This window comes from Lytechinus pictus, unplaced genomic scaffold, assembly GCF_037042905.1.
Source record: "Lytechinus pictus isolate F3 Inbred unplaced genomic scaffold, Lp3.0 scaffold_20, whole genome shotgun sequence".
NCBI classification, from domain to species: domain Eukaryota; kingdom Metazoa; phylum Echinodermata; class Echinoidea; order Temnopleuroida; family Toxopneustidae; genus Lytechinus; species Lytechinus pictus.
In genome coordinates, this window is record NW_026974141.1 from 2,025,121 (window position 1) to 2,097,209 (window position 72,089).

At 36.4% G+C, this 72,089-nt stretch overlaps 2 protein-coding genes across 2 annotated transcripts; one reads left to right on the top strand and one right to left on the bottom strand.

The window, feature by feature from the left end:
• The first annotated feature begins 16,684 nt into the window (after nucleotides 1-16,684).
• On the top strand, nucleotides 16,685-47,166 carry LOC129283181 (protein CIP2A homolog L-like). Its single transcript, XM_064114895.1, has 21 exons — nucleotides 16,685-16,756; nucleotides 20,744-20,864; nucleotides 22,087-22,246; nucleotides 23,669-23,781; nucleotides 25,640-25,734; nucleotides 27,359-27,455; nucleotides 28,067-28,189; nucleotides 28,687-28,832; nucleotides 30,116-30,191; nucleotides 30,711-30,908; nucleotides 31,890-32,046; nucleotides 33,328-33,472; nucleotides 33,744-33,843; nucleotides 34,987-35,105; nucleotides 36,614-36,836; nucleotides 38,196-38,258; nucleotides 40,197-40,307; nucleotides 40,819-41,015; nucleotides 41,546-41,659; nucleotides 43,142-43,364; nucleotides 44,826-47,166. The coding sequence occupies exons 2-21, from the start codon at nucleotides 20,763-20,765 to the stop codon at nucleotides 44,973-44,975; spliced, it is 2,712 nt and encodes a 903-aa protein (XP_063970965.1). The 5' UTR covers nucleotides 16,685-16,756; nucleotides 20,744-20,762; the 3' UTR covers nucleotides 44,976-47,166.
• A 4,516-nt stretch (nucleotides 47,167-51,682) lies between these two features.
• On the bottom strand, nucleotides 51,683-55,202 carry LOC129282914 (uncharacterized). Its single transcript, XM_054918769.2, has 2 exons — nucleotides 53,530-55,202; nucleotides 51,683-53,024 (listed from the first exon to the last, which is right to left on the bottom strand). The coding sequence occupies exons 1-2, from the start codon at nucleotides 55,090-55,092 to the stop codon at nucleotides 52,377-52,379; spliced, it is 2,211 nt and encodes a 736-aa protein (XP_054774744.2). The 5' UTR covers nucleotides 55,093-55,202; the 3' UTR covers nucleotides 51,683-52,376.
• Nucleotides 55,203-72,089: the final 16,887 nt, after the last annotated feature.

Genomic DNA, 72,089 nt, shown 5'->3' on the forward strand with positions numbered 1-72,089 from the left:
TTCGCCCGTGTGTCACCTACTGGTGTGTCGTGAACATTACCACTTATTATCCTTTCAGAATGATTTCTGAATTTTTTCCTGTAAAGGTCAAGTCCCCCTAGAAAAATGTTTATTTGAATACATAGAGAAAGATCAAACTAGCATAATGCTGAAAATTTCATTAAAATCGGATGTAAAATAAGCAAGTTATGGCACTTTAAAGTTACGCTTATTTTTCACAAAACAGTGATACGCACAATTCAGTGACATGCAAATAAGACAGTCGATGATGTCCTTTACTCACTATTTCTTTTGTGTTTTTTATTGTATGAATTATACAATATTTCATTTTTTTACATTTTTAACAATAGGTACCAACTTTACTGAAACATATAGTATTAATCAATACTTATTCCTCACGTTCACGGAGGAATTAATCGTTGTTTCACTTGTCAATGAGGAGAAAATTGGAATATTTCATATTTTATATAACAAAATACAAAAGAAATAGTGAGTGGATGACGTCATCACTCTCCTCATTTGCATACCGAAGAGGATGTACATATAACTGTTTTGTAAAATGAAGCAAAACTTTAAAATATCATGACTTTCTTGTTTTACATCCGATTTTGATGAAATTTTCAGTTTTATGCTTGTTGGATTGTTTCTCTTTTTATTCAAATCAGCTTTCTGTTAGGGTGGACTTGTCCTTTAAAAATCCAAGCGAGCAAACGTTTTGAACCCTTAATACAAAATCAAAATTTGTAATAAATTTCTATGTGAATATTCATACAATGTAGTATATCATATTTACCATTTTTCTTTCTTATACTTTGTTTTTCCTATTATTTTTTTGGGGGGGTCGTAAAACTTTGGGGGCATGGCCTCCAAAGCCTCCCCCATCTGTACGCCAGTGCCGGTGATTGGTTGTGGTTTGTGGTGTCAGGTTTTGAATATCAGATGATCAATAATAATTGGTATATAGGCCTATATTCTACAGAAATTCTGCTGCTCGTATAGTGACCCTTCGTAACAAATTTACCCATATCATGCCTGTTCTGAAATCTTTACATTGGTTGCCCATGAGAGAACGTGTCATATTTGAAATCCTTTTACTGGTATATCACTCAGTTCCACATTACAACACTGCTCTCATTCACACCATGAACACACCATCTAGGTTTTAGTCCAGGATAGAAGAGGCATAACCTTGTTTTTCATGTATACAATAATTTTTGACGGTTTCTTGTCAATTCGAGGGTGCTGATTACGAATCTGAATGATGCCACTCGTGTAACCTTGAGCATTTTCCGCAAATTGGCAAAATCCAATATGGCCGCCAAAATATGCATATTACCCATGAAAATCATAAAATTGCCAGCAAATTGGTTATAAAATGTATGTAATTGTGCTGCAGGAGTGAAATACTCTCTGAAAAAACATTTTTAACAAAATATGTATTTCTTGATATTCAAAATGGCCGCCACAGACCTCTGTATACCCTATTATGTGTAATATGAGTAGGGAAAATTATTTTTTTACAAAAATTATCACTAAACTGCAAGTAATTGTGATCTATGGACGAAGTAATATATGAAAATCATCAATGCTAATATGATATATCATTTATCATGTCATGTATGTGAAAATCGTTGTATTTAATATTAAAAATAGCTGCCACTGGCCCAAATAGTATTATTTTCTATAGCAAGGGGGCCAACAAATATCGCAAGAGTGAGCACTAAAATGCATATTATTAAGAGAAACGAGTGGAATAGTGACTAAAACACAGTTGCTAACAAAATATATTATTTGATATGCCATGTGTATGATATATGCTGTATTTTGATATTCAAAAGGGCCGCCAAAGGCCCCTACAGTATTTGTACAATGATAAAGAGGACCAAAGAAATCACAAGAGTGAGCACTGAAATGCATTTATTTGTGAAGAATAAATGTGATACTGTCAAAAAAACATTATTTTTAACGAAATATATCATTCAGGTTTAAAGTTTGTGTTTAATAATGTAATTTGACTTTCAAAATGGCCGCCATAGACATCGATTGTATTATGTACAATGCGAACTAGGAAATAAATTTTCACACGCCGAGTGAGCACCATAAATGCACGTAATTGTGATATATGAGTAAAATATTGTCTGAAAGCATAATTTCTAACAAGATATATCAGTTCTTCTTGCCAGATAGGTGATAAATACTGTATTTTGAAAGTCAAAATGGCCGCTACAGGCCCCAACAGTATTATGTACAATGCGAATGGGGACAAATGATTTTAAGAGATTTTGACTAAATGGTGTTCTATGAGTGAAATATTGTCTGAAAACAAGATTACTAACGAAATATATCATATCATCTAAAATTTAGGTGATAAATGCTATATTTCAAAATTCAGAATGGCCGCCATATGACCTTTTGTGAAAAGTATCTGTCCTCATTCAAATTGTACATAATACAATAAGGGCCCATGGTGGCCATTTTCCATTTCAGAATACAGCATTTATCACTTAAATGCACCAGATATGATATACCTCGTTAAAAACCATGGTTTTAGACAATATGTCACTCTTACATCACAATTATATGCAATACTTATAGTCAAGCAAAGCCAAAGTCTATCCAAATTATATGTCCCAAATTACAATGTACATAATACTTTTAGGACCTATGGCAGCCATTTTGAATATCAAAGTACAGCATTTATTACCTCCATGACCAATATGTCATGTATTTATTTAGAAATCATGTTTAAGACAATATTTTTACTCATACATCACAGTTACATGCATTTTATGATTCTCACTCTTGTAAGAAGTAGATTCCCTATACGCATGTAACATAATTTAGTTAGGGCTTGTATAAACTATTTCGAATGTCAAAATACAATATTTATCACTTACATGGCAGAAAGAATGCTATATTTCATAAAAATCATGTTTACAAATAATGTTTTATCATACAACAGGATTTTATGGATTTCATAGTCAAAATCCAAATTCTTACAAAATTACATGTCCCCATTTAGATTTTAGATAATACTATTAGGGCCTATAGGGGCCATTTTGAATTTCACAATACAGCATTTATCTCATACATGACAAAAGAAATGATATGTTTTGCTAAAAAACATGTTTTCAGACAATATTTTACTCGGTGATCACAATTACATGCATTTTATAGTTCTTACTGTTGTGAAAAATTGATTTCTCCAATCGCATTGTACATAATGTATAATGGGCCTATGGCGGCCATTTTGAATGTCAAAATACAGCATTTATCACATAAACTGCATTTATATTTCGTTAAAAATTATGTTTTTAGCCAGTATTCCACTCGCTTATCTTAATACTAGTAATATGCATTTAAGTACTCACTCTTTTGATTTTCTTTTGTCCCCATTAGCATTGTTCATAATACTGTAAGGGCATTTGGTGGCTTTTTGAATATTAAAATGGTTCATTTATTACATACATGACATAATAAATGATACATTTTGTTAGCAATTATGTTTTCATCCATTATTTCACTAAAAAACACAATTACGTGCATTTAGTGCTCACTTTTGTGAAATTTAGTTTCCCCCATTCATATTGTACTTAATATAGAATACATGGGTCTATGGTGGCCATTTTGAATAGATAAAATCGTTTTTTCAGAGAGTGTTTTACTCCTGCAACGCAAATACATACATTTTATACCAATGTGCGGGCAATTTTATGATTTTCATGGGTAGTTTGCATATTTTGGCGGCCATATTGGATTTTGACAATTTGAGGAAAATGCTCAAGGTTACACGAGTGGCATCATTCAGATTCGTAATCAGCACCCTTGAATGGACAAGAAACCATCAAAAAATATTGTATATATATGAAAAAACAAGGTTTGGTCAATTTTCTATGGGGCTTATCCCGGACTACTTGTACGCTCCCGGTCAGTGACTCTGGTCTTCTTCCAGTTCCAAAATGTAAAACAAAATGGTTGAAAAGGCATTCATCCATGCAGGCCATCACTATGGAATTCCCTCCAACAAGAGTTCCGGGATAGTAAGTGTGTCGAAACATTTATAAGATTAAGCTAAAAACTTACCTCCCTAACTCATACTATCAATGATTTTCTGTTACTTGTAATTTTGTTTGCCCCCCCCCCCCCCACTTCACTTGTGCGCCTTGAGAATATCTAACGAGATGGATGTGGTGCCTAACAAATTGCATATATCATTATTATTCATAATTCAAGATTATACATTAAGGTCATTTCATGGAACACTTACAAGCACTTGAAATCACTCAGACACAATGGCGTAGTTGCAGTGATTCAATAGAACAATCATTTCGAAATAGAAACTGTCAAAGTTATTAAGTGAATAGTTCAAATAATTACAGGATCACTCGACACATATCGTTCATGTTTGTTCAAGTTATGTTTGTGCTCGTTTTGTTTGCGTCTGTTTGATGTTTTATTACTTTTCTTTGACAAAGTCACTTCTATTCAAACTTCTATTTTTTTATTCAAAAATTATAACGACTGACGTGCTATGAGATAATTATTTTGTAATGTTGACAATATGTTACTTTGTATGTGAAGGTAAAATAATACAAATACAAATAAACATAAAACATTATGATCGTTCTATACAACTGAAATTTGTCTTTAGAATTTACATCTTAAAACATGAAATAAGTTTAGTTTAATCTGTCAGAAATCACTAATGTCCTTATACTTCGATGAAAATAAGAATAAATTATATGATTGTTAGTATAACAGAAATTAGCCTTTAATTTGCAATCCTCAACATAATGTTTGAGGAATCATCCGTAAAACTGAAAATTATGAAGGCGTAAGCAAACGTTTTATATGTAAAAAAAAACTCTTTTCAAACATGTTTATAATTTCCACTTAAACCTAAACATAATTGACGTGTAACATGTTAAGAGCAGACATTTGGCTACGTATGAAATCAATAAATGAATTGTTTCCGAGTGGATAATAATTTTACTTAAAGATGTATGGATGGCTTCAGTTAGGTATAGAAGTGATGACGTAAACTGGAGACTTGCTTAAGATTTTACTGACATAGGAATGATACCTTCCCTGATCTATTGAGTCAACTTGCAGGAAATGTGGCCCCTTTAAATGTTCCGTATTCCTCAACTTCCTCTTTCGTTTTATTGCGGTGGTCTTAGGGAAATAACCATTGCACCATATATCTTAACAAAGCTAACATAATTAAACATTATTTTGAAAAGTTACCAGTGTGTTGTTACATACTTCATCTTCCACTTCTAATTCTTCTTCTTCTTCTTCTTCTTCTTCTTCTTCTTCTTCTTCTCCTTCTTCTCCTTCTCCTTCTTGTTCTTCTTCAATCTTCTTATTCTTCTACCTCCTCCTCCCTTCTTCTCTTTCTCCTTCCCTTGAACTTTGAACTGTTGAGAATTACTTTTGTAGTAACTTTTTACTTACATAGTGCATATGTCAATCAATAATGGTTTATTGCATCGCGGACTATGTGGTTTTGGAGACTGAAGTGCAGGGCAATTAACGGTTGTAATGTGTGTAAAGTTGATAGGGTGAGGCAGGAGCGGTAGAACCAGGGTGACGGAGAGGGGGGCTTCAGCTCCCCATGCACCAAATTCCAAAACCGTGTACAAAAACGATAAGAGTGACCGTCTGATTGTGATTTTTGCATAGTCAGCCCCCCCCCCCCCCCCATTTGGAAAACCATCTCACGGCCCCTGTAAGGGTAGGGTCTGTGAAGAGGACGAAGAACGAGAAGGCCTTTATTCTAGAGTGCTTGAAACTTCATCTCCTTGGAGAATGGAGAGCAAGGTTGACTTTCCTTTAAAAAGGCATAACTATATTTAAGTTCAACCATGGCAGTGAGATATGTTTAAGTTTGTGATCGGCATATGTGTGATTAATTGAGGAAGGATTTACTGAATGAATAAAATGCATGAAGCTAAACAGTTGATCGAAAGCAAAATTAATAATAGTTTCATTTGGCGTATGCTCTCTATTTAGACTGCTTTTTTTATCAATGTTAATCCTTGCTTTTTCCTTTTTTATTCCTTTCCCCCTTTTTCTTCCTTTTTTGTTTGTTTAGCGGCGCCTTCTGCATCATGAAAAATTGGGGGAGGGGCCTTACGCCCCAAACCTCCCGTTTGGCTATGCATATATGCATCAGATATGTAAACTGGCCCTCATACATGTACTAAGTTTTCATAGAACAATTGAACATTCATGAAAGGACACGATTATAGATAATAATCACAAAAACTGAATATCTCTGATTCCAACTGATCTGATTTTTTTTTTATTTAGGTTTTAATTTCAGGAAAAAATCAGGCAAATCGATAAAACGTTAAAAAGACACCTTCAAGGTAGAAATATTGAAAGTCGATAACGTAACCATCAACACTAACACTGACAAGTAGGACCTATAAAACTGTTATTTTAAAACAATTCAACTAACAAGAAGCTAAGAATTATGAAGCAATTGGTGCACATTCCAGATTAAGATGTGGCTTTATAACTTAATACAGTACCATTTAGGCCCTAAATGGTAAAATTACTAGGCGTTCTTGTGTTATTAGTGCGTCCCAGAAAAAAACGAAACCGAGATTAAGCGATGATTTATCATAACTTAATCACAAAGACAATAGACAAATGACCTACCATTGTAAAGCTTAGAATCTCTTCTTTCATCTGATATTACTTAAATTATTCCTCATTCACGCATGAGTGAGCAAAAACAATTTGAAGAAAAATACCAAAAACTCATTTGGCGGGGGGTATCTGAATTTCAATAAGAAAATCACATGCCTAAAAAGTTCAATATCTGCTCTTTTATTTGATACCTTAATCACAAAAAATGGTCAAGAAGTAAAAAGTAATGCTCCCTCGAAACAATGCTTGTATTTCCATAATTTCATTAAATAAACGTGTTTTCACCGGTTTCCCACAGAAGCTATTGCATGGTTAACAAAAGACTTTATGCATGGCTGATCGTCAACAAAACGGAGTGTCGAGTGACTCGGAACGCTAGCCTGTAAAACCTCTTCATTTTATGAAATTATTGAAATTCAAGCCTTATTTCAAATAACCAGAACTTTGTTATTTCTTGACCATTTTCTGTAATTGAGGTATCAAATTAAAGAGCATATATTGAACTTTTTAAAAATGTTTTCTTTTTGAAACCCAGATACAGCCCGCCAAATGACTTTTTGGTATCCCCTCTTCAAATTATTTTTGCTCACTCATGCGTGAATGAGAAAAAATCTAAGTAATTTCAGATGAAAGAGGAGATTCTAAGCTTTACAGTGGTAGGTCACTTGTCTATTGTATTTGTGATTAAGTTATGATAAATCATCGATAAATCTCGGTTTCGTTTTTTGTGGGACGCACAGTATAGGGTGAAAGCAATTAAACGTTAAAGAAGGAAATTAAGTAACAAAATTACTAAATTGTAAACAATATGACATAATCAAATACAGTATTTTCCCTACAAATTGGCAATCATGATAGTGTTAAGCATATACAATTTCAGGTGCATTTTAAGGGCGGTTTGTGAGAATTTATAAAGTAGTAGGTATACATAATTATACTAAATAATAGGCACTTGGCAAATCAAATAATGCGACCGCGCAGCCTGAGCTGAAAATATTAATATTTAGAACATAAAATGGACACTTCACAGAGCACTTGAAAAAAATTAATTTGTAAATTGAAAATAATAATGAAAGCTCGATATCCGAGCTGAAACATATTTTGTATGTTGACTTCAAAACTTGATATTTTAAGCTCCATATCAGCCTATATTAAGCAAGATATGAATCTAATCGAACAGTATATTTATCCGCCGACCGACAAAGCTGGTCAAGATCAACCAATTTAATGATTTAAATCTACGCGGGATCTCGTTTGCTATTGACCATTTATATTGGTCGGACATAATTCAACAACAGAAAGGTTACATTGACCAATCCGTAGTAACGAGTATAACAAACTTAACAACGTTTTTTATTATCCTAGTGCAAAAGCCACAATATGGAAATCGACTCCCGATTGATCAAAGATATTCTGTTATTTCGAATGAAAAACCATCAGTCGGTTTGAGATTCTGTTGATCCGTTGGTGCGGCTCTATATGTAAATAATATATTAGGCTTACAGTCAGTGACGTAATAAGTCAAAATTTTGAGGTAGCTAGACAAAAATTTAATTAATCGTGAGCGAGCCAGGAAAAATGTAATTTTTCCAAAATTAATTTTTTGTTAGATTTTGAAATATCGTATTTCTCCCTTCTCTCTTTGGTTTTCTTTCCTTTCCTTTTTTTTCTTGGTCGTAAAATCTTCTCTTTTTGGGGAGGGCAAGAGCCCCCCCCCCCCCCCCCTTCCCCTCATCTGTAGGCCTACACCACTGCTTCCAGTCACACTATAACGAATCCGACCGCAGACCGATCAAAGATATTACGTGATTTCGAATTGCATAATCATTACTTTTATTTATTCATTTTAACTTTTTTTATTTTACTATTATTATGTAATGACATATATGCATAATTATGCATTTGTGCTTCTATCAATAATTACCTTAGTTTAAATTTATTTTATTGACATCATCAATATCTTATGTAATTTGGTTTGTGCATTGTATTCGCTTCATATAATTTTGTAAATTAGTGTATGTACACAGAGCTTCTTTGTATAAAGCAGTCCTTTTGGCGATGAAAAGAATACCCAATAATCATCGGCTTCGTTAATGTGACTGATAATAGTCATAGAAACCGATTCTAGACAGATCAAAGATATTACGTTATTTCGAGTGACATACCATGGGTCGGTTGAATTGTTTCGTTGGTATACACTGTAAGAAAAAAACAGAAGATTTTACTGCAGAAGAAAAATTTTAAAACGGATTTTACAGAAAAATAACCCAATCATTCTGTAAACTGTTATAACAGGAAAGGTTTTTTATTTCTCTACGATTGTTTTACAGAACAGGTAATAAAAAATATTAAAAAAGGGAAAACTAATCTTATTACAATTCTGCATTTTAATTATTGTTAATTCATTGTTACTTCATTGCTGACATGTAGAATTGAAATAAACTTGAACTTGAGTAATAAATTTGTATAAGGTACATACACCAAATGCCAAATTTCTGTAATTTTACACAGATGCATGTAAGATTACAAAGTGCAATATGATGTTCTCGAGACTCTGGTGCAGGAATTTTTGTTTTTAAGTAGAAATGTTTTTACAGTGTATCTAGTATTGTGTGTGTTTGGTACAACCCGGACATCCATAAAATGACTCTGCGTTTCCACCTACGACGTACAGGAATCGGATATTCCCGAGGAAATGGTCCAAAAAAAATAGATAAAAGGGAAAAGGGGAAAAGACGTCGGAATTTTGATATGACATCATGTAAATACTAAATAATAATAATAATAATATTTGAAATTTATAAAGCGCATAATAGTCAAAAGACTCTCTATGCGCTTTACAAAATATATTTAATAACTAATACATTAAATCTTATCTGAAAAATAAATCTAAACCTTAATCCTAAAATACTTAATACAAATTAGAACAAATTAAATCAATACATAAAGTTACATCACTAATGAAATGAAAACTTAATAATATATTTAACATTATAAAAAGACTATTTTGAAAATAAGTGAGTTTTGAGCATTGATTTAAAGATGGGGAAGGATGGTGCAGTTCTCATATTTAACATGTTTAATGGTAGAGAATTCCAGAGTACAGGGGCAGATAAAGACAGGGCTCTTTGACCATATATGTATTTGTATTTGTGGAGGGAACAGTGAGAAGATGATGTGAGGATGATCGAAGGTTACGTCTTGGTTTATATGGTTCTATGAGTTCTGATATGTACTGTGGGGAGAGGCAATTCTGGGCTTTATAACAGAGGATGAGTATCTTAAAGATTATACGTTTTTCATTTCAACGGGCAACCAATGGAGCTTATAACTAGTACAGGAGAAATTGAGTCACGTGCGCGAGCGCCTGTTATGAGCCTTGCCGCTGTATTCTGGATTCTTTGTAGACGGTTCAACTGGGTTTGTTGTAGGCCATATAAAAGAGAATTACAATTATCAACATGAGATAAAGCATTCGATACGGTTAATCATGAAATACTCTTAAAGAAATTAGAAGTGATGGGTTTGAATTCAGCATGCTTGAATTGGTTTAGGTCTTACTTGACCAATCGTCGTCAAGTGGTATCCATGCAAAATGTACTTTCATATTTTATGCCTATAAAGTGTGGAGTTCCACAGGAGAGCATATTAGGTCCCATTCTTTTTATGTGCTATATCAATGATATGTGTATTTGTGTTAATGAAAGTAAATTACTTTTATATGCAGACGACAGTGTTTTACTCTATTCTGATACAAGTCCTAAGCTGATCGGTGAAAAACTTAGCTTAGAATTATCAAATTGTGTTAAATGGATGACAGATAACAAGCTTAGCTTACATGTTGGTATGACTGAAAGTATTTTGTTTTGTTCGCGGGGTAAGTCTAAGCATACAGATGATTTCAATATATACTATAACAATCACTTAATTAAGAGACATAATTCCGTGAAGTATTTAGGCCTGATATTAAATAGTGATCTCTCATGTACATCCATGGTTGACTCTATTGTAAAAAAAGCTAATGCTCGCTTGAAATTTCTATACCGGTACCAAAATTGCATAAATACGAAATCCAGACGCATTTTAAGCTTTTCATTAATACAGTGTTTATTTGATTATGCTAATGCAGCATGGTACGGCAGTCTTGGAAAGGTTGATAAAAAAAAGTTTATAATTATTCAAAATAAGATTGTTAGATTTATTACTTGCTTACACCCAAGAACACATGTTGGGAAGAATGAAATCGAAAAAGCTGGCCTTCTTCGCGTAGACTTGAGGTCGCAACAACTTATACTTCACCATGTTCATAAAATTTTCTATTCAAACGAATATCATTACATATCAAACAATTTTACACGGTCATCTAATATTCACGGGCATGAAACAAGAAATAGTCTGTTTAACTTTGTTGTACCTATGAGAAAAGGTCAAATTGGTAACACATTTTATTATAAAGGTATACATTTTTGGAATTCCCTCCCTAATCATGTAAAATCGGTTAAGACTTTTTCACAATTTAAAAGAGTATTGAAACAACACTTTAAAAATGTCCCCACTCTGTAATGTTAAATATTGTAGTCTTATATATAACTATTTAGTTATGATTTTTTTAATCAACTTGTTTTACATTGTTTCATCATCTTTTGTTGTTTGCGTGAAAGTTTGATGTCAAACTTATTTGTGCTTTTTCATATCTTAGGTTTTACGATTCATGAATCTTGTATTAGTTACGATGCATTTACCGCTACCTAAAAATTGATTATTAGTATAATTCTCATATGTAACTTAGAAGTAATGATCGTTTACTCAACCTGTTTTACAATTATTTTAATCATATTTTGTTGACTGCGTGTTTTTCATGGCAAACTTATTTGCTTTTGTCTTTTTATATATTAAGTTTTACAATTCATCGTGTTAATTTAGTGGTCTAGACTTAATTGATGTAGTTTGTAGATTTCTATAGGTGTTTTTTCATAGATGTACATTGTCTTCAATTACTGATGTAAGGACCCCATTGGAAATAAGCCATCTCGGCTTTCATGGGTTATCCTGTCAAGGTATACACTTCTGTTCATATTTTCTTGTACTTGTTCATAGTTACCTGACAAATAAAATCAATCAAATCAATCGAGATATAATTAGTGAGTGAACAAGTAGTGCATATGATTTCTGATTAAGAAAATTCCTTATCCGACCAATTTTTCGAATCGCAATGATAGCTGACTGACAAGTCTTGGTAATGTGATCTACCATTGATAGATGCTTGTCCATGATAACACCAAGGTTACGAGCTTTTTGGACTGCAGGTAGATAGAATGAAATAGAATGAACTTATTGCAATAAGCGCCAAAATTTCTGATTTACGTATAACGTGCAAGTGCAAACACTATAAAAGGTACCTTGAAAGGCGAAGCCCACCCACCCCCCCCCCCCCCCAAATAGCTTGATCTGAAATTAATTAAAAATGGTCAAAGTAGCTTAAGTAGGATACAGCTGAAAACTTAAACCGGATGGATGTAAAATATTTATCAATTAAAAAAATATCATAACTTTCTAATTTTACAAATTTGATGATATTTTCAGTTTTTGCTTGTATTTCACCTGAAAGCCCTATAATGGGTCCTACAAAGCCATATGGTACAACTGCAGTAACACCTAAAAACCAGAGTAAGATGCTGATTACGGTTACAACAAACTCATCATCAAAGTATTCAAATTTAATATTGGGACCTAATAATTATAGGCCAAAAAGCCTACAAACAGATAGTTTTCTTACCTTTTTTGTGTAGGATTTGTGAAGAATTACCAGAAAACGTTATTAGGTCGATCTGATCTTGTCGAAAAGAAGTAGTGCACACACGAGTCATATAATAGCTGCTGGTGTATAGAAACCGAGTATGATATGATCCCGTATTTTATTGTCAATGATATTATTCCATTGAAATCGGCACAAAGAGAGTGCACAGAAAATATCACAGTTTGCAGATAATGTAGACTTTGCGCTCTATTTCGAACCACTGACATGCGTCATAAAATTCGATGGAAACTTTTCGTATATTTTTATTTCCGCCTTTGCAGTCATTGGCACACACCGTGCATTATTTTGTAATGTTTGTATAAAATAACCCGACTTTCAGGATGTAGAAGGCGCTTATTTAGTCCCTAAGATTTTAATATTGGATCATCGAAATGTAGAACAGGGCCTAACCGGCTCCGCATGCATTCGTATTTCCGAAGGTTCGTTAGTCCGAAAACGAAATGAGGTTCGTAATTCCGAAGGTTCGTTAATCCGAAAACGAAATGAGGTTCGTAATTCCGAAGGTTTGTTAGTCCGAAAACTAATGATTAACGAACCTTATTTCGTTTTCGGACTAACGAACCTTCGGAACAACGAACCTTATTTCGTTTTCGGACTTACGAACCTTCGGAACATCGAACCTTATTTAGTTTTCGGATTATCGAACCTTCGGAATAACGCCACAAATGTTCGGATTAACGAACCCTTTTACGTTTTCGGATTAACGAACATCGAGGTATAGGCAATATACGTGTTTCGGAATTACGAACCGTCGGAAATGGAATAAAGAACCTTTGGAATTACGAAGTGTAACCATAGGGCTCAAGGGTAGAAGGGTGCATGAGGGAGTGATACCTTCGTACACTATGATAAAAACGTTCTTTAAAATTTTAAGCACGTTGTTTACAGCCCGCTACTCTTACAACTACTGTTTAAACTTTTTAAACAACCGTTTAAACTTTTAAAAGAACTCCTTAAACATTTTTAAGAGCTGTTAAACTTTTTTAACAAGTTGTTTAAAAGGTTATTACAAAAAAGTTTAAAACAACTTTTTCTTAGAGTGACAGGCTAAAACAACGTGCTTTTTATTTACATTGCGTCCCACAAAAAACGAAACCGAGATTTATCAATGATTTATCATAACTTAATCACAAATATAATAGACAAATGACCTACCATTGTAAAGCTTAGAATCTCCTCTTTCATCTGGAATTACTTGGATTATTTCTCATTCACGCATGAGTGAGCAAAAATAATTTGAAGAGGGGATACCAAAAAGTCATTTGGCGGGTTGTATCTGGGTTTCAAAACGAAAACCACATTTTTAAAAAGTTCAATATCTGTTCTTTAATTTGATTCCTCAATTACAGAAAATGGTCAAGAAAAAACAAAGTTCTGGTTATTTGAAATAAGGCATGAATTTCAATAATTTCATAAAATGAAGAGGTTTTACAAGCTAGCGTTCAAACTCACTCGACACTCCGTTTTGTTGACGATCAGCCATGCATTAAGTCTTTTGTTAACCGTGCGATAGCTTCTGTGGGAAACCGGTGAAAACACGTTTATTTAATGAAATTATGGAAATACAAGCATTGTTTCGAGGGAACATAACTTTTTTACTTCTTGACCAAGGTATCAAATAAAAGAGCAGATATTGAATTTTTTAGGCATGTGATTTTCTTTTTGAAATTCAGATATCCCCCGCCAAATTAGTTTTTGGTATCCTTTCTTCAAATTGTTTTTGCTCACTCATGCGTGAATGAGGATTAATCTAAGTAATATCAGATGAAAGAAGAGATCCTAAGCTTTACATTGATAGGTCATTTGTCTTTTGTATTTATGAATAAGTTATGATAAATCATCGCTAAATCTCGGTTTCGTTTTGTGTGGGACGCACTGTATATACGGTGTCTAATACAGGCGGGGTATTCTGCTCCCATCAAGTGCTGGATCTCCGAACTCAGGAACTCAAGATATGTTGTTTCATGTTCAATTTCAGAGAACGCAAAAGAGAGGCCGGCCATAACAATATTGAATAGAAAGCGAGCCTTATCTGTCAATCAAACATGATGATAATGTTGTTTTGTTGCTAATGGCACCGCTGCTACGCCTATATGTATGATGATGATGATGATGATACAAAAAATTGATATTGATGATCGATGGTGATATGATGGTTGTGGTGGTGGTGGGTGGTGGTGGTGACAGTGGCGGTGCTGGTGGTGGTGGTGATGATGGTGGTGATGCTGTGGTGCAATGGTGGTGGTGATGATGATGGTGATTATGATAATGATAATGATGATCGATGGTGATATGATGATGATGGTGGTGGTGGTGGTGATGATGATGATGATAATGATGATGATGATGATGATGATTATGATAATGATTATCGATGGTGATATGATGATGGTGGTGGTGGTGGTGGTGGTCAGAGGCGTCGATCCTGGGGGGCAGGGGGCGATCGCCCCACCATGGGGGGCAAACATATCGTTTTGCCCTCCCCCCCCCCCCAATAATTCCCCATGTGCAAAAAATAAATTAAGATTGTAATGTTACACAGAAATCAGCAAGCGAGATTGAGATACACAACTCGTTCTTTATTTTAAATCGTGCTCAAAATGTCCGCTTTTCGGATTGGAATATTAAAAATTTCAGCTCGCGTTTCGCGCTCACATCATTTCTGTCGCAAAAACCCATACTTTTCATGATTAAATAGGTGAATAGTATATCCCGTTTTCAGTTCTAAACCTCAAAAGAACTCCCGCTTCTATTTGCGATAATCTTTTGTTGGATATATATCTTGTTCTTTATTTAAAATGTCCATTAAACTCAATTGTTCAGATCGAAATATCAAAATTTTCAGCTCGCGTTTCGCGCTCGCATCTATTGTTTTTTTTAGATACCCATCTTAATCATTGGTACCAAAAAATGCTTAGAATATCAAGCTTTCAGATCAGAATATAAAGAAATTTTAGCTCGCTCTCGGCACTCGCATTATCTGTGTAGTGAGATATGTATCCTCCTCATGAGTGACAACAAACAGTCCCAAACAGGCACCTTTTTCCTGTTATCAGGTCAGAATACTAAAAAAATTCAGCTCGCGCTTCGCGCTCGCATTAATTTGTTGGTGAGATATGTGTCTCTATCTCATGAGTTAAATATATATAAATATATATATATATATTAGGCTTACATATATGTTAATATATAGGCATATGTGTGTGTGTGTGTGTTTGTTTGTTTTGTGTGATCGAGCGCCTTTGGAAAGTTGATTCATGATTTTGCCCCCCCCCCCCATCTGAAAAATGGATCGACGCCCCTGGCCCTGGTGGTAATGGTGGTGATGATGATGATAATGGTGGTGATATGATGATGGTGGTGGTGATGACGATGATGATGATGATCGATGACCTCACGGATGGCAGCTTGTGATGACGACGATCTCATTTAAGGCCAGGGGCGCAATTAAGACGACCTATTTTTCTCATTTACAGGGGAAGTAAGAAACATGACATAATCGACTTTTATCGCTATATTTTGTTTTTCTCTCTCACTATAGTTTCTCCTTTTTTTTCTTTTTTTCTTCTTTTTTTTTTAAAGATTTTATAACTCCCTGAAGAAATCGTGAGGGCAGTCGCCACCTACTTCTATTTAGTGTAGGCCCTATGTAAAAGGATGCACAACTATAATCTGTAAAAATAAATTGATGAATTATAACTTAGTTATGTAGGATCGTGATTGTATGTCATGTGTATTATAAGATTCAGACACATAATAACGAGATAAGTTTTAATCTAAATTTCAGTACCCAAACTTCCCCTAAATATTAATAGGCCTATACGTCTTAGTAATTCATAAGTCTGGCTTGCATGCTGATCCCATGACTTTTATCATAAAAAAATGATGAATATTCAGTTGACAATCAATTGTGAATTCTGTTGCGTTTTTTTTTTTAATTGAATAAGTGAACATTTGTCAAGCAAAATTATTGGATTTAGAAGTTTAACTCGTAATGGATTTTTGGACATTGATTGCAAAGACTTACAAGATCAAAAAGAAAAATCTCTACAAGGTGACATATGATTTAATTTTTTAACAAACTCTTCATGTTGCTCTTTTTTTTTTCTTTTTAATAATGATCTCGGAGCTATTCGGTAACTTTGTATTAAAAAAAAAGTTACCGGTACCTTATTTCTTCAAATACACACGCCATCTATTGACAATAAATTTTTAGCGGCTGTTTTAAATTTTGAGGGAGAGATCGCGAAGAGAATTGTCAATTGTTTGTAACGTAAGGTGAGTACATAAAAGTCGATATCACATTCTTGACGCATTCTTGTAGTAGATTTAGTTGTTTTTATTAATTAAAATTGTCCTTTTCAACTTCTTCTCATTTGCTTTTTCGCAGAAGTCTTTATTACAACTGCGACAAAAAAAAACACACAGTCACTCGTGAGCTCGTTCAATTTACACCGTCTGCAGTGCAGTCCCATACGCGCTATTTTGTGTAACGTTAGATTGGGTCTAATTCTCAGAGTCAGACTACTGTAGTATGAATGATCTGCTGCTAAGTAATTGCATTGTACTATTTGCAGCTGTGCCGGTGCATTGCGGGCCATGGTGGGTAGAGCAGCTCCATCCACTTGCAGTGCAAGTTTCATGCAACATGATGCAAGCCATTTTTATTAATGTATCTGCATCATGAACTTCTGCAGTGAATCATAATTAATGACTGTGAATGAACATGAATTTGAATGATGAAATCGTGCAGAATTAAATGAATCTTTTTTCTGCAATATTTTAAATTTTATAGAGTCTACACTTTCACAAAAATAATATTTTTTTAAGCTTAGGCTAAAGCACTAGTACAAAATGATCATGTGGGTGACCAAGATAGCTTATTTTCATTTTGAAGGAGAAGAGGTGAACCAATTATGACAATAATTAATTTCTGCTCCAACAAAACCCTTATACTAGGGTGTATATATATAGTAACGGCGTCGGTGCGCAGCCGGGGGTTGGTGTGCGGCATGCTAAGCAGACTCGGCAACAATACCACTGAAATCACCAACACACGCTAGACATGTACACCACTTCACTAACTCCCACACCATAAAATCCAGTGAAATGGACAAAATTTCGAACAAAAAATGAAATTTACTAAATGAAAAATAACTAAATCACCATACCGGTACCTTGCGTAAAAAATATCACACTCGATACATCTTAACATCCGATCGTACATGTACGTAGTTAACAAACAAGGGGTCCAAAAAAGTGGATTTTTTATGGTATTCCCAGAGCTGCCAACCATTACGTTTTTGCCGTAATCATTACGTTTTTTCATTCAAATTCCGGCATTATGGTTTTTCTTTTCAAATTACGTTTTTTGACAATTTTGATAATGTGTGTACAGAATTGTATGTATGTGGAGTGCGTGTTGAGCCCGAGATGAGCCTGGTACTTGCGCGTGCGTAGTCGCCCGCCGGCCGGTTTTCCAACGCACTTTAATAATTTGATAGCGTGCACGTACATATACGTTAGTTGAATATGCGAGCGGCATGCATGGTACAAATCGCGATGTATAGCGACTGGTAAATACGTCTGTAAGGATGATGACGTCATCCAAGATGGCAACTTACGATGACAAACGAAAGGATCGAGGATGATTATGTTTTGACGGGCGGTACTGTCTGGTTAATTTTCATCAACTCGTATCAAACAAATACGATGAATTCGGCTGTGAAAAGACCTGGAAAGCTCTTCATTGTCCCCTGAAGTAATAATTCTGGGTGATATTCAACATTTATTGATAGTTTTACATGATTTATACTAGAGAGATGTCCTACTGCCTTTGGAATTCATTAAAAAAGTCGGCACTTTAGCATTCAGTTTAGCAGGAATGGGATGATTTCTTCCCCAGTTCTGGCGGCCTAGATGTCTGCTCTATAGTGCTGTCACTGCTGGGGATGATTGAGTGTGCGTGCAGTGTGATTGAGGCTGAGCTGTGCACATGGTGAAGTGATTTACGATGGGACTTTTGTGGAATGATTTCAACTTCTTATCTATACCTAGATCTATTTGAATTTTAGATTAGATTGATTTATGAATAATTTTTCTATATTTGTGGAATGTTACATGTACACTTCCATTTTATGACACTTTAATTTTAAAGGGTACTGTTTGGCAAAAACAATGTTACTTCGGAAGAGAAGTCTGAATTGATGTCACCTTTTTTTTTCTTTCTCTTAGTCTACAATTTGGTAGTTTTGTCAGGAAACTCAACATAAAACAATTAATTATTTTAGAAGTGGAAAGGAAGCCCTAAAAATGTTCACCAGAACTGATTTTGGTGCCCCTGAATTCCTGAAAGAATTTTTTCTTGACAGATCTTCACTTTGATAAGTGCCGGAGTAGGTTGCACTACAAAATGAAAGGCCTACTGGTCATTTTTAGAAAAATTTGCCTAGGTGCCCATTTGACTAGAATAAAAGTGGCCTTGATACCCCTTGAAATTTTGGGGCATCCAAGGCCACTTTGCTGGTTGCCCCAAACTGAAAGTGCCCATTTAAAAATGGCCTTGCCCCTCTCAATTCTTAATTCAAGCCCTGCTACTGACTTAATTAAAGTTGGTAGATTATATCAAATGGCCCAAGACTAAGCTGGGTCCAATTTGTAACACTCCGTTACTTAGCCCAGACTAGGCCTAGAGATTAACTTTTTTTAAATTGTTCACTGCATACATACTTTTTGCATTGGATGTTTGTCGCATGTGGTTTTAAGGTTCGTTTTAACACATTCCTTTTTTTTGTTGGAAATTCCTTTTTTTGGCCATAATGATTCCTTTTTCTGCTTGCACAAGGTTGGCAGCTCTGGTATTCCCGATGTTCGTGGATTTTGAAAACATCCTCACCAAAAAAATGGCACTTTTTGTTTTTGCCAGCCGATGTCCGCCATCATTTTTTCCGGAAGTCAATGCTACGATCGAAAAAAATAATAAAAACGTGAAAAATACGACAACACCTCAAAGTGTAGCGCCCTAATTTAAGTGCGTGTTCGCGTGCCGTTGAGAGGCAAATTGCAGCTGCCTTTTTAATATGGAGCTCGCGGGAGCGCCGCCATAGGAATTGTATCATAACGCGCACCAGAGACAGGGCGGCTGCCAACTCGGGAATGCTATCGCGTTCCGAAGTGGTGGTCAATCTTGACCACTGTGATTGCTATTGGCCAATTTTTGTGAGACAAATGTAAGTACCATCAGTTCTTTTTACATGATATGTATGGATTAAAATAGTTACAGGATGGGAAAAGCGGCCGCACACCGGCGCAGATACTTTCGATCTAATTTTCTTTAAAAATAACAACGTAGTTTGTGCAGAGATCACAAGATAAAAGATAACTAACGTCATGAATGTTTGATTTAAGCTTAGACATTTGATGTGAGTAGTACTTGTACCAGTAGATCCTACAATGTTTCTTTGATTAAAGGTCAAGTCCACCCCAGAAAATTGTTGATTTGAATCGATAGAGAAAAATCAAACAAACATAACGCTGCAAATTTCATCGAAATCGGATGTAAAATAAGAAAGAACGACATTTTAAGTTTTGCTTATTTTTCACAAAACAGTTAAACGCACAACTCAGCGATATGCAAATGAGAGAGTCGATGATGTCCATCACTCACTATTTCTTTTGTTTTTTATTGTTTGAATAATACAATATTTCAATTTTTACAGATTTGACAATAAGGACCAGCTTAACTTAACAATAAACTGTAAAAATAATGGTAATTCTACATGTTCATGTAAAACTTTTTTTCACTTGACTAGGAGGAGAAAATTAGAATATTTCTTATTTCGCATAATGAAATACAAAAGAAATAGTGAGTGGGTGACGTCATCAGTCTGCCAATTTGCATACCGACCAGGATGTGCATAGAACTGTTTTGTGAACTTAAGCAAAACTTTAAAATGTCCTAACTTTCTTATTTTACATCCGATTTTGATGAAATTTTCAGTGTTTTGCTTGTTAGATTTTTCCCCTTTTTTTCAAATCAACTTTTTGTTGGGGTGGACTTGTCCTTTAAGTTATAAAATAAATAATATTTTTATGCCCGCTCGTTTTGTGGGAAGTTTTTTAATCTTGGGGTATTTTTTGATAGGCTAACATATCAAATCTTGGGCAGTCAATGTCACTGCTGGTCCTGAAGTCAGATTCTGGCTTAGTATTCTTGCAATTGTGATGTCCATAATATTTTCTTATGATGTCTTACTATCTCCTCAGATCCAAAGTGTTTTTCATAATGGAGGCGACCTCTGTCGTTAGGTCAGTGGTTTTAGCAGCCAATCAATACAGCAGGAATCAGAGTGATGCGAATCTAGCTCATCTACAAAGCAGATTGGATGTAAGTAACCTTACTCATTACCGATGGCAGTGGGTTGGTTCTGGGGGAATACTTAGATTTGGTTTGGACTGGGGTGTGTGGCTGAAGGTTCAAAACCCATACCCATATTTACGGGTCATTTTGGCTTAAAAGGTACCCATTATTAGGGATTTATTACAGGGGCGGATCCAGGATTTTCCAATAGGGGGGGACACATTTTCCCCTGGAAAATTTGACAAGCAAAAAAAAAATGAATATCACAAAATGTAAGGTCATCTTGTATTTGCACCTAAGACATTGGAGGAGAATATGGACCCATGTTTAAGGCCAGTATCTAAAAATTGGGGCCATGTTTAGGGATTTTCCAGCATAAAACCATACCCCATGTTTAGGGATTTTTCCAAAAAAGTGACCCATTCCAGTGGCACATCCCTGTATGCCTTATTTTGTGAGTACCCCCCCCCCCTGGGGTTTAGTTAATTTGGGGCTAACTGATGAGACATTGCAAGAAATTTTAGGTCCTCTAAACAACAAGTATGCACTGCAGATGAACACCCAAGTTAATTCCTTAGCACTACATTCTGACTTATGGATCCTGCTAAGTATTGTCGTAGAAGTATGTCTTGCAATTAATTGCAAATTTTCAAATGATGTTTAAGCTACTTCTTGAAACAAGCAGTGTAATCTGATTTGGTACTGCTAAAATTGATCAATCAATTGTAAAATTGCAATTAGAATATTTCCAGTTAATTGCAGACATTTTTCTTGCAACATCCCCTTAGCCCACACTTTCAACGGGTACCCTAATGCCATTTGCCATCTTGCTCATCAAGAACAGGGATTGATTCTGTAACATAGTAAATCTATTGAAAAGGCCTGTCAAATTACAATTAACAGCTGAGAACTTTGTCAAAAATTGGCGAACCGGGACAGCCGATCGTCGTAAGATTCATACATGTAGCTGACTAAAAATTGCAAATACAATGTATGTCATTTGTTTAGAGTCACAGACGAAACTGCTGGCTTGATTTACCGATTTTTGACAAAGTCTGCTTTGTCATGAAGAGCCTTTGACAATGGATTTTCTGTGTTATAGAATCTCTCCCTGCCGCCAATTACGAAAATTCCCTATTTAGTATTAATGAAGCTATAAGGGTACAGTGAATTCCAACACCAACAACAACACCTAACTTGAAATCACCCATTTTTTCATATCACAATTCGTTTTAAATTTTTTTTACAGGTGTTGATTGGAATCACATCCAGAGACAAGTCTTTGAGTTACTTTTGTCCTCGCCAGCTCCTGCCCAGCGAATGCTTGACCTGTCTCGTTGACCTGGTCAATGACCCTGTGACCCCGCTTGACCTCGCTCTCAAGACCATGGTCTTGCTCTTCAATCTAGGTGAGTTATGCAAAAAATAATTATTAATTTTCCTGAAACATGTAAAAATTATAAAATACAAGGCAATCAATTTGCTATAGCTTGTAAGTGAATGTTTAATTTTTTGTAATTCAAATTCAATTCGGTTTTATTAAAATATACTCATCAAAAAGTCTGAAGACTAACAATGCGAGCTCACAATCAAAAGCATAAAATATGACAGATAAAGAAATAAGTATATAACATGCAGTGATCATAATAAAACCAATTACAAAGAAACAATGTTCTAAAATTCATTAATATTAAAACAACAAAGTGAAATTAAAAGTACAGGTGTGTATATAATGAAACAAATTGAGTTAAGGACGAAGGAAAAAAAATGTTTTGCATGTAATGTGGTCCTTTTTAGTACCCATGATTATGTTCATGGGATGGATTCCATGACATTTGCTAATATTCACACACTATGCTCTGCTATTTATTGCACCGCAATAAATTCAACACGCTAAGTCTTCTACTCTGGATGCAACACTCTACCGTCTACCCTGCCCTAAACCTGATATAAACCTGATTGCAACCCTAACCCTACCCCTACGACTTAGAGATGAAATAAAGTCTGGAGCAATGATGGTGGGAGTAAATGTTGTGTCACCATGGCATGACAATAGAGAGTTTTCGCATTCACTGAGCGGCCATTCTCTACAACGCACCTGAGGCCCGTTTCATAAAGGACTTACAACTGTTGTAACTTTAATAATATGGCAACTACCATGGCAACAGGGCTCAGCAGCCAATACAAATCATGGTAGCCATGGTAGTTGCCATAATGGCAAAGTTACAACAGTTGTAACTTTTTATGAAAAGGGCCCCAATTCCTTTGAAAATGCAAGTCAAATCACAATGGAGAGCTGATAGGCTATTGTCGAAAGTTGGTGGACTGGGACAGCAGATCATCCAAAGATTTGCACCAGACGAACAATTGCAAATATGTCATTGTCCAGAGTCACGAGACTACGCTGGTGTCCTGGTCCACCAAACTTTTCAACGAAAGCTTCTCAGTTGTCCAATTTGATTTTACTTGTATTTTCAAAGAAATTGGTGCGTTGTAGAGAGCAGTCGCGTAGTGAATGCAGAAACTCTTTTATTGTTAATAATATTGGAACACTACCTAAAATGCTGATAAGCTTTGATCACTGACACCATTACTGAATAAATGGAACTGGAGACAAGAGGTATAGTATATTTATTCTTGTCCAAATTTTGGTATAATGGATGAAGAGAAAAAAACTGATGGTTAGGAAGAACAACCTTTTCAGTTTTGCATTTATTCACTAAAAGAACCTACAATAACGGGTAGCGTCTGAAGTGTGATACTCCAGTATTTAATACTCCTGAAATAGCTCAACATCACAAATATTCTTCTTTTTCCACATCTTTTCAAAGCTGCGGATTGTGATGTCAGGGAAACACTTCAAGTGACCTTTAACCTCCCAGCATCCCTTGCACTGTTCCTGAAAGTTCAGCGGGGTTCACCGAATGAGACAGTCATTGGACAAGTAAGTATTTATTTTGATGTGTGCATGCAATAGTGAGTGTGTGTTCAATTATATACAGAGGATGAATATCATCAAAGAGTTCGAAGGTTTAAGCAAGAAAGAGTGAGCTGTAAAATTCAGAGAAATTCTTAACAGGGAGCATCGTCCAGAGCTGCTAACCAGTACATTTTTGGCGTATTTAGTACGTTTTTGCAACCAAAATACAACAGTACGTATTTCTTTTTAAAAATATGATTTTGTAAACAAATCACAGAATATAATTTTTTATTCCCAGAGGTTGGTAGGTCTTATCGTCTCACATTAATTGCGTATTATGAATGTATAATATCTAAAACCTTTTGAGATGACAATTAATAAAACAGAGAATAAAGTAAAGGTAATTTTATTTGTGTAGAGAAACTTAAATTCTTTGACAGGAAAACTTCTTGTTTTGCTCTGTGGTAACATAATTATTGCAGTTGGAATTGATTAGATAGTGAATAATTGTGTTATCTTTGTTGTGTCAATATTACACAACTTGCACTTCTCAGAATGTTGCATTATGGTTCAAGAACCTGGCCAGATTTGAATAGCGTAGGACCTTAGGTGGTGCTTTACAATGCTGCTAGTTTATATATGCTTTAAAAATTAGGGAAATTCGATTTAAGATTAATGTAGAACAGTAGAAGTAAATCTGAAACTTGTGATTCATGTGTTATCTATGAACTAAAATTTATTTGCTCTCTGAAGCTAGACTTTAAAGAGATGCTATGGGCTGAAAATATTTCTATAGATCTATAAAATAAAGAGAGTAAAATTAACCGAGCAAAATGCTGAAAATTTCATCAAAATCTGATGACAAATAGCGAAGTTATGGCATTTTAAAGATTTGCATTACTCCAGTGAAACAGTTTTAGGCATGTTTTCATGAATATTCATTGAGCTAACTGATGATGTCATATCCCCACTTGTTCTTTTGTATTTTATTTTATGAAATTAGGTTTATTCAAATTTTTTTCTTCAAAAACTAAAAATATTGGAATAACAAATTATTAAGTACATTGTATATTCATTGCTGCAACTTATTTCATTACAAGGGAGACATATTGTTCACACATGTATGGAAAAATGAAACAATTATGATTTCATGTAATAATAAAAGAAAAAAAGAAAGTGGGGATGTGACATCATCAGCCCATCTAATAAGTATTCATGACAACTTGCATATAACTGTTTTCACAATATTCTGTTAAACTTTAAAATTCAATATCTTAGCTATTTGTGATTAGATTTTGATGAAATTTTCAGTATTTTGCTCTTTGAATTTTACTATATTTATTTAGATATAAATATTTTCAGCCCGGAGCATTTCGTTTAATTGTATCTGGTACATGTAGGCATTTCATAAAGCTGTCCATAAGTGACATTACAACGACTTGCAATCCGTTCTTAGGTGCTAAATCAACATTAATGAAAATTTGGTGTATATCATTTACCACAGGGTTTCCATTTTTCCCACTTTTGTGACATCCCAAATTCTATAACTCCCAGGAAGTCATGGAGAGCAGCAATTTAGACATGGAAAAGTCATGGAATTCTGTTTTCAAATTTCTGTGGGAACCCTGAATATGTACATCTGACCCCCTATATGCGGGACCTTGGTCAGTTTATGAAGTGAAGTAAAACTTGAGAAAATTTGGGGTCAGACGTACAAAAAGGTTGATCATTTTATGGAATTGCCTCACACCAAAGGATCACAATTCACTTGTACATGTACATTCACTCACAACTTATGAACAGCTTTATGAAACACAGACCAGGTTAACGGTCATGATTTATTGATGATTTATGAAGTATGTTGTCTTCTATTCCATTGCAGTGTGTCCAGCTTCTACAGAGAGTGACATACAACTACAGGATTATCTACCCTAACAATTATGTGGAGGATTTGATCCAGTTTTTACTAACACAGATGTAAGTAGGTGGTTCAATATGTTACAAAAGGGAAACTTGAACCACATTAAAATTTTAAAACCCTTTAACTTTTGAATTTGATGATGTTGATTTAGTTTTTACTAACACAGATGTAAGTAGGTGGTTCAACATGTTACATTGGGAACTTGATCCACATTAAAATTTAAAAAAATATTGAAAGTTTGAATTGGATGATGTTGATTCAGTTTTTACTAACACAGATGTAAGTAGGTGGCTCAACATGTTACAAAAGGGAAACTTGAACCACATTAAAATCTAAAAAACTGTTGAAAGTTTGAATTTGATGATGTTGATTCAGTTTTTACTAACACAGATGTAAGTAGGTGGTTCAACATGTTACAAAAGGGAAACTTGAGCCACATTAAAATCTAATAAAAAAGTTGAAAGTTTAAATTTGATGATGTTGATTATCATTAACACTTTTAAAGGTGAAATTTAGTTACTTGGACCTGTTTCATAAAGACTTGTTATGATTGAAATGCACAGTTTCTATAACAAGTTTATGATCGGCCAATCATTTTGAACGATTTCAGTAGATTTAAACTTTTATAGCAAGTTTGTTATTATAATAATAATGATAATAATAGGCATTTGTATAGCGCCATCTATCTTGAAACAATCTATTCTGAGGTGCATTGTTATTATTATTTTTATCCTGGCTTTAGCTCGAGCTGCCTTTCAGCGCTCGTGCATTCAAGGAATTAATCCTGCCGGGTACCCATTCACCTCACCTGGGTCAAGTGAAGCACAGTGTGGATAAATTTCTTGCTGAAGGAAAACACGCTATGGCTAGGATTCGAACCCACGACCCTCTGTTTGAAAGGCGAGAGTCAGAACCGCTAGACCACGACGCACCCACATAACAAGTTTTATGAATCAGCTTCATAAAACACCAAGATAGACTGCTCTTTGCACATAGAGATTTTATGACAGGGTTGCATAAATAAAAGTGATTTTAATCAATTCAGAATATTTTGTATTTTAAAGCGACTTTACATTGACAAATCATGGGGAAATCAAGGCTAATCTAAAAAAAAACAGAGAAGGGATTCAAGTCTTTCACTCGGTTGCATGCCTGGGGTGTTAGGTAATAGACGCCGGCGTGTCTGGGAGGTCTAATCTTAGGAGAGCAATAGTTAGTAGACTAACAAACCAGAAGTAAACTGCATGTTTTCACTTTGAAACATGTAACTCCACAGAGGTTATTTATTTTGCTTTAGCAATCAAGAGACCTGCTATGAGTCTAGGAATTGGGATTGTTGGAAGCTAGAATTGCGACGACCCGAAAACCATCGGTCAAATTCGTGTGCTGTCCGAATTTTATCGCATTAGTCCGACGGGCGCTCATGACGGACGGATTATATTATGCAAGTCAATTGGCCTTTTGCAAATTTCGTTTTGATTCAATTTCCCCATGATTTGTCAGTTGCCAGGCCCTTTGAAATAAAAGAGTAACACCTTTTATTCAATACATAGAAATGAAATACTGATCGTAACCCTGCTTCAGTCTACGCCATGTATTCTTACGTTTTTAATGACCCCACCCTCTCCCATGACCAGCCACTTCATACTAAAGAACTCTTTATCTCCTTTGCTTTGATAGTCTTGGTCCAGAATCAGACCTAGTGATGCCTTGTTTGGGTCTTCTTGCGAACTTGTGCAGACAGAATGTTTCTATTCAGGCCCATATCAAAGCCATGGTAAGCAAGTCAATGAATTATAGTTGTTGGTGTCGGTGATTACTAAAGTTTTGGTAGAATTTTGTCAAACATCATTGCAAAACCCCTTTCAATGAAATCAACTTGGGAGTTGGTACCAAAAACTGTTTATGAAACAATTTTTATGTTGATTTTTGGAAATGTGTTTGCAATAGATATTACTACAACTTGTAGGATTATGACTTTATTGATATTTTAATTGATTTATTGCTGTCATGCCTTACTTAGGCACAAATTAGTTCAAATTTGTATAACAGCAATATAAGGCAGAATCTAGAATAATGGTGATGGTGATGAGGAGGATGATGAAGAGGATGGAGGAGGAAGAGAATGATGGTGATGATGATGGCAGTGATGATGAGGAGGATGATGATGATGACGACGATGATAATGATGATGTTGATGATGATGATGGTGGTGGTGGTGATGGTGATGATGGTGGTGGTGAAGGTGATGATGATGGTGAAGGTGATGATGGTCATGGTCATGGTCATGATGATGATGATATTGATGATGTGATGATGATGGTGGTGGTGGTGGTGATGATAATGATGAAGCACTTTTAAACATTTCTCTTATCATTTGTGTTTCAGAATAATCTGAAATCAATCAGTAAGACGCTGATTAGATTCTTATCTCACAGCAGCCGGACAAACATCATCTTCTCTCTCTCCATCCTAACCAGTCTGTGTCTTAATGAAGAACTTGGTGATAAGGTAAGAACACATGAAATTATATTTTACTTTTTTCTTCATTGTAGATGATGTTTGAAAGGTTGAATGGTAATATGGATGACTACACCAAGTGGTGAGTTCCTGAGGAACTAAGAAAAGTTGAGAGGTAAGGATGGAATGGAGGGGCAAGAAAGTGAAGGCTGGTCTCATTTCAATTAAATAACATTTTGGTATTTATTTCACAACTGCATTGCATGACATATATGGCAGCTATAAGGCTGAATTTGGCATGCTTAAAATAATTCTCAAACATTGTTCATTTCAATGAGAAAACATCCAGCCCTTGGTTTTTTTTGGGGGGTGTTGTGTTTGCTTTTGACTTTTGTTGCACTAGTGAGGAGCTATCAGAGTCGTAATTGCGCTATCTTGGACGAAATTCAGAACTGATATTTGAACTGCGACCAATGCATCGCTTCCGTTAATGTTCTCAATGAAATGTACAAAAGTTATCATATTTTACTCCAATTATCGTCTTCCAGCTCTTCAATCCCCGTAACATCAATCAAACATTTCAGCTAATTTTTAACATTCTGATCAACGGTGATGGCGTTGTGACGCGTCGCTACGCTGTTGACCTTCTGATTGACCTTTTGAAGAGTCCCAGGATACAACAGAGTCTTCTCTTGTAAGTCTACTTTATTCTCCTCAATCAAATAATCCGTAGAGGTATGAAGCTTCATTATTTCAAATTTGTGTCTTGGAATAGTTACAGTGTTTGGAATTCATTTAATTTTAGCACAAGATTTCATTTGTTATCCTGCTCTTTGTTGACAAATGTCAAGGGTTATTGCCATGTACTTTTGATAATCAAATGCCTCAAATCAGTAATCAACAGCTGGCGACCACTCAATTAGTGTGAACAGGAGTATTTAGTTGCGGAATGTTGGTAAACAGATCAAACGCATTGATGGATCACTCCAAGGCCTAATGAATATACATGTAACATGAGTCAGAATTAACGATAAACAGATATATTTACTGAGAAATTGCATATTTGCATTTTTAAACAGTGACTTTGCTGTTCTCATTGCATTACCAGTTTAGAGTGTATTTAATGATTAGCTCAAGTTAAACGTCTCTTCTTCAGGAATGGCGCCACACACTGTACTGGCAATGGTATCAATTTTGTCAGTATGTTTTTCTTTCTCACTCGTCATATTCTATTTGTGAGTGCTAACATTCAGGATAATAAGAAACTGCAAAGTGTCTCCTATTATAAGGAGAACTGGGCCCCGTCTTACAAAGAGTTGCGATCGATCCAATGAACCGCAACTATGGAAAGCCAGCAACATCAAAATCTAAAATAGATTTCTATTCAAATTATTTCCTTGGTTTGATGTATATTCATACATTCATAGTTTTCTTTAAAAATTCAGAGTGCTTCACTTTACATTGTGCAAATTTCCTGAAGAAAAAAATTATGACATTGATAGATTTCCATGTAGTTGAGAATCTATGTTGATCGGATCTAATCTAACTTTTTGTCTATGGATTAAGAAAAAAAATCATGATTTTCTCTTGCTTTAATTGGTACACAAATCTCTTTGTAAATATGACTGTAATTGTAAATCATCTTCTATCTGAAAATGCACAATGGGAATGTGTAGGATGTGTTTTTTTTATATTTCATTTATTTAAAAGTTTACCTGCATTGTATTGCAAAAAGGTACCACTTCATGGCCACATTGCATGAAAATTAGTATTGTGGTAACCTTGATAACCCATGGTAATTTTCCCGGAAATCCTTGATTCTGAATGGCTGTAGAGAATTCTTACCTTGCTAATTGATTTCATCCCCCGCACCCTTGAAGAAAAATTATCTCGAATTAATGCATTTTTTTTTAATAAAGCACATTTTTTAATACCAAAATGTTATTGCAACTTTTGTCATATTTTGTCATTCTATAGGTTTGAGCATTTTCAGCTGTGTTTACACAAGGTCTTGGGTTTATTACCAACACAAGATGAAGAATCAGTTTGTAAGGTTTGTAATTAAATCTTTGTATTAGGCATAAGGAACAAAACTTTCTATTAATAAGGCGGAATATTATTTCTAGATGTCTTGCTTGATATGTTCATAAAGCTCAAATTTCTTGCCCCATTTGTTGAAGACTTTTTCTTGTGAGTATTGCACATCTTTTGAGATGAGCCGTAATATGCGACACCCTGGCACACAGTCAATCTACGTATAACATCTTGTATGCAAATTGGACAAGATATCTTGCAACAAACATGGTTTTCATGTAGGTACTAATCCAATATGAATAGTGTTTAATGTATTAAATGGATAACTAATTGTTCCTGACAAATTTTATTAATAAAACAATGAAAGGAAAAACAAAAACAAACAAAGAAATGCATATAAAATGTTTATAATATTGGAACTGCGATACCATTTTTTTCAAGGGGGAGTGGCAGGTCTTTTGCATGAAGAACTTTAGTTTGCCATCTAATTAAATAAGCAAATATTCCTCTATTTTCATCATTTGTAAAATATTTTTAGCTTTTTGAGTTGATGTTGACGTTCTGCAGTGTGTCGGGACTCCGCCCAACGATCTGCCGTAGCATCATGTCATCGACCAATCAGGGAATGGACCAATCAGAAGCCTTCTTTGCCGTGGTCAAGTGGGCCTCACGTCCGGTCCAGAGTAATAATACAGTCTCGCTGCTAGCCCTGGATCTACTACGAGAGGTGTATGAGGTAGGTTGTAGATAGAATAATAACAATAATAGCTGGATTTATAAAGTGCTTTTTGCCTGAGGATACAAAGCGCTGCTATTATTACCCCGGCTTTAGCTCGAGCTACCATCACCGGCGCTCAGTGCATGCAAGATATTAATCCTGGCGGGTACCCATTCACCTCGCCTGGGTCGAGTGCAGCACAATCGAGATAAATTCTTGCTGAAGGAAAACACGCCATGGTCAGGATTTGAACCCATGACCCTCTGTTCGAAAGGCGAGAGTCAGAACCAATAGACCACGAAACTACTTGTAGAGGAATAGAGTAGATAGACACAGTAATTTTCTGTTTACTGGTAAATCAAACAGACAATTTGTTTTGGATCTTTTCATGTGAAAATTCATAGAATTTGCTTTTGAAGAACAAATTCATGTATTTGCTGTGTACATTTACTATGACAAAACAGAATTTCCATTTTAGATCAAGTTTGAAACGGAAAATCACTGTCCCTAAGTAAATTCTGCATAAGTTGCCCTTCCACATATCAAATAATCAACAAATTTGAAGCATTATTTTTACAAGAATGTGCAAAATGTGTCTTATTTGCATCTTTTAAGTCGAATTTCGTCGAAATTGAACAAATTTCTGCGGTTCACGCAATCGCAGTCAATTCCAAGTATTTTCTGATCAGGAATTTTAGTCGGATCAAGTGTAACAAATTTTTGCCAATGTGAATGCAAATTACTGTTATTATCTCCACCCTCCCCCCCACACACTCAAAGAAAACAATACACTAGCGTTAGAAGGTACTTTCAAAATTACTAAAAACAAATTCGTCAATAATTTGTCCGAGTTTGCAGGGTATTTTTTTCAGTGTGAAAGCAGAATATGAGAACTTGTGAGGCAAAAAGAATGCAGGAGTATACAGACTTTTGCGTTAACTTTTTATTCATACTAACCCACATCCACCTCCATATTTTTTTCTCCCATTCTTCTTCCAGGAGATGTTGGATTCGGGTCTTGTGACCCAGCTGTCTCCGCGTACCGATGTCACTATCCCCATGGCAACGGGATTAATCCTCCCTCTGGATGAGCTAGAGGGTCCGTTCACCAAACATAAACTCACCAAGATCTCAAGGGTTATGTGTCTTCTTATGAATATCCTTTTGATAATAATAATGATGATGATGATGATGATAATGATAATAAATAATTATAATGAAATGATGATAATAATAATAGGAATAATAATAGTAGTTATAATCATGATGATAATAATAATAAACATACATATTTAGCACTCTCTATAAAAACATATTTCATGCAAGGCAAACAAAAATAGAAAGAATATAGTGTCTAAGTGGCACCAGGGAAAAGAGTACATAGAGGCTCGAGGTGATTTTGTCCCTGAAATGCCCAAAAGATTCCTGGAAATTAAAACAAAAAGAGCCCCTGGAAAGTGTTAAAGCTTGTCCAATATAGCAGTTTAATAGGTAGTAAATCGTGATAAGCATCCCCCCCCCCCCCCCCCCCCGAATTAAAAAAATAATATATTTGCCTGGTGCCAACTGCCAAGAACTGATGATGTTAGAAAAGATAAGACTTTAGTTAAATTTGAAAGTCTGTAATGATGGTTTAATTTAATGGAAAATAATATAATGATAATAAAGTAGTATAAGTGAGCAAGCAGCAAAGGTTTGCTCACTATTTGTTTTTGTTATGTTGGGGGTGTTGGGAAGAAGCTTATCCTAATGTCTGTGAAGGTTTCACCCTTAAAGGTATCGTTTAACTATGTGAGCAGCCGATTTAAAAAATTCTCAAACCAAGATGAAACATGTGTACAAGTGCATGTATTAGAACTAATAAACCCTGAAAACAACCATTATTGAGAATGAAAAGCTAAAACTACAAAGCGAACCCCGATTTTGTAAATAGGCGTCTTATAGACACCTAAATAGTACACATAAGTGTATGGGATGAAATTAAGATGGTGTTTTCGGTCACTTTATATTTCAATTTTTGAAGCACTAAATAATTATTTTAGAACGCAATTTTTTCTGGGCTTCATTTTTGTAACGTATCACAGACACAGGTGACAAGTGTGACCTTCTAGCTCAGATTTTTTTAAAGTCAAACCAATGTTAAACAATCACTTTAATTTTATGTAGCAGAGGGGGAAATATGTCTGTGGCGGCAATAAGTTAAAACAGAAAATGTGGGGCATCTCATCTCGCTCAAAAGAGGCTCACCATTCTTGCATAACTTATGGACAGCTTTATGAAAAGCCTCTCAGAATTCTATTTAAAAAAAAACTCATACTGGATATGCACTCACGAAAGCGAGGGAGACATTGCTTATTTAGACATTAAGCTCTTTCAGAAAAGAAAAATATATATGTATTTTTTTTAAGTCTGATTATCCTTGACTGGTCTCTTGTACCTCTGAGCTGTGACGAGGGAACGAGGTCAGAGTTGAGTCGGGTCATGAACTTTGACCCCTGTCTGTCCATCGTAGAATACCAGCTTGATAACAACCAGGTCGCTGTAAGTAAGACGAGGGTCATCAACGATGATTGTGATTGGAGGTAAGTATTTGAGCTTAAAGGAATTAATTACCACCCCCCCCCCTTTTTTTTCCTCATTTTTCAATTTAAAAAATATATACATTTGAATTAAAATGACATAATTCAGCAACTGCAGCATAGATATAGAATATCAATATCAACACACATCAATACATGAGTGAAATATAGGATGAAACTGTCAAAGTTTTATTGGAGTATGTAAGAATTAATTTTGTACATGTATGTCTAATACCACAATTGGATTTCATCTTTAATTTCATTTCTTTGACAGTGACGCGGGCGTTGGAGCCATTCTGCATATAGTCGATCTGATGGTGACGTTGCAATCAAATGTACCACAGCTCAAGACTACACTGATACAACTACTTCAGGTATTTGGTCTTCAAAATGCACAAATTTGAAATTAGCTTGTCTGAAAGAGTAATTCTTCAGCTTCATACTGTCAAAATATAACGTGGTGAAGTTGAATAAAAGAAGAGACACAGGAACTTATTTTACACCAGTTTTTTTTTTCATTTTTTATTTATTGCTGGGAAATTTCATCGAAATTGTACAGTGTGCATATCTGGCTCTTGAGTGAGCAACAAACTTCAAACCTTCCTATTTTTTTTAAGCTCTTTCTGAATTTCTTCTTCATTCAATCCAGTACTTGTTTGTTGATCGATTTTGACAAGTCATATCACACGGCAAAGCTTAGAATGTATTTTTCAAGCTGAATAAAAAATCACAATATTCCTTTTTGGCAACTTATTGTTAATTTTGGGGTGACTGGTAAATTATTTTCTCCAAAATGCTTTGAACAGGGAATCATTTGTATTGTCAGGGTTCGCACAGACATGGAAAATCCTGTAAAAATTTGTGGTCAGGGAAAAGTCAGGGAATTTGGAAAATTTGTTAAAAGTCATGGAAATGCATTTACCTCTTGGCTATGGCAGCTTTCCAGTTTGTCGTGTCTCGTAATTCTCATACTCTGCTATTATAATTGGTGTTCATGATTTCCATTTTTCCCAGTTTTGTGACATCCCATATTCTACATAACTCTCGTGACGTCACGGGAAGTCATGGAGAGCAGCAATTTAGTCATGGAATTCTGTTTTCCAATTTCAGTGGGAACCCTGATTGGGATTATTTTTTAAATAATATTTTATGATTTCGGAAAAACGTTGAAAAATGGATTTTTGTTATCTATTCAGTATTTTTGTTATCATCTAGATATCTTTCATATGTAAATACTGTTAGTTTTTGTTAAATTGTTATGTAGTCATTGTTTATATACATGTATATTACAGAGTATATTTAGTAGACTCACGATTGTTCATTCTTAACTAATAAGTTAAGAAACATGTTTCTATCTGCCTAAACTAGAAGGGGCCAGGCTTGACTAGCATTCATGCTATTTTCTGGTTCCTATTCTTGCTTTTCTATGTATTCATAACTGATTGGCTGTAAACTTGTAAATTGGTGTTATCATTGCATTGGATAATAAATAAATTCATTCATTCATCTTATCCTAGGATCATCGGTTGGTTCCCTTTATGGCACATGGTCTTAGTTCAAGGGACAGGGAGAGAGTCCATGTTAGTCTCAGGCTCATCAGGGCTGCTTCAACGCTTCAAGAATTCCCCACGATAATGTGAGTACTGGTGGATCCATTGGGTGATTTCAAGTCCGGTGTTGGCCTTGGTGTTGGGGTTGGTGTTGAAATTTGGATTGCTTCCCTTTGCTCCAAAACTTATTCAGAGTTTGTAAAACTGATCCACATCACATTCCTGACATTTCAACAACTAGTGAGTGACTTTTCGGGACCATCTTCATTTTATGCTTGGTATTATAATCGTGTAAACATTGACCTAACACCAACAATAAAAGGTCAACACTGAACTTGAAATCACTCATTGACCTGTTTATCTAATTGAACAAGGTGGTCCCTGTCAAGGGCATACCTAGTCTGCTGTGCAAACCCTTCACTCGAGTTAATTAAGGGTCTGAATTGCAGCCTACTCATGCCTTGTGTACTGAAGGTCTCCTGAATTGAAACAGCAAGTTTTGTATGTGTTAGTCTGTGCGTGGAGACACACTTGTTGAAACAGAAAGTTTTGTATGTGCTATTCTTTGCGTGGAGACATACTTGTTGATCAAAGTTTCAATCAGGGTCTGTGCCTGCAGACTAGGGCATACCGGTATCCACAGGCCCATTTGATAAGACATGTTACAATAACAAATTTGCACTCACAGTTTTAAACTACTGAAATCATTCAATTTGAATTTTCAGTTCCTAAGAAGGGGTCACCTGTCATTTGTAAAATCATCTGTATCTTACAACTGCTTTATGAAACAAACACCTGGGTCCCGAAACACAAAGATTAGCGATTAATCGTATGCTTGATATCACGATTGATTGTACGTTTTAGTCAGTGGAATCAATCGTAGAAAAACGTTGTACGATCATTGCTAAGCTTTGTGTTATGGGCCCCAGGACTAAGCCTATTGTAAACTCAGAAGTCAGTAGTCGAATGGTTGATTAATCTGTCATCTATGGGACCAGTATACTATTTTTTTTTAAGTGGAAGATAAGACATGCAGCAGCTTGGTATCTCCGAAAGATAATAACAAATAAGAAATCTGTTTCAGTTACTATGATAAAAGGTGACACTTCTGCAGAAAGAAGGGGCTATTGGAATAGCCGTGGTGTAGTGGTTCTGATTCTCGCCTTGTAAACAGAGGGTCGTGTGTTCAAATTCCACCGCGGTCTAGCGTCCTTTAGCTAGGCGTTGATCCACACTATGCCACTCTCGACCCAAGTGCTAAATGGGTACCTGGCAGGATGCAAAAGTTATTGTATTCTCCATTATCATCATCATCTTCATCATCATCTTCTTCTCCATTATCATCGTCACCATCATCATCATCATCATCATCTTCATCATCATCTTCATCATCGTCATCTTCTTCATCATCATCATCATCTTCTTCATCGTTATCTTCATTATCATCTTCATCATCACCTTCATCATCATCATCGCCTTCATCATTATCTTCATCATCATCTTCATCGTTATCATCATCTTCATCATCATCATTATTATTCTATTATTATCATTATTTACATTTACCTTCTCTCATTTCTATGTTTAATTTCAGTCTTGGTGAATGCATCGCCTCCAACAACTCCCACAATATCCAGACCTCACACCAGGACCATCAGATTGACTCAGCAGCACCCCATAACCTCAACCAGTCACAAACCAACAACTATGAGATGTCCATGATGGCGGCCAACCTAGAGGTCACAAGGTCAAAGGTCACAAAGGCAGACAACGCTGGTTTGGATAAGCTTATTGATAGAATGCAGACAGGCTTGGATGTAAGTTTTTCTTTGTTATTGTATTGTTTCTAACCTAGAGGTAATAAGGTCAAAGGTTACCAATAACCGTCACTGCTGGTTTAGACGTTCTTATAGTTAGAATGCAAAGAAGGCTGGATTTATTGTTTTCTAAGTTATTTTGTTTCTAACCTAGAGATCATAAGGTCAAAGGTCACAGAGACAGAAATTGCTTGTTTTAAACGAACAGATCTGGATGTTTCTAATCTAGATGTCGAAAGGTCAAAGGTCACCAAGGCATACAGTGCTTGTTCAGACAAGCTTATTAATATAATATAGACAGGTATGGATGTTTCTCATCTGGAGGTCAAAAGGTCAAAGGTCACAGAGACAGACATTTAAACAAACTTATTGTTATAATATAGACAGCTCTGGATGTTTCTAATATTTAGGTCAAAGGCCGCCAAGGCAGGCAAGCTTATTGATAGAATGCAGACAGGTCTGGATGTAAATTTCCTTTGTTGTTGTTTTGTTGCTTAATAGCTAAAGGTTATAAGGTCAAAGGTCATGAAGGTCTTCAAAGCAGACAATGCTGTTTTAGACTAGCTTGTTGATGAATACAGATAGGGCTTGATATAAATTTCCTGTGTTGTTGGTCTGTTTCTAAACCTACTCGTCATCAGTTTGAGTTTAATTTGTGTCTATTGCAACTCTTTGTAAGATGGAACTTTGGGTTGCATTTCATGGCACCATAGGCCCCGAATTTACAAAGGTGGTTTTGAAAAGCATCAGGTTAGCCCATGGTTTATGCAGATTTCCTGAATGAATTACGCTTGAATACTGCATATAATAAAAAATGTCCAATGGTGATGCATGCTTTTAATCATAGTGCGCCAAATTGACGCCTGTTGCCATGATTAATTATGCTATTTTATTCATGAGTCCACTGAACAGTGGACTCATGCATAAAAAAGTGTACCTAACCATGGCAATAGGTGTTGATTTGGCGCACTGTGACAAGAGCACGCATCAGCATTGGACATTTTTTAATATAAGCGGTAAATTAAACATAATATTTCACAGGAAATCTGCCTTAACCATGGGTTCAACCGACGGTTTTCAAATCCACCTGTGTGAATTCGGACCATAGTGGGTTTCACTGGCAACTGTAATAAGCTACTAGAAATCCATACTTCTGATTGGCTCAGAACAAATCAGTTATTGAATAATCAGTGAAATCACTTACTTTATACAACACTCCCCTCATATTCATTGACGACTCAATTTTGCTGCAGCAGATTAGTTGCAGTGATATCTCTTCATTTAGCAGGAAAATTGTTTTAAACGTGATCATGTTGATTGAAAGGACTTTCCAATTTTCTTCTTATTTTCTCATCACAGCTGAAAGACGTCAAAGCATCAGAGATTATGGATGTATATGAGCACAAACTCTCAGCACTTGCTGTAAGTACATTGTATGCTAATTTATACTAGGCCAGGTATCATAAAGCTTAGTGATCAATCTTGGGGATGATTTATACGATTGATTGCATTGACTTTTGTGTATGATCAGTTGGAAGAGTCAGCCCAACAATCAATGCCAAACTTTATGTTAAGGGTCCCTGGGCCCCGTCTTAACAAAGAACTACGATTGATCCAATCAACCACAACTATGGAAAGCCAGCAAGGTCAACATCTAAATTTGTGTTTGTATAAAATCTTCTAGATATAATACATTCTAGATATAATGTATATTCATATATTCATGTTTTCTTGAAAATTCAGTGTGCTTCTCTTGTTTACAAATTGTAGGACATTGTGCAAATTTCCTGAACAATGAATTATGACGGTGATGGATTTCCATATACTTGAGATTAATCCAATCAATTGATAACTCTATGGAAATCCATCAGTGTCATAATTTTTTCTACAGGACATTTGCACAATGTCCTTTGTAAACGAAGAGAAGCACAGTGAATTTTCAAGAAAAATATGAATATATGAATATATACATCATAGTAAATTAATTTTGGACAAACATGAATAATACATGTTGACGTTGCTGGCCGTCCATAGTTGCGATTGATCGGATCAATTGTAACTCTTTGTAAGACAGGGCCCAGATGTCACACAAACTCAGAACATAATACACTGCCATAGGCCTAAGTACATTAGATAGTCTTGATATATATCTATTTCATCAAAACCATAAGATATATATTTCCTTCTTTTAATAGATATGATTATTCTTTATTGAAAAACCAAAACATCTGGAGGCATAATTCTTGGCAAATATGTGTGGTACAGAGCTGCCAAGTAGTACTGGTTTTCAGTAATTATTACTGAAAATGAGAAAGAAAACTGGGGGTTTCATGCAAATTACTGATTTCTAAAGTTTCAGTTTATTTGTGGTCCTTTGGTATTTCTGTGCAAATACTAATTTTCTTACCAAAATACTGAATTCTGCCTTTAACCATAACTAGACCAGGCTTTTTTGGCTGTTCTGTGGCCGGGGGGGGTTGATTCAACCCCCCCCCCTGAGATCTCGGCCGCCGATCGCGCGAGCGCTGCAAAAATTTGCACGCTGGTAGTGTGCGATGTAATCTACAAGGCTGTATGGTAAAATTTTCCAAAATAATGAGATTTTATTTTATATGAATTAATTATGCTAATTTATGCATAAATCATACTTTTTGCTCTAATTCACTAAATAAAGCTCCTAGAATGCTAATTTTTGGTAAAAATATTCTTTGTAGCATTCTTAACAATGGCAATTGAAAAAAACTTTGGTTTGGAAATCAATTTCTTATGCATTTTATTGTTTTATGAATTTCTTATGTATTTCATTGTTTTTCAACCTTTTGTTTTTCTTTGTTTTTTTCACCAGATTTATTGCACAACCTTTTTGAAGCATAATTATGCTAAAATCAATTGCTTTCAGCTGTTTAAAGTAAAAATAATCATATATTTATGAATAAGATGAGAAAACTCAATTTGCATTGACTTTGTACACAAAATCACGTTTTGGAACAATTTTTGGTCTGACATGCACTTACATAATGTTGCGTAATTTCGGAACCGCGTACCCGGGCGTCGTAAATTTGATCTCAAAAGATGCGCGAGACTTAAAAGTATAAACTCTGCGAGTGGCGCGGTCAAAAAATTTCGCGCGGCGGAATGATCGCAGAAAATGTTGAAGGGGGGTTGAATCAACCCCCCCCCCCCCGGCCATTTTAGGGTTAAGATACTGAAATGTTCTTGATCAGGTTGGCATCTCTGGTGGTATGAATGTTGGAATGTCATAGGGAAATTATCTAACTTTGGTGATGAGTTTCTATTTATGAGACTGCATATACTTGCTATCAGAAGAATTATTATCTTGTTTTTATCTTCATCTTCCAGACAAAAGAAAGTCACCTACAAGATCTCCTGGAAGCGAAAGCATTGGCGCTAGCCCAAGCAGACAGGCTGCTAGCTCAGTATAGGTGCAGGAAAGCTCAGGCAGACAATGAGGTGAGGACCCAGCATTCAACTTTCTTGAGATCTTTCTTGTTATGGGGGTTGTGAGGGGTGGGGGGAAGGGGAGAGGAAGGGGGCAAGTGAATGTGTATTTGTATTTGCAGGTGTTTGTCTTTGAAATAAAAATCTTATGGAAATTATTAGAGTGAAGCACATGTTGTAAGAGATTGATGTTTATTATTACCATCATTGTCATCATTTTTATATTAATTATCATTTCCATCATCATCTCATCATTAGAATCATTATCATCATCACCACCATCTTCAACATCATGGTCATCATTGTCACTATTGTCATCATTGTTATCATCATGATTTATCATCACCACCACCATCATCATCACAATTGTTATTGAAAAAAAGTGAAAATCACTGTCTGTTTTACATGAAATTCTCTCCATGCATTCATTTCCAGTATATCATCTTAATTCCTACATATAATGGTACTTGCAGTTCATATGTTGCCATTCAATACCCATCTACCGTATATATTTGTTTTCTAGGCCCGGAAGCTTCGTTCCATGATCCAAGAATCAGAGAAGAGAAGTGAGGAATATCGAGATGAGCTCAGCGAGAAGACTGTCGAGAAAGAGAGGATGGTGGGCGAGATGAAAGCCATGATGGCTCAGATTGAGAGACTGGAGGCGGTTGCTAGGGAACACGAGAGGTTAACAGCCGCCCATGCTGACCTGGGTCAAAGGTGAGGCTTATACTGGGGCGTGATTTTTACTGACAAATTTGCTTTGAGCCAATAATGTGCAAGCATTTCAGTAGCTTATAACTGGTTAGTAATTTTCACTGACTTATTTGACAGGAGCGATACTCTCACCAAAAATTAGCATTCTACTAGCTATATATAGTGAGTTAAAGGCAAAAACATACACAAAATCACAAATTTAGGGCAATTTTATATGCTTATTTGCACAATTAATTAATAAAAGTATACAAACAATTTATTTTTTGAAAATTTTACTATACAGCCTTGTAGTTTACATCTGGCTCCATGCGCGTGCAAATTTTTGTGGTGATCGCGCAATCAGCTGCCGAGATCTGAGGGGGGTCAAATTGACCCCCCCCCCCCCCTATATCCTGGTCTGAAAAAGCCCAGTTAAAATAGCACAAAGATGTTTTTTATAAGTTACACCAAACTTAGCCTGTAAATGAATTTCTTGTTTTTGTGCTTTTTTGTGATAATGTATTTGACATGAAGATTATCTGTTTACTGTACAGGTTAGAGAGTTTGAAAGAGACTCTGGAGTCCGAGAAGAAAGAGAGAGCTAGTCTCTTGGAGCTACATGAAATGCTTACTAAGCACAGCGAAGCGTTGAAGAACAAACATGAAACGTAAGTACAATCATGAAAGTTTATCGTTGTTGGTTAAAAATAACAAAATTTTTAACTTTTGTTCACAAAACACAAAGAAAATTTGAAGAGTTACCTTGGAATTTTCGGCTACTGACTGCAACCTTCCTCCGCGATGTGACCTGATTTGACCTTAGTGACGTAGTGATTGATGATCAGGTCATTGACAATCAGAAGCTTGTATCGCCCTTAGTCCTCACATCGCTGAGGAAGGCTGCAGTCAGTAGCCGAAAATTTTGAGGCAACTCTTCGAGATTTCTTTGTATGTTGTGATCGAATATTTAACTTTTTGTTACCACGGATATCTGTTCAACTGACTAAAAATTGATCCATTAGAATTAATTGTGGTCTCGTATTATTATATTCTTGTCATTTCATTACAAAACTGTCCAATCCTGTGCGTGCCGCAATGGTGACTGGCTGCAATATTCCCCTGGGAGTGACGGATGTGTGCATACATTGTGTGCTGCATTGACTGATTCAATCCGATAACTGGGGTAATAATAATGTGTGAGCACTATACAAGCTCTGCTTTTTATTTAGGCTCCTCACTTTTTTTACATTTTGTAGTGTACCTTACGTTAAATACTTATGTTAGATAGTTAATTTGATCATTGATACACTATATTTACAAATACATTTGTTATGTATATTATGTTATTTGTTTTAAAAGTGGAATAAATAAATGAATGTATGTATGTCTTTAGCACATAAATAATGAGATTATGGTCATTACTGTTATTGAATATTATGTATAGGACAACGTTTCTCCAGCAGGATTGAAAAATGTGTGTGCTCGGTGAATGGGATGGTATCTGGCACTCCATAAATTATTTTCGTCTTAGTTGACCTTGGGTAAATTACACTATGGCTATGAGAATATAGTCTGCAGGCACAGACCCTGATTGAAACTTTGATCAAATAGTTGGCCCTCACACAACACTAGCACAATTACAACTTGCTGTTTCAATATCAGACCCCTTAACTCGAGTGAAGGGTTTGCACAGTAAGCTAATGAGAATACACACCTTGGGGACTATAAACAAATTCTGATTCTTTCACATGGTTTTAAGGTTGCTTGAAAACGTTGAGAGTCAGTACAAAAGTATGCTAAAGCAACTCCACCTGAAGGAGGGACAGCTAGATGAGGACTCTGATAATTACCATGGTAACCATCCGAGATCTGTACTTCTAAGGCACTTTGTCAAAACTCAGAACTATGTCTTTCCCAGAATCTTGCTAGCAGCTTTTCATTAAAATCATTACAGTCACCATAGACATAACAATGAGGACTGCAGGAAAGATGTAATGGAAAGACGCATAGCATCCTTATAGCGGGATACCAGCTAAAATACGCTGCACAGCCTTTTGACAACTTGCCGAAGCCAATCATAACCAAGAATTTCACATAAATTGAGAGAGCTGACATCTCTTCATGAAACAACCCCTTTGATTCTTTCCCAGAACGCTTGGACAGCTCGAAGACCTCGAGAGCCAGCACAAGAATACGATAAAGCAGCTCCACCTGACGGAGGGTCGGCTTGGTGAGGTCCAGGAAGAGCTGAAAGATACGGAGAGAACGTTGAGGAAGACGGAGCGGGAGAGGGAAGAACTAGAAGGGGCCATCGACAAACTGAGAGGCGAGCTGGCGAAGGCCGAACAGGCCAAGAAGAAACTATCGCAGCAGGTGAGTAAGGATTTTAGATTTCATTTGATCTTTGAAGCGAGTTTGTAAGTATTATCTGAGCATGAGGGAGGAGGATGCGCTGAATAGAGTAAAGTGGAGGGAGAGGTGAGGGTGATCTCTGTGAGTGTGAGGTCAATCCGGCTACTATTGTAGTTGCGGACTGGATTTACAACCTGGGCCCGTCTTACAAAGCATTCCGATTGATCCGATCAATCTCAAGTATATGGAAATCCATCAGTGTCATAATTTTTTCTTGATGAAATTTGCTCAATGTCCTTTGAAAACAAACAGAAGGATACTTAATTGTCAGGAAAACGTTGAATGTATGAATACACATTTCTAGAAAAATATTTTGAACAAACGCGTATTTTAGACGTTGACGTTGCTGGCGTTCCATAGTTGCGATTGATTGGATCAATCGCAAATCTTTGTAAGACGGGCCCTTTGATGACTGACATGTGCAGATAAAGGTCATTTGTACCAAAGTCTTGAACCCTCCAACATGGAAACTCCAAAAGGATTTCCTGATATAGCAACACTCATTTTATAAAATGGATTCCAAACACCTGCCCTCATTGATCACGATCATTAAAAGCTGGTTAAAAGGGTTTCCATGACATTTGCTGCGGCGACAACTGCTCAGCAATACATTCCACACACTAATCGGAAGACTAACTTCAACTCTGGATTTAACACTATACCCTTTCCTCACACTAACCCTAAAATGTAACCCTATTGCAATGCCAACCCTGAACCTACATCTTAGCAAAATAAAGCCCGGAGCAATCGTTGCAGGAGCAAATGACGTGTCACCGTTTAAAAGAAAAGCTTGTCTCTCTGTGCACGTAGCTGAATGGTGCATTGCATGAATAGGAGTGCCATTGAGCATCAATTCATGGTTCACTCTTGATGCATTCAGTAAACTCTTTGGTTGATAGTAAATTGAATAAGGAAGAAGTAGAAGTAAGGACTAGAAGTATTGTTTAGTCTGCTCAGCTATACATTCCACACACTAATCGGAAGACTAACTTCAACTCTGGATTTAACACTATACCCTTTCCTCACACTAACCCTAAAATGTAAACCTATTTCAATGCCAACCTTGACCCTAAATCTTAGCAAAATAAAGCCTGGAGCAATCGTTGCAGGAGCAAATGACGTGTCACCTTTTTAAAAGAATAGCTTTCCTCTCTATGTGCTTGTAGCTGAAAGGTGCATGCTTGAATAGGAGTGCCATTGAGCTTCAAAAATTATTGTTCACTCTTGATGCATTCAGTAAACTCTTTGGTTGATAGTAAATTGAATATGGAAGAAGTAGAAGTAAGGACTAGAAGTATTGTTTAGTCTTGATGTGGGTTAAATTGTATGAAAGTATCACACTTTGTTTGGAAAGGACACCCATCTGTAATCAACCTTTGGATGCTTTGATTCATTTATGTTCTCTCATCTTTTTTGTTGTAGGTGTCGAAGCTTGAGACGGATTGCCGGCAGCAGAAGAGCACCGTCCGGGAGAAGGACGCCCTCATCAGTCAGCAGAAGGAAGAACTGAATAAACAGCAGCAATTGACCCTGATGATACACAGTTTAACCAGTAAACAACAAGAAAAATAATAGATCATCAAACAAAGGCTCCCTCGGGCCATATTGTATTGAAATTTGCCCATTCTTCCCACCTTAGCTATACACATGACTTACAAGTATAAGGTGTATGAGGGTTTATTGGTTACTGCCAAGTATTTCATGAAAAGTCCTGTTGGTGATTTTTACTGACTAGTTTGCTCTCTGCCAATCAGATGCAAGGATTTCAGTAGCTTATAACAATAGTTGGTGAAAATCACTGACTATTTGTTTCATGAAATGGTTCCCTGAAGGTCTCGGGAGGACTGACATCGGGCCACTTCATGGCCTATTCAAATTATGGTTCAAGTCCATTCCTGTGTGCTCATAAAGCGGTATGCCTATGCCATTAACGTGGTGCGAGTTGAAGGCCATTGTTTCCCGGACTGAGTCTTCATACATTAATAATAATAATAGGCATTTATATAGTGCCATCTATCTAGAAATATTCTATTCCGAGGCGCATTGTTATTATTATTATTATTACCCCGGCTTTCGCTCCAGCTGCCTTTCAGCGCTCAGTGCATTCAAGGAAATAATCCTGCCGGGTACCCATTAGCCTCACCTGGGTCGAGTGCAGCACAGTGTGGATAAATTTCTTGCTGAAGGAAATTACGCCATGGCTGGGATTCGAACCCACGACCCTCTGTTTCAGAGTCAGAAGACTAATCCACTTGGCCACAACGCTCCACATACATTGCTTGTTGCTATGTCAGAGATGGCTCTCCATAATTATACTTTTTCTTGGGATGAATTATACAGAGAGGGATGAGGATCGACAGAAGAATGAAGGAGCTGGGAAAAGAGAGGGAGACGAAGAGAGAGTAGTGAGAGAATAATTTTATACATAGATATAATGCTAATTGTAATATATTTATTTATCTGTTATATATAATGTTAATATCGAAACGTCTTGTCCACTGTACATAATATTCAGTGTAAAAAGCAAGAAACCAAGGGCCTGTAACACAAAGCTTAGCTATCATCGTAGAACATTTTTTAACAATTGATTGCATTGACAACAATGTACAAACAATCTTAAAAATCAAGCTTACGATTAATCGCTAACCATTGTGATATGGGACCCTCATCACACGTAACCACTTTTCTACTTGTAATGGGTGGTTGTTCTAAGAATGTGGGAAAAAACAAAACTCAGCAGTTAGCGGGTTAGATATACCTTTCGTGAATTACTTTTGGCTTATCTGACACCCTAATCGTATCTCATATTACCACTTAATACCCCGCTTAAGATTTTTTTCAACGCATAGAAGGAGGGGGGGGAGACAGACAATAAAAAGAAAGAAGTGTGGAAATGGGATATATAAATATCTGAAGATAAATGAATTGAATTGAATTGAATGGAGATGGTTTTACAATATACCCTTTTCTAATTTACAAAATAATCTTGATTCATCTTAGTACCTGAGTTGACACCTGGGTCCCGTCTTACAAAGAGTTGTGATTGATCCAATCAGCCTGAACTATATGAAAATCCGTCATTGTCATCATTTTTCCACCACGAAATTTGCACAATGTCCTTTGTAAACAAAGAGGAAGCACACTGAATTATCAAGAAAAAGAGTAATGTTTGAGTATATATCATATCTAGAAAACATATTGAACAAAAATGCATTTTTGATGTTGGTGTAGCTGGCTTTCCAAAGTCGTGGTTGATCGGATCAATCACAACTCTTTGTAAGACGGGGCCCGGATGTGAAGTTTGGCGCTTGATAAAGGAGATTTGTTTCAGATGGATTATAACAGCGAGTGGTTTATGATGAGGATAAAAGGGATATAGTCAAGGTTAGTACCACAAAGTCACAAGGCCGGTGGAGAAAAGCGCCTCCCATAGAATTTGTACGTTTGACCCGGGCCAAGGCCGTCAAACTGTGGTCTCGAGGACGGCCTTGAATACTTGCCTGGAGGATTAACACCATAGCATTCACCAGGTCCATGATGATGATTCCAATACTAGTCTTGTCTCTCAGACCTGATATCGTTACAGTGCCATATCCCCTCCCCCACCACTCACACTGCCTGACCAAGATACTCATCACCACTTCAAGGCGAACATGATTTTTGTATTTTGATTTTTAGAATTTAATTTGTGAATTTCATTTGTATATAATACTTTTTCATATTCTAATTGTATTATAAAGGAATAAAGCTTATTTCAATGTGATGTATTTGATTTGTGTTATGTTTGAACTGTATTGTTTGGGTGTGCCTCGCGGGAATGGGGAGGGGGTTAGGTGGGTGGGTCCTTCTAGGGGACAGATGCTAAAATTCAATGCAGCCGAATAGATGAGAGTGAGCTGGATGGAGGAGGAAAAAGGCTGTATTCATTCAAAGTTGTAGTCAGTTTAAATTAACATTTTTTTTCTTTTTTTTCAAATTTAACATATTGAGCTACAGATGGTTACATAAATGTGTACAAATTATAATGAAAGCAGAAAAAAAAAATTTCTACAAATATCCCTGGCAAAATGGGCTTTTAAGGATCTCCTAATGCACTTTGAAATTCAATTGCCTTGATTGTATGTGGGGAGAGGGTAGAGAACGGAGGGGGGGGGGATAAACGGGTGACCAACTTTCTTGTGGTGCGGGGGGGTAGTGCACCTTATTATTTCCAATAAAACTGGATCATCAGACTTTATTATTCATCGTGTAGTTATCTCTTTAATACGCATTGATGACATTTCTCTGCAATTACAGTAGCCAAAAGGGATTTTTTTTCTGGGATTGAAAAAGAAGGGAAAAATAGACAACTATCGGTAAGGTAGCTCAAGATAAGTCTAACCTTTGATCCTTATTGTGGAAGTCATTAAACTTAAGAGAGCAAATTAAGACAATTGATCGTGATATCTGTCTCAATGTTTGTTATCAGTACTGACATACCAGATTGTATCGGTAAATATATCAAAAGGGTGTAGCCTCACCTGTAGGGATTAAGGTAGGTATTGGTTAGAGATTGAGAGGGGAGGGTGCAGGTAGATCCAGAGATGAGGGAGGAGAGCAGGGGAGAGTAGATAGATAAATGGTATTTATTTTGATTAAAAATTCAATTAGCCCAAGGCTGAATTACATTAATTTGTACAGAGTAAAATTTCAGTAAACGATCAAGCAAAACAGTATAAAAAAAAAAAGTATACAATTGTATAGTATTGGAAAGGGGATACAAAAAAAGTATACAGAGGGAGAAGTAATGTCAAAAGGAGGAATGGGGAAAGGTTAGGAGTAGACTAAACATAATGAACATTTTAACATAAATATATATTTAACCAATGTTGAATGAATAACAATAGATTAAAGAGTGGATTGTATGAAATAATTTTTTTTTTTTTTGGAAAAGAAACAAACGAAAGCTATTAATGAGGGTCAAATTGAAGGAGGAAAACATGTATTCCATACAAAGGATTTCTAAATGAAACAGTAATCTGGGTCTGGTAAGAGGGATGAGAAATCAAATTTATACAGGAAGGTGACGGTAAGGGATAAAACAGAGTGAGGGTGGGGTAAAAAACAAAGCGGGGGAGGTGGATTCAGATGGGTAGGCTATTAATGGGAAGATTAGAAAGAGAAAAATGGTGGGGGAAATTGGGCATTGATAGAAGGGGTAGGCTAAAGAAAGGGAGAGAGAGGGAATTTGAAGGGTTGGAAATGGGGCAAGCAGAGAAAGGTTGGTAAGCAAAGGACGGAGTTAGAAGGGGGAGGGGTAAAAAGATGGGGGCATGGCGAGAAGTGTTGGCACAGAAGGGAAAGAATAAGGAGAGAGAGAAGGGGTGAAAAGATAGGGCATGGACAGACTGGTAAACAAAGCAAGGGAAGAGGATAATAGACAGAGAGATTGGGGGGGAATGGGGCAAAGAAAGGAGGACAGTAGAACATAGAAAATGGATATGGAGATGAAAGAGTGAGAGGAGTGGGGTCTGTGATAGCGTGCATGAACACGGTTTAAATGGATAAGGAGATGAAAGAGAGAGAAGTGGGGTATGTGATAGTGTGAACACGATTAAAATGGATATGGAGATTAAAGAGAGAGAGAAGTGGGGTCTGTGATAGTGTGAACACGGTTTAAATGGATAAGGAGATGAAAGAGAGAGAGAAGTGGGGTCTGTGATAATTAATGTGAACACGGTTAAAATGGATACGGAGATGAAAGAGAGAGAGAAGTGGGGTCTGTGATATAGTGTGAACACGATTAAAATGGATACGGAGATGAAAGAGAGAGAGAAGTGGGGTCTGTGATATAGTGTGAACACGATAAAATAGGGGAGATTCTTTAAGATTAAAGAAATGTCGAAATGATTAATAATGATAATAGTTGTGAAGGAAGGAGAAAGATGGGGGAAGATGACGTGATGACTGGTGTGAAGATTTAGAGATTGTTCGAGGTCTTATAGTTTACCATGTATATCTATTTAAAATGTTTAACATTACGTAACTTATCATCCCTGCCCTGGTAAAAGGGTGATAAAAAAATTGGAATGAAATGCTTTAACTTAATTATGTCACGTTTCAATTTCAGAAAATGGGATAAAATGTCAGTATCTTGGTATACACACCCCACTCCCACCTCTTCCACCATTCCCTACTCCCCCTCTTTTATTCTCGTTTACTGCCCCCCCCCCTTCTTTCGAGCTGTCTTTCTCTCTCACCCTCTTCATCACGCTAATTTCTATCCCTTTTTATTTTGGTTTCCCTCCCTCTTTTCCTCCCCGTCTCTCCCCCCTCCGATCACTTATCGCCCCTCTCTCCTCCTCTCTCCCTTATCGCCCCTCTCCCCCGTCTCTCTCTCTCTCTCTCCCTTATCGCCCCTCACTCTATCTTTCTCCCTCTCTCTCTCCTACTCACTCTCACCTTATATATGCCTCTAATTCCCACTCCCCCCCCCCCCCTCCTTTTTTCCATCCATCTCTTTCTCTTTCCAGGCCGTCTCTCTTCTTATTCCAGTTCTTATTTTTTACACAATATATGCAATATGTAACTGAATAATCAACATTTTTTATGTCACAAAATTAATACAATGATAAATGTCATATCCATTACTAGTATGAGGGAAAACACAAGCTTTATAAAAGTGTAACAAAATTTCTGAGCAAAATGGCTAATTCTTACAAGAAAAAATGCAATCAGTATTTAACACTTGGTGCAGTAGAGTAAGATATGACCGTGACCTTTTCTTTCCTTTCAGATTTGTCATCTTGTATCAAATATTTAGACGATTTGACCTTTCTGTAGGCCTATCTGTTGTTCCCATTGTATATGTTTCATTTGATTTTGTTTATACAGTGCGTCCCACAAAAAACGAAACCGAGATTAATCGATGATTTATCATAACTTAATCACAAATACAATAGACAAATGACCTACCATTATAAAGCTTAGAATCTGAAATAAGGCTTGAATTTCAATAATTTTATAAAATTAAGAGGTTCTACAGGCTAGCGTTCAAACTCACTTGACACTCCGTTTTTTGACGATCAGTCATGCATTAAGTCTTTTGTTGACCATACGATAGCTTCTGTGGGAAACCGGTGAAAACACGTTTATTTAATGAAATTATGGAAATACAAGCATTGTTTCGAGGGAACACAACTTTTTACTTCTTGACTATTTTTTGTGATTAAGGTATCAAATAAAAGAGCAGATATTGAACTTTTTAAAAATGTGATTTTCTTTTTGAAATTCAGATACCCCCCGCCAAATTAGTTTTTAGTATCCTTTCTTCAAATTGTTTTTGCTCACTCATGCGTGAATGAGAAATAATCTAAGTAATATCAGATGAAAGAAGAGATTCTAAGCTTTACATTGGTAGGTCATTTGTCTATTGTATTTGTGATTAAGTTATGATAAATCGTCGCCTAATCTCGGTTTCGTTTTTTGTGGGACGCACTGTATAGAACCCATGAAGAAGGCTTGAAGCCGAAAGCTTGGGCTAAATTGTGGTCTATATAATTATCAGCAACGCCCCATCGTCTTACAAATTAACTCAATATCTGGCAGTGTTTGAATTTGGCTGCAAAAATTATTCTAACGATAATCATAATACAAAATGAGATGGCCATAATACTCTAATGCATCATTGATATTACCATAATTATTCCATTGTTTCATGTTGCACAAATATCAGATTTAGATCATGATTTTAAAATAAATTTGTTCTCCTGAGATTTAAACACCTCATTTTACTAAAACAAAATATATTTGAATTTATGTGACATAATGTTGTATATATGTATATATTTATATAAAAATATTTATATTTAAACATGAGAAAAATTTATTTCTTGGAAGCACAGTATCGAAATATTGACATGTTACTTTAGAGTATGCCTTTCATACTCAGAGTATACATATACATACAAGATTAACAAAATTCTGAAAGAGCAATTGAAATCCACATCGTTGATGCTTTTGGTTACAAAAAAAGTAGTATCGGAAAACCATTTGATTATATCATTGCAGTATATTAGACACAAGGCACATAAACTTTGAATGTTATCGATGTAACTGCAACAAGCCTGAATACCCCCCCCCCCCCCCCCCACTGGCGGATCCAGGGGGCCCAGCCGGCCCGTCCACCCCCCTCCCCCCCCCCCCCTTGAGAGGCACAGTTAAAATTTGTAATGTAAAAATGCCGTTAAAACACCAGTGTGCCCCCCCCCCCTTGAAAATGAATACCTTTTTTTTTTCTTGTCAAAATTTTCCCCGGAAAATGTGCCCCCCTTGGATCCGCCCCTGTACCCCCCCCCCCTTACCTCAGTATGCTATTAATTTGTTTTTAGATGAAATGAAAAAGGGCGCATATTACATGGTACATAATAAAAACCAAAGTTTTTATATTTTAGTTAAGGGATGATGAACGGGTAGGAAGACTTGGAAATGAGAAGAAAGAGAAAGAAAGAAAGAAAGAAAGAAAGAAAGAAAGAAAGAAAGAAAGAAAGAAAGAAAGAAAGAAAGAAAGAAAGAAAGAAAGAAAGAAAGAAAGAAAGAAAGAAAGAAAGACAGAAAGGAAGGAAGGAAGACAGAAAGAAAGAAAGAAAAAGAGAAAGAAAAAAAGAAAAAGAGAAAGAAAGAAAGAGAGAGAAAGAAAGAAAGAAAGTAAGAAAGAAAGAAAGAAAGAAAGAAAGAAAGAAAGAAAGAAAGAAAGAAAGAAAGAAAGAAATGAAGTGAATACGAACGTATTTGCTAATACTAGTAACTCAGAAGGAATCCGTACAATTTCTACTCAGCAGTTATTTAATACTTAATTCAATAGGTACGGAGAAATAGATTCTGACATTCATCAAGGAGGGGGCAAGTTTGTAATGTCGATATTTGAAAGATGCTCTTCTCTTGTCCAATTTGCTTTAGTGGGGAGAAAACAAAATAATGTTTGCAATCATGAGGCTACTCGTTTATGCTAGCCAGTATTGACTCCAAGCTGATAAACTGTATTCGGGCATTGTTCATGTCACATACGCTGAGAATATCGTCTCGTACGAAAGTGATTCCATGTGGAAAAAGAAACTCCCCATCTCCGGCACCCTGTTGTCCAAAACTACCCACCACCCTGAGCTCCTCGTCAACGACCACGAGCCGGTGCCCGATCTGGTCAGCGACCACGGCACCGCGTCCATCCGGCAGCCACGCCACGCCCGTCGGTCTGATCTCGATATTGGTAGCCGTACTCGGTGGTCCATGACGTGACGTCAGATGCGAAGCCACGAGTTTGACGCGGAGCGGAGGTTGTGCGTTATCAGTGCGCGCGAGAATAAGCGCACCGGCGCCGTAGTCGCTGACGAGTAAACGATTACCAGTTTGATCGATTGATGCGTAGTACGGACATACCATGCCCTCTTCACTTGGTTTGCTGAGAGCAATGGCCGTGGATTTGGGTTTGCAGTCATGCTTGTCACGAAGATCTAACATCTGAACACAGTGGTTTCCTTGGTCGCAGATGAAGACGCGGTGACCGTGTGACGTCACACCTCGAGGGTCAATTTGCTCAGGAAGTTGTAGGGAATGAACCCTCCGTCCTTCGTCAAATAGGATGACCTGAAGAAACACGGAAAATAATGGAAATAGACTAATTAAAATACAAATTTGTGCAGCCTTCATTTGTTAGTTAGGCATCTAGTAACTGTAACATGATCTATATTCTATCACACTGTGCAGCGTTAACAGATAGCGTTAACAGCGTTAACAGATAGCATATAGTATACATATATTAACTATTACACGGTTTATTATTCACCACTTTTATATTAAATGACAGGCGAAAGGGGGTTAAGGGGACCATGAACCACCCAATCCCTTCACCCCTCCTCCACCGTAATCCGTGCATGAGCTGGCCGTTGCTTCACCAAGAAAACATTAATTAAAGCTGTTTTGTTCCCTTTTTTCATTATTTTTCGTTTATTTTTCTAATAGGCCTACAATTAATCTTTGCAAGTCAGGTTGACAGGTCGTTTTGTACGACCATGTTAACTTTCATTGCTGTTATAAAGGGGGTGAATGTTAAACAAGAATAAATCAGATAACTCATATATCAGCAACCTACCTCCTTTCGTTGTGAATCTGATACGACCAGGCAACCGCCATCCATCTGAGTAACATCAAAAACTCCCTGGGCCTTGACCGACTCTCCATCATCTTCCCACACGGATGACGACCCCGTCACTCTCCCATCCAAACTAACATCCAAGATCCTACCGCGTCCGCAGTCTGCCACGGCAACCGCACCGTCCATACCGCTTTGAAGTCGACAGATTCCTGAGGGCCGTTCTACCTCATCATTATCTTGCAGGAGTGTTTGATACTTTACTCTGGGCCTACGTGAGTTGGCTAGAGCTCTTCCTTCCTGGATGAGAGGGATATTCGGCAAAGTCCTTTTGGCAGAACGTTCTTGCGTTTTCTGGAGACTCCTTTCGCACGACTTGGAACCACGGCAGCTTCGATGAGGACCGTCGTACAGTTCTCTGATAGAAGCATCTTGAGCGGGCAGCGCTGAGGGTTGACCACTTTCTGTTCTTCTGGCGGGTGGCTCAGTACCTGGAGGTGGTAGAGATGTGATATCGGGAAGATATCGATTATTCTGGAGGACCTGGGGCTCGCAACCATCTGCTTCTGAGCGTTGGTCCCGAGGTGTCACCGGTACCCTTGGTGAGCAAGGTTTCGGTGACAGACTCTTCGTTCTACGAGGCGGGGTTGGAACGAGATGAGACGTGGGTCTTCCTTTCCTTGAAGAAGATTCTTCGAGGGACCAAGACAGAGAAGATGTTGGTGTTCCTACTCTGGATTTAAGATGCTGGGTTTTCTCACGCAGTGTTGTCATTTGCTCCACAGCATCCTTGATGGTAACCTCGACATCGGAATTATTGACCACCTCGAGGTCGTCCAATTCGGTGACAGAGTTCTCCGTGCTCATTTTTCTTGCTTTCCTTTGAAAGCCGTCCACCTCAGATAGAAAGGAGTTGAGCACAATCTCAGAACGCTTTCCATTTGACAGATTGCGTACTCTGTTCTGTAGTCGCCCTGTGTACTCTTTTAACTGCACTCTCTCCTTTTCCATCGCCTTCTTTCTATTTTCAATCATAATCTTATTCGCCTTCGTGTTTTGTTTCAACGACCTAATGATCTTCTTTTTCCTCTTTTCCATGACGTCGACGATTTCTTCGAAGTGTGCCTCGACCAGCTTAACATTTTTGTCGAGACCGTTTTTAATCATCTGGAGCACCCTGTCGAAGTGCTTTCCAAGAGGTTTGTAGACAGCTTCGTCGAGATGGTGAAGCTTCGCTAGCTGTGTCTTCAAGATCTCGTTCTTCTCACTCGACAACGACGATGAGCTTATCGGCGGAAAAGATGATTCGGTGGATGTGACCTCTTGATTCGGGTTGGGGGACACGTTTCGAATCTGGCAGGACACGCAAAAGACAGTGGTGTCCCCGCTATTAACCAGAGCGTTACAACTGTCACAAACCCTATGGCCACATGTCAGGAGGTAAGCTTTCATCGAATTAGACAACAAGCACACAGAACATCGTGTTTCAGTGCGACCTCTCTCCTGTTCTCCATGATCTATTACTTCTATCCTCAAAAGAGAACTAAAATCGTTCTCCATCATCCTCTAATTGGTGTCCCACTCTCGAAATGCAAATCGCGGCGACCGATCAAGACGCCCACTCAACACAGAATAATTAGGGGATTCAACGCAGATTGTTCCTATTTCAGAGTGATAATTGATCTATTGATTTTGAGCCTTCCCCACAGTTTGTTTCGTCTTGTTTACTTTGTTGCCAGGGGAAACTTCGTCTACCATGAGCGTTCGAATGAAATGCATTGTGGGAAAAAAAAACATTTTCAGGATTCCCCTAAACGTCATGGAGGTGTAAATAGAGAGCAAAGTCTGGGACCAGGGTATACAAAGACGTATGATTGATCCGATCAATCTCAACTGTATGGAAATCCATCAATGTCATAATTTTTTGTTCAGAAAATTTGCAAACAAAGAGAAGCACACTAAATTTTCAAGAAAACGATGAATGTATCACTATACTGCATAGCGAGGAAATATTTTGAACAAACGTTCATTTTTTTATGTTGATGTTGCTGGTTTCTATAGTTGTGGTTGATCGGATCAATCGCAAATCTTTGTAAGACGGGGCCCGCAGGTGAGCGTTTCACAAAAGGACGTGTCAGACGTTTTCCTGTTTTGTCCGACCGTTACCACAGTAACAATGCTTCTTAGCCAATCATAATCAAGGAAAGTTGTCAGAGATCTGACCAACTTGTCGGACAACAAACTGGGGTCTGGGATATATAACACGTATAACCCCTTAATTCAATTGAGAAATTTATGACGTCATGCCGTCTAGCGCCCCCGCCCCCATAAAATATCCTAGCTCCACTCCACTCTGTATCGATTTTTAAGGAATGTGACTTTTTACACTCTTAGATTTTTTTTAAAGATATCTTTATTGACCCCCGATGGTCATCAAATTGTCAACAAATCAATTCCGTATACATAAAAAGTTGCATACAATGTAATTACAGCATATCAACACAAAGAGCATGAATAATAATCCAGTAACATCAACGAGAAGGCTTACACAGAAATCGTACAGAGCGGTAATAATAATCTTGTAGTACATGTACATTCAAAACTTATTACTTATACAGGATAAACAATAAATGTAGCATACTAAATGAGAAGGATTTGGGAAAGGAAACAGAAGCTTACGATCAATAATCTCTCAAGATTTAGCAATTTTTTTAAATCAAATTTATCAGTTTTATTGGCAAGTACGCAAGTTTTATTGCCAAGTAGTTGAATACTCAAAGCCTATTTAAGATATATGCTTTTAGTTTAGGTATACTATCCGTCATACCATGGTTGGGCGATTGCCCCCCCCCCCCCCCTTAATAATTCGTTCAAAGGTTAGTTTATTTACAATAATGCTTTGTTTTGATTGCGCAACACTCTTGCGAGTCATACGTGCAACAGTAAACGTTCACATGCCGGATGTAAAAGAGTGCACGGTTCTCATTTTCTGAAGGTGTTTCGTGTTTAACAGATTCCATAAATAAAATGATATTATGCTGATTATGATATTTGGAATTGCTATGAATTGCCTACTTGAACTATGTTTTATTTTCTTAAGCTATCGTGAATTCCTTTGATAGATGGATTGTATTACGTCAAAACCAAAAGGTGTAAAGGGTCAGTCACATTAAGAAACCGAATCCAAAATCACCGATAGTTATGTCATTGGTGATAACGTAATAGCTTTGATCGGTCTGGAGCCGGTTTGATTAGTGTGACTGCAGCATACAGTAACATTTTCATTAATGAATAAATATTATATAGCAAATTAATGTCAATGTAATTGTCGTGGAATGCTGAACAGAAATACCCCCATCGCTTCGAGTGACGCAACGTAGTATACACATTAAAGGCAAATATTGATCTCAATCAAAACATGGGATTATTTCCAAATATTGCTTAAAGGGATGGTCCGGGCTGAAAATATTTATATCTTAATACATAGAGTGGAATTCACTGAGCAAAATGCCGAAAATTTCATCAAAATCGGATAACAAATAATAAAATTATTGAAGTTTAAAGTTTAGCAATATTTTGTGAAAACAGTCGTCATGAATATTCATTAGGTGGGCTGATGATGTCACTCATCTCCACCTTCCGTTTTCTTATGTTATTGCATAAAATCATGATTTTTTCATTATTTCATACTTGTGTGAATAATATGTCTCCCTTATAATGAAATAAGTTGCAGCAATAAATATCTAATGCACTAAATCAGTTGCCAATCCAATTGTTCTAGTTCTTGGAGGAAAAAAATTGAATAAACCTAATTTCATATAATAAAATACAAAAGAACAAGTGGAGATGTGACATCATCAGCCCACCTAATGAATATTCATGATGACTGTTTTCACAAAATATTGCTAAACTTTAAAATTCAATAACTTTGTTATTTGTTATCCGATTTGGATGAAATTTTCAGCATTTTGCTCAGTGAATTCTACTCTATTCATTAAGCTAGAAATACTTTCAGCCAGGACCATCCCTTTAATGTGAAATATCGTGCCGAAATGCACTGCTTGATGAATAAAAGAGAGTGTCTGCACCTCGATGCAGAACGCTTTCAAGACCATAGAAAATGTGTTGTCAAATGCCCTCCATGACAAAGGACAACTATAAGTCTTTGTCGAAAATTAGTAAATCAAAACAGCAGTTTCCGTCCTGGACTCTGGACAAACGATATATTTGCAATTTTTCGCCAGCTCCGAAACCTAATTAGGGGTTGAAACGACATTTTCTCCTGCGATAATTGCTCTGGGCTTAATTTCGTCTAAGATGTAAGGTTAGGGCGAGGGTTGCGAAAGGGTTTCGTGTTAGGTTTAGGGTAGGGTATAGTGTTTTTCCAAGGGTTGAACTTGGTCACTCGATTAGTGTGTGGAATTTAGAACAGATCAATTGTCGCCGGAGCAAATGTCATGGGACCTACGACGAAACTGTTCACAATTTTCGACAAAGATCTCCAGCTGTTCATTGTCATTTGACGGACATTTTTTTCAATACATTTACTGGGTTCTTGAATTAGTTCGTTAAATGTTAATTGTGCGAAATGAATGGACATAATATGGGCATTAGACCAACCGGTAATGAGACGAAATTGTCATAGACGAACTGTTGATTATACACAGTGATGATTGGACCAAATGGTTGTTAGATGAAATGACATTAGACTAAATAAAGATAGACAATGTGATTAGCGAACGAGTTGGCAATAGACGAATTGGCAATACCTTCATGGGATACCTGATAGGGCTATATTCCACTCGTTCAGGCCAATTTTGCGCTCATCTTCGAATTGTGCAACATTATATAACATTTTATACGACATTATCTATATATAATAGCAGGGCCCGCTGTGAGAACAGTTTTTAGAACTCAACTGGTACCCTGGGTAAATATTCCGTTATTATTATCATTGTTATTATCATTATCATTATTATTGTTGTTATTATTATTGTCATCATCGTGTTATATATAAGAAGAATTGTAAGAGCAATTACATTCATTTATTTAGTTATTTCCCCTTTAAGGATATTCATAGCATAGAATGATTAAGAATATTCCTGAATGTCTCAGTAAAGCTTTGTTAGACATGAGTAATCTTTGAGTAGTCTTTGTTATTTCTGGAATGTCCAAAGACAATAGACAATAGACTGCTGGTGGCAGTGAAAAGGACAATAGGATTAGCTATGTTGTTTACATTGTTAATTTCACTGAGGTCATTCAAAAGTCTTCTAAAATTAGACTGCTCTAGAAATTGGCAGAATGTTCTTTTTGTAGAAAATACTAGAAGCTTCCAGAATAGTGAATACTAGAAGCTTCCAGAATAGTGAATAATTTATATATAGGCTGGCAGTTTCTTCAAGGAGATCATCACATCACATCAGAACTCAGAGTTTCACACCAGACTTTATGTCAGAGCATAGTTTATTTCCGACTGGGATACAACATGTATCTTCTGTGGAATTATTTGCACGCCATCAATGAACTGTTTGCAGTTATTTTGAGAGAGGAATTCTCAGTTCTCATCGAGATCATCAACCTGTTTAATAAATGCTTTTCAACCAACGGATTGCTGAAATTTACTGTTAATCCTCATCAACATCGTCTTCACAGACATTTCAACTCATTATACAGTGACTCTTGTTATTCATCGTGCTTCAACATCAAAGTCATCATCGCCATCATTGTGAACTTTAATTTAAGGAGTCTTCACCAACAAACTTGGATTTTATTTGGATATACTATCAAAACTTTGGCTTGCACATCTGACACTTCAAGAGATGTAAGATCAATATCTATTTATGTTTTGTTAGTTTATGATTGCTATATTCCTGTAATAAAAAAAGGGAAGTCAAATTTAGAACTAAATTTTCATTGTTATTTGTTGCAGTATCGTAACAATCGTCATCATCATAATTATTATTAAAACATAACTTTACTTTTAATATTATTTGCGAGATATTGATCTGCAATGTCTTATAATAATCAACTTTGTTGGGTGATGAAGACTGGAGGCCAAAAGATATAGACCTATTTCTGTACATAGTCTACCACTGATAATTCGTTTCTAAACGCGAGATGGCGCTAGTCACTCTGGTTTTTAAAGATTCATTGGGTGATTTCAAGTTCGGTGTTCGGTGTTGGTGTTGGTGTTGAGAGCGTAAAAAGGCCGCTGAACCGAGCTCCAACACCGAGCTGGGTTCAGAGGAATGATACCGACTGCGCTATCGATAGCACATGACGTCACGCCTCTGCGCTGCGCTGCTAAATCATCTCAACTTCACGCGAGAAGTCTCGACGACGAAAATGAAATCGTTCAGAATACAAAAGTTTTAATTAATTCAAGAATTCAAAAGAGTGAACATTATTCTTCATCAAAATATATACAGCTCAAATGATTTGTACTTAGCTAAACTGTAAAAGCTAATTTTACGGGGATGTTTCATCGTGTTCGCCGCCTGTTCAAGAGCTTGAGATTGCCAACACCAACACCAACACCGAACTTGAAATCATGATTTTCCCAATCCCTGGGGGTTGGTGTTGGTGAATGGGGAAATTGCACGTAGATCTTCAACACCAGCCGCAGTGCTGGGTTCAGCAGACGACGTTCAACACCAGCATTCAACACGATCTGCCGGAAATACGTCATATTTCCGAGGTCAATCCCAACACCAGCCTGATTTCAAGTACGGTGTTGTGGCTAGTGTTGGTGTTGTCACAACACCAACACCAGATTTCAACACCGTACTTGAAATCACCCATTGTATCAAGTAGGCATATTTAAATCCTGATGTCTGACATTCCAAAATATTATGATTCGTTTATGTATTCCATTATTGAAATAAAAATCGTAAATTTGTATGGTTGGTTTTTTCTCGTATGTTTTATAAATATGCTACAAGCTTCATTAGAGCAATTTTTGTTGTCACAAAATTACCATAATTACTGGAAATATTTCCTGTTTTAGAATAAAGGGAAAATCAAGGACAAGTTGAAATGGATCTCAATGCCGTATGTTTAGTGCCCTGAAATATTGCGCAATTACTATGATAGCAGTTTTAACTTATGGAAAGGCAGACGGGTTTGATAAAATCTGCACGTTTACACTCGTCCGATTACTTCCGGCAAATGAAATTGTTGTCATAATTATGATATTGTTATATTTTATCCACAAGGGCCCTGTTGAGTAAATTCAAAAATTTGAAACGCTTTGCATCATTCATGTTTGCTTGTCCCAGTACATCTATGTATTAATGCTGCTTATATTGTGGGTAGCGAAAAGTAATTATCATCACAAAATCATTTGACATAAAAACATGCCACCCCTGACGGTCGGTTATTGCCAAGGACTGTAAAGTGGAGGTCGCACGAGCCTTTTTACAACAGGAAGGCAAAAGATGTTTGTTCGAGCCAACCCATTCTCAATTTTTTTATTTAAATAAAGCTGATTGACCAAATTATATGAATATGATTGGCTATCTAACACTGATTCTAGGGAGGTTAACTACTGAGCTTCCTTTGCCCAAATTAAAAATAAACATCAATGACTTTGGAACTATTTTGACTGGCGGAAGAATTAGGGTTATTTTTTTCTGTTTCTGCGATGAATTTAATCCCAGCAGGAGATGCATTCATAAATACCGATTTATTTTTAAAATGAGCCGGTCGAGGTATCCTTTTTCTGGTCAGACATGGAATGTCAGATATATCCTATCCACTGGTAGTAAACATTCGACCCTCTAATTTCATTCTTATTTTTGTGTTTTTTTTTTAAACACACGAGTCTATGGGAAATGCTTTACACTCGTTAAACCATGACGGCGTAACTACGGCCATCCGTTCCCCAATGTCGTCATGTTTCTTGATAAGTCATTTTATAAACAATCGCCTTTTGTTAACACAAGAGGATTTTTTACTTGAAGGAAATGAATTCCGCCCGTGGGAGCTATGGAGAACTATTTCCCTCTTAGTCCCCGCCGATCTCTATATTTGTATCAAAACATCAATGTCATCGTCCTTTGCTTACACACACGCACGCACGCACCATACCTCTTGCCTCTTCCGCACGCGCACACTGCATCGCACCCGTAATCTCACACATCAGAATACACACTCTCACACACGAACTTATACACATACACGCCTACATAACCTAACCGACATAATACTGAGTACACTATAGGGGAGGGAGAAAGACTCTTCTTGACTTTCGCCATTAGATGTAAAACTACTAAAAGATATTCATAATCTTTTACGGGCACAAACTTATAAAGCGACAACCCCACAATATTCTGTATAAGGAGAAGGTATATTATAAGATTTAAGATATACAGATAGAGACGTATATATTTAGGCAAAGTCAGGCGCGCCATTGTAATTTGAAAAGGTCACCCAAAGTTGATCGATATATTCGTCCCTCAATAAAAAAAAAGTGGTATAATGAAAGAAAAACAACAAGGGTCCAAATGAATAATAAATACATCATCCATACACTTCCAAATCCTTTTTCAGAAGGTTTTTAGACTTTTAATATTTACGTTGTGTTACCGACATAACATGCATAGGGTACATTGCTTCCGCTAACTCAAGAATGCTTTCCGGAAAGGTCTCGGTCGTCAGTTAAAAAATGATATCTCATGTACAAGTTATATGACCATGAGCCACTCAAATCAGGGAGGTTGGAGTTAGACACCTTCATGCTCAAATACTGTCATTCAATATTTGGTTGTGGATTATTATTAATTTAGGCCTCCCATTTGTTCTTGAAATCACATTTTGTGCAAAAGGGAATTAGAAAGAAATTGTTCACATCTTCAGTAGATAGCAAAAGTTACTTCTAAGATTGCAACTTATGTAGGGATGGCATTGGGCAAGGGGAACCGCCCCTAACAATAGTGAATAAAACAGTGAAATAAAGAATAAAACAGTGAAAAGGGGGTAAATTAGAAAAAAGGGTATCTAGACTTCCACCAAAACGAATTTTGTTTTGAAATTGTTTTAGTATTTTCATGTTTGTTTTTTCAATAACACAACGATAGGTTTGCTTGTGTGCATAGTTTGAGGCTCTACGTTAACAAAAAACAATATAGCATCGATTAAGTTTTGTGATTTCTCGTGAGATTTAAATCAAAAGTAATATATAAATAGAATGGTGATCATGCAAAGTAGATTTTATTGAAGTTTTTAAACTGTTTCAAAATCACTAGGTCTGATGTTTTTGTCAATTTTGAATCATGACAAATTTTCTTGATGAAGTATTAATAAGAAATTCCTCTTAAGAAAAAAATGTAATGAAAAGAACCTTTCAAAGAAATTTTCCTTCAAATGAAGTATATACTCAATCGACTGATGAAATTTAGCATGAGACACAATCGGTGATTTGTGTGCGTGTGTGTGTATAACTTAAAAGTAAGTAAGGCGAGGTGCCATGGCCGAGTGGTCTAAGGCACCCGACTACACCAAGAAAGTCCGTGGTTCGATTCCCGGCACGGCCCTTGACCAAAGCATTTTCATCCACATTTCCCTTTTATCTTGCATCAAATAAATGAAAATGCTTTATGCATTATTGATACCAATGTGTGTACGTGTTGTTTTTTAAATAAAAAAGTAAGATGCTAGATGATGGTAAATTATCATTTTGAAACATAAATTTGAAACACAATATAATATTTGCAAAAAATCCTCGAATTAAACAACGATATACCTAGCATTGATTTGTTGGTAGTAAACAATGGGGGCTTCCCCCCCCCCCCCCATTTTTCACGACCAAGAAAAAAGAAAAACAGAGGGGCGAAATATAATATTACTTTTTGAATATTATGTCAAAATCTATCCTAAAATCAGATTTTTGTAATAAAGCTTCGCTTGGTCGCAGCATTTTATTACATGATACGCCATATCTATAGCCCCCTCTAAATTATTTGGCTCATTACACCACTGGTAGTAACAAAAATACTAAACCTACATTACAATTTGTCTTTACCGTTTCAATTAGAAAGACCCATCATTGAATTCTATAGCTTTTAAAAAAGGCGTATGAAGGTGACAGGCAAATTATATAATTATGTTACCATTTCATGTGTGCGATTTAGGTGTCTGTGCTCTTCATCATTTCGCGAAGGAGGGATCCTTACCCGGGAGAGCTCCGGGCGTTCGTCACTCTACTAACCCGCTCAAGTGCCTTAATGAAACGAGAAGGAAATTTGAAATCGAAAGTGTCAGTATAATGATGATAAAACCAATCAAAACGGAGTTTTATTGTCACAGTTATCGCTAAATCTCGCTTGGAAATATTTATATCTCGCGGTGTTATCCTGATGAGAGAAAGAGATAGAGGTGGAAAAAAATTACAAGCAATTTTTTTTTTAAATACATAATAATAAAAAAAGGTCTTCACTTTTAATGCCATTTTTGCATTACAAATTTTAATTTTGCTTCTCAAAAGGGGGGCACGGGCCGGCTGTGCCCCCCCCCCCCCCCCGATCCGCCAGTGAGGTGGAGAGGGTTTTGGAGAATGAAAGGAACGAGAGATAGAGGGGAGAAATGAGTAAGAAACAGATTGAAAAAGGGGTTGGTCTTTTCATTCTAATTTAATGGAAATAGGGGTATTGCGCGCAAAATTTAAAAGCAATATTTTCGTAAAACATGGCATTTTACAATTAACTGATATTCGAATATGTTCGTTTCCCATTTCAAACGATTTGAAACATTTTCCAAACACTCCTAGCATTAAGCACTCGTATGTGGATAAGGGAAAATATTTGGAGTTTAAAAGGAACTTGATTGTGAATTCTTATCAGAACATTAGCATATTACCTGTTTGATTTATTCGTTCCTCAGTCTCAATATGCAATGTCAATTTATTCAAGCTTTCATTTACTCATTTAAACATATCAATACAAAATATTAATTGAAAATTCTATGAGAATGAAATATCGTTTTGAAGCCTTTCTTTTATCAGAACTGAAATTCGCAGCACTAGTATTTGTCTTTCATCATTTCCTTTCATTCAAGGTTTCTGTATTAAAAACAGATTGATATGATTCAGACGGAATTAACTTATTTTAGTTATAAGTTAGAAATTGGCTAGAAATAAAAACGACTTTCATATTCCTATCTTGTCCAGATATTTTATGCGTTTATTATCTTAAGGCTTCGTAAATGCTCTTCCCACAAACACATGCTTCCACTGGCTATACTGTATATAGTACTGGCTTAACGAAGTTATACCCGATTGAATCGTAAAAATACAGTTACCATGGTCAAAATAGAATAGCTACATCAGATAAACACTTTAAACTAGTTTTTTTTTAAGATGTATGTTCATCGAGATTGAAAGAACATTTGCAATTGTTGATTAATATTATTCATAAAATTCAAAAGCTGATAATGTAGGCCTATATGGAGACGCCAGAAAGAAAGAGAGAAAGAATGTGATATATATATCCTCAAAAGCATGATATTTTCACCACGGAATTAGAGGAAATATGCCTAAAACATCAGTGCCGAAAAATACATTTCAATTTTTTAACAAAAGAGGCGCAAATTTCCCTTTAAGGCACCGTTACGATGTTATTAGTGGCGCGAACTTATACGCAACCGCGATGCGAGCCAGGATTCAATAAACTCGAGCGGTCATCATCCACTCAAGCGCCGGCCAAGTCGCGGCGTTGCTATCCACTGCCCAACCGATCGATGCAAACTCATTAGCTATGTGAGTACACCTGTGCCACCTGTGCGGGCCGTCGCGGGGGACCGGGGCGAAGGAGGTGGCGTTATAGAGCTCGACGGGGGTAAGGGGATCTGGGGGATTACAATACGGGAGAGATGAGCGGAACGGAGGGAGATTTATTACGGAGGCTATCGGGGGTAGAGGGTGAGTGGGGTTGAGGGGGAATATGCTAATGAGAATTTGACACTTGATGTGACAGTGTTGGTATTAGAATGGAAACACAGCGTAGTGTTTGGTTCACTGGACGGATTGGGATGAGCTGGAGTTATGAAAAACGAAGTAAAGAAGAAGAAACGAGAGATCGAGAGTGATGCGTGTGTGTGAGTGCGTGAGTGTGAGTGTGGAGAGGGTGTGGGTGTGAGTGTGGGGGTATACGTGAGTGCGTGTGCGTGTGTGTGTGAGGGTGTGTGAGGGAGGGTATGTGAGGGTGCGTGTGTGTGTGTGTGTGCGGTTGTGTGTGTGTGTGTGTGTAAGGACGAGAGTCGAAATATAAGATAATTTTGTAAAGGATGATTTCGATCAAGGGGTTTCAATTCTTTACTGAACAATTTAAGTCTGACACTGCATGCATTCAAAGATGTAATTAAATAATGACATTAAATAATGACATCAATAAACGCAATACAGATTAAGAAAATAATATTTGGGAGATCATTAAATCCATTGAATGGGCCTAATATTTATTATCATTTATTCACGGTACCCATTTTCCACCCAATACAGGAAGGTAAAGAGGAAAATATTTGTGAGAATATGAATGAATGAATTTAAATATCAATCAATCATTAGTTCAGTTGAATTTTTTTTTCTAAAAAGTAAGGAAACGTATAATCTGAATAATCTATAAAAAAAAATAATAATAAAAAAAGGTATACAGAGAGGGAAAAAACTAAACGATATACTTTAAACTTTAAACATAATAAACTTTTTTCTGGAACACTTGGACATATCATATCACATGATATGCACATTCATATTAAGCTTTTCGATAACGTAAGTCACTAGCTCGCAAGTTAGTGATGCTACAAAAATTAAAACTTTCAGAATTAAAGGGATACTCCAGGATGAAATAATATGATTGGAACAGATAAAGAAAAATCAGACAAACATATCACTTAAAATTTGAACTAGAACCGACAAGGAATAACAAAGGTATGGCATTTTAAAAATGTGCATTATTCCGCTGAAAGAGTTCTAGGCATGTCTTCAATTGATAGTCAATAAGCAAACTGATGATGTCATATCCCCGCTTGTTCTTTTGTATATTTTATTATATGAAATTACGTTTATTCAAATTTTTGCGTCCAAGAACTAAAAAGAAAATGGACTGACAAACGATTTAGTGCATTAGATATTCATTGCAACAACTTATTTCATTATATAGGAGACTCATTCACACATAAATGAAACAATTATGATTTCATGTAACTTTACAGCAGGGGCGACGTCATGATATTTTGATGGGGGTAAGACGGCCAAAAGGGGCTGGTCGCCCACTGCCCCCACCCTCCTCCCCTCTGTTGGTTTGCCCCTTAATATCGGAGTGTACTTTCTAATTGCCGCGTGTCACGTTGTGTAATCAAACAATAATCGGATAAAGTTTGACAGTCATCATTTACTTTGAAAGCACTGCCCATTCTATCTGACATTGAAAATTAAAGGACAAGTCCACCCCCCCCCCCAAAAAAAAGGGGGTTTTTCAATGAAATGAGAGAAACCCAACAAGCATATTACTGAAAATTTATCAAAATCGGATGTAAAATTAAGAAGTTATGTCATTTTAAAGTTATGCTCAATTTTACAAAACAGTAATATGCACATCCTGGTCGGTATGCACATGAGGGGAATGATATCGATGACATTATCCACTCACTATTTCTGTTGTATTTCATTGTCATGTGAAACAAAGATTTATCCCTCCTAGCTGAATGTGGAATTACCATTGTTTTAACATTGTGGTTCTGTCAAGTTGGGCATTATTGTCAAATCTGTAAAAAAATGAAATATTGTGTATAATTCAAACAATAAAAAACGAAAGAAATGGTGAGTGAGGGACATCTTATTTGCATATCATTGACATGTGCATATACATGTACATGTAACTGTTATGTGAAAATAAGCGAAACTTTAAAATGTCATAACGTTCTTATTTAACATCCAATTTTGATGAAATTTTCAGCATTGTACTTGTTTGATAACACTCTATTGATTCGAATCAACATTTCTTGGGGTGGACTTGACCTTTACGGTAACAATTATTTTGAAATGTTATAACCGTCTTGCCGTTAAGAGTGGTTTTTGCGAAAGAGGGGTATGGTGATTATGAAAAGGTAGCTCTATTAGAAAGCTGATTGCATTAACCTACGCCGATATTCAATAAAAGAAATCAAGAAATCTGAATACATCTAATAAATGAATAAAAATAAAAGCAATCTTACTGCAAACAAATGAAACAAGTGAATAGCCAACAAAAGATAAATATGTTTCACATACGACTGTTATTATGATTATGTTAAAGGTATTGTTTAACTTTGTGAGCAGCCGATTAAAAAAATTCTCAAACCAAGATGAAACATGTGTACAAGTGCATGTATTAGAACTAATAAACCCTGAAAACAGCCATTATTGAGAATGAAAAGCTAAAACTACAAGGCAAACCCCGATTTTGTAAATAGACGCCTAAATAGTACACATAAGTGTATGGGATAAAATTAAGATGGTGTTTTTGGTCACTTTATATTTCAATTTTTGAAGCACTAAATAATTATTTTCTGGGCTTCATTTTTGCAACATATCACAGACACAGGTGACAAGTGTGACCTTCTAGCTCAGATTTTTTAAAGTCAAACTAATGTTAACCAATCACTTTAAGATGAAAACTCAGTGATATATATGCCATGAAAATGGGGCACTTTGTTTCAATTCTGCCGACGATCGTCAATATATTCCTCTCATAACGCATGTTAGCGAGGAGGCAGTTTGTCTCTTTCAGTATTAGGATTCCATAATTGATTTTCTTCGTCTTTCTATCCCGGCGTTTATCTTCCCCCCCCCCTCTCAATATTCTTACACCTCCTGGGGTCCGTTGCAAAAAGAGTTACGTTTAAACGCAAGTCAAATAATCAATCGCAAGTCCCAAATGCACGCTGTTGATTGGTTGAAAATCAAATTGCGCGTGATTTTTAGAGTTGGGATTGATTGCAACTCTTTCTGCAACGGGCCCCAGGGGAGAAAATTTGACAAGTAAGGCAAGATCGACCGAGAAATTCCCCGCAGCTTTACCGGTGTTAGCCTACAAAAAGAACATTGAACAGTCAGTTGAAGCGCGCCTGGCTATAGTCTACCCAACACCGCTCAGCCCTTGGGCAAACACTGCGATTTTGTAAGTAGCTTACACTTATTTCTTTATATAGAAATACTATATTTCTGTATAAAGATGTTCAGTCCCGCTATTTTTTTTTTTTGGGGGGGGCACTTTGACTTTGATAAAATGACAACCAAAGCCCCTCTCTTTCTTTCGCTCTCTCCTCTTCATGAGGCACGTTGGCATCCCATTCTAACCTCGGCGCCTTGCCTCACTTAAAAAAGCGGCACATTATGATAAACGTTTGCACAGCGCAACCCCTCTTGAACTGACTTCGGGTAAATTTGAAACATACTCAAACTGAAAGTGTGAGTCAGAAAATAGGGGCCTTCAACGTGCCCAAGTCGTCTTCTCGTTATTCTTGAATTTTTCCCTTTCATTGTTTATTTTTCAGAGCCGCGCGGTAATGAAAAGATTATGACGATAAAGTATAGGGATGATGATGATAGGACGATTTGTCAATGCAAAATTGCCATTCTAAAAAAAGGCGAAAAAGGGGGAAAATGGTAAATGGTGGTGATTTTTATTTGATTGCTAAGAGAGTGTGAATGGTTGTAAGCAAGCAACCAGAGGACCGACGACTTAAGTCCTTTTCAGAGGGACCTAGTAATGAGGATTACCAAGCATGCCAAGCCTGAGGAGCTGAGGAGTGACAGCGTTTTTATTCAAACGCTGGTATTCCTCGGACCCTTGTTACAAGGGTGATTTACCCCTTATAAATTAGACTAACACAATGTTTGGCCTGAGGATTTTGGTATATTAACCTTACTTAAAGAACAAGTCCACCCCAACCAAAAGTTGGATTCAGTAAAAATAGAAAAATCAAACAAACATAAAACTGAAAATTTGATCGAAATCGGTTGAATAATAAGAAAGTTATGACATCTTACAGTTTCGCTTAATTTCACAAAACATTTATATTCACATCCCGGTCAGTATGTGTCAGGTGGGAGTGACTTTTTTATTATTTACCTACTGCTGCTTGACACCAAATAAAGAATACGTAAAACTGATAACTACAATTATTAAAAAGATTTAATCAAATCTCTTTTGTCATTCTGTGGTTTCCTTTTTTATTTCTTTTACAATGATTGTACATGAAATATACATGGATATAACAAAATATAACTTAACTTAAACAATAATTAAAGGGGAATGAAACCTTTGGAATAAGTAGGCTTGTGTCAAAACAGAAAAATAAAAGAAACAGATCAACGAAAGTTTGAGAGAAATGGGACAAACAATGAGGAAGTTATGAGCATTTGAATATTGCAATCACTAATGCTATGGAGATCCTCACATTGGCAATGCGACAAGGATCTGTGATGTCACATGCGAACAACTTTCCCTTTGATGGACTATAAAATACCCCCAAAATGTACCTTTTTGCTTTTTCTTATGGTGATACAAACTCTTTATCCATAATGTATTTTTTTTAATCTGTATTACATGCGCTCCTATATAAAGAATATATGATCTACTGATAGATGTGATAAAAGAGGCAATTTAAGTGAAATATATAATAATGTAATGAGGAGAGTTGTTCACAAGTGACATCACACATCTTTGTCGCATTGCCATTGTGAGGATCTCCATAGCATTAATGATCGCAATATTCAAATGCCCATAACTTTCTCATTTTTTGTCCGATTCTTCTCAAACTTTCGTTGATCTGTTTCTTTGATTTTTCTATTATCAAACAATATTGTTCTAAAGGTTTAATTCTCCTTTAACTAGAGCCCCCATCATCTCTTCTGGCTTGACATGCCCCACTCGGCCCTGGTGGTCGGTCCAGTTCCTGGCCTCCGCAGCTTGCGATGTCTCTTCCACTCGGCCTCCGCAGACAGTTGCCCCCTGATGAGTAGCCCCCAGATCAGATAGAGATGTGGCTTCAACGAATTAGTGGACGAGATCGAGCCCCCAATGATGACATGAATTTTGACCAATCATGTCGGTGGAGAACCGGCGGCAGCTGGGGTCGTTATCTCGTCACCGACGTAGTCCCTCAGTTTTAACTTCGACTGCCTATACTATCATCTGTAGTCTATTCTAGCTTAGGTGGTTCTCCTTGAATTACTGAAATTAACCTCCTAATATACCCTACCGTTACTAGGACTACTTTATAAAATTTCTATAAAGTAATTCAAAGAATTCAATGAATGCATAAAGCAACACATTATATTAATAAAAGACACTTCCTGTGTATCTGTACATCTACATCCATCAATGCTAGAGCACTATATTGGCTATTTATGACACCTGTATGAAAATGCTTCACCTAATAAAAAAAAATATTTCTAACACCTGTACAAAATATGACATCAACCTGGTACACTTGAATCCTTAAAAGGGGGGGTATCAAACGTTTCTAACGCTTGCATTTGAAATATTCAAAACATATGTACATGCTTATCTATGGGCCTACCCTAACCTGGACCAAGTAATATTTTAAACACATGTTTGAATTCTAACTGAAACATTCTATAATTAAATTTCTTTCCTGACATATGCAAATGAGGAGACTGATGACATCATTCACTCACAATCTTTTTTTTATTTCATTAATATGAATTATTCTAATTTTCTCCTAATGGCCATGTGAAACAAACGTCTATTCCATCCTGAACATGTGCAATTACCATTGTTTTAACGTTATGTGGTTCAAACAAGAGAGTCCTTATTGTCAAATCAGTAAAAATTGAATTATTGTATAATTCAAACAATAAAATCAAAAGAAATAGTGAGTGAGTGACATCATCGATTCTCTCATTTGCATGACTATTACTGAGTTGTGCATTATTATAACTGTTTTGTGAAAAAAATTAGCTTTACTGTGAAATGTCATAACACTCTTAATTTACATCCGATTCTGATGAAATTTTTTGGGTTATGCTTTTTTGATTTTTCTCTGTTGATTCAAATCAACTTTCGTCTGGGATGAACTTGACCTTTAATATTTCGGTTTTATCTGGCGTTCAATACCTAGGAACGAAGTCTAACAAGTAGTTGATTATTGCCCTGGTCATCGGATTATGACTATCCCCACACACAATGTCTGAAATTCGTCTACTCCATCGTGAGCATTCCTGCAATTTTTTTAATGATAATAGTAATAATAATAATAAAAATAAAAATAATATTAATAATAATAATAATAACAATGATAATAATGATAATGATGATAATAATGTTAATAATAATAATAATACTAATAATAATAATAATAATAATGACAATGATAATGATAATAATAATAATTATTATTATTATTATGATAATAATAATAACAACAATAATAACAATAATGATAATAATAAAGGTATATTTGATTTGATTTTATTTGATTTTATTTTATTTCAGCATTTTTCCAACATAAATTATTAACAAACATAGTGTACAACATAAAAAAAAATAGTGATACAT

Excerpts from the sequence above, each read along its gene's own strand:
- LOC129282914 (XM_054918769.2), bottom strand. The coding sequence starts at position 55,092 with ATGATGGAGAACGATTTTAGTTCTCTTTTGAGGATAGAAGTAATAGAT. Across the intron at positions 53,025-53,529 it reads CAGATTCACAACGAAAGGAG|GTCATCCTATTTGACGAAGG; the intron begins GTAGGTTGCTGA and ends GTGTTTCTTCAG.
- LOC129283181 (XM_064114895.1), top strand. The coding sequence starts at position 20,763 with ATGGAGGCGACCTCTGTCGTTAGGTCAGTGGTTTTAGCAGCCAATCAA. Across the intron at positions 28,190-28,686 it reads ATGAAGAACTTGGTGATAAG|CTCTTCAATCCCCGTAACAT; the intron begins GTAAGAACACAT and ends ATCGTCTTCCAG. Across the intron at positions 36,837-38,195 it reads GAATGCAGACAGGCTTGGAT|CTGAAAGACGTCAAAGCATC; the intron begins GTAAGTTTTTCT and ends TTCTCATCACAG.